Genomic DNA, 72,089 nt, shown 5'->3' on the forward strand with positions numbered 1-72,089 from the left:
TTTGAGCTGTCATGGCTCTGCTTAGGTTTTTTTGTAGAAAATGCACTCGGTTACCGGTCGAGTACATTTCTGAAGATTACACTAGTCCCACACGGCTGGCTTCCAGCTTCCTGGATCACAAATTCACCTCATTTGCATGGATTTCATCTGCAAATTGGATAATTTGCATACAGGCTGAGTCCGGTAGGACTAGTGTAGGAACGCTTGTGCACGCTCCTTGCCAGCTTATTCCTGATCGACAGCAGACATATTGCCAGCCGGAGCTCCTGCACCAGTCATGCACAATCGCAGGTCTTGCTGAGTCCAGGAAAATCTACCACTAATAGAATAAGTAAAGTTTCTTATGGAAAACTTATTTGAAGTTTTAATAAATTTACAATAATTGCAACACTCACATTTTAGCATACCCCCTGTTCTATGGTTACAATGTATGTCCCTCTCAATAAAATTTTTAAGATTAAACCCTTTTATAAATTATTTTGGGCACTTCTGGGACCTTATCTCTTATTTGGGCATCATCAATAAGTACAGCCCAGTTCTTACATAAAATATTCATTACATGTTTTGCATCAAGTGAAAAGGGTGAACTAAAAGTTAATGCAAAATTGCACCATTCCTATCAGCCAAGGTACTATTTTGTAATATTAAATTATTTGGCCTTTCTTCTTCTATTTCTGCAAGACTGCACAGTATAGATATAAACCAACCTGATTCACGCTTATGGGTGGAAGGCCTCAAATGTTAACTCATCAATTAATTCTATGTGGGTACCTAACAGCTAGAAACATTTCTTTAAGCAAAGCAAAGACACTCATCCAAAAAATCCCGCTCAAGGGTGGTCATCCGCTGCCTGCATGTTGTCTCTTTACAACGGGCCACTTTGGTAAAATGGGTGAGTGCTTTCAAAAAAACAATTTGAATATGTGGGTTTTCGATATATTTTAGCAGTATGACATATATTAACCCTGTCTTTAGTTAATAACACATCCAAAAATGCTATGGTATCACTATTAAATTCAAATGTGAATTTCAAAAAGGTGGTCATCTCTGATAGTTTCTGAATTAATTCAAAAGCATGAGTCTCATCACCATTAAATATCACAAATATATCATCTAAATAGCATGTATACCATATAATATGTTGTTTAAAATAGTCCTGGCAGAATAACATTTCATTTTCCCAATATGCCATGACACAATTAGCAAAGCTCTCACCACATAGCTATCCGTGATTTTTGAAGATAGATATCACTCCCAAATAAGATGTAGTTATTAGCCAAAATGATATCTAACAAATAATCAGATTTATCTCCCTCACCAAGCGCAACACCTGTTTTATGTAAGAATTTGCAGGTCCACATTATTCCTAAAGTTTGTGGGATCATTGGGTCAGAGCCGGACATCAATAGTTAGAAAATTATACTCACCATTGAAGTCCAGGCTATTAACGCTTTTAAGGAAATCCCAGGAATCATGACAAATTTGTGACTGACCCTTAAGATGTTTATTCAATTTGGCATCAACTACTTTGGCACACACCAGGAGGATTTACAAGAAGACTGGAAACAGTATGTTCAGCTGGAATTTCTCTACTTTTCTTTCCTTTTCTTTCCTTGGTAGAGTGTACAGTATAGGACAGGCAGTTTCAATCAGTCACAAGAGGGTTGGCAGGTTCTTCCGGCACCAGGAGGATTTACAAGAAGACTGGAAACAGTATAGTTCAGCTGGAATTTCTACTTTTCTTTCCTTTTCTTTCCTTGGTAGAGTGTACAGTATAGGACAGGCAGTTTCAATCAGTCACAAGAGGGTTGGCAGGTTCTTCCGGCACCAGGAGGATTTACAAGAAGACTGGAAACAGTATAGTTCAGCTGGAATTTCTACTTTTCTTTCCTTTTCTTTCCTTGGTAGAGGTACAGTATAGGACAGGCAGTTTCAATCAGTCACAAGAGGGTTGGCAGGTTCTTCCGACACCAGGAGGATTTACAAGAAGACTGGAAACAGTATAGTTCAGCTGGAATTTCTCTACTTTTCTTTCCTTTTCTTTCCTTGGTAGAGTGTACAGTATAAGACAGGCAGTTTCAATCAGGCACAAGAGGGTTGGCAGGTTCTTCCGACACCAGGAGGATTTACAAGAAGACTGGAAACAGTATAGTTCAGCTGGAATTTCTCTACTTTTCTTTCCTTGGTAGAGTGTACAGTATAGGACAGGCAGTTTCAGTCACAAGAGGGTTGGCAGGTTCTTCCGGCACCAGGAGGATTTACAAGAAGACTGGAAACAGTATAGTTCCGCTGTAACTTCTCTACTCTTCCTTCCTTTTCTTTCCTTGGTAGAGCGCACAGCACAGGACAGGCAGTTTCCAATCAGTCACAAGAGGGTTGGCAGGTTCTTCCGGCACCAGGGGGGTTTAAAAGAAGAATGGAAACAGTATAGTTCAGCTGAATTTCTCTACTTTTCTTTCCTTTTCTTTCCTTGGTAGAGTGTACAGTATAGGACAGGCAGTTTCAATCAGTCACAAGAGGGTTGGCAGGTTCTTCCGGCACCAGAAGGATTTACAAGAAGACTGGAAACAGTATAGTTCAGCTGGAATTTCTCTACTTTTTTTTCCTTTTCTTTCCTGGAATAATAATAAAATCTCCTTTGCTCAAGACCTCCCAATACAAATCAGACAAGCAAAACAACTAATATCTCCATACTGCAGGTTCCCCAAAGAGGCAAAAGAGACATTCCTGGCCGTTTTCAAGCAAATTCCACCTTCAGAAGTGAAATAAATCTACAAAAAATGATAAAGGACCCTTGGGTGAAAAAACTACCCTATTCACAAGCACTCTAGCTGGGATCCAACTCTGAAAGCTTCCCCTTGCTGTCTAGGCCCTTAAATCCATGATGTGAACTATGAGGAACACAGGAAAAGCTTAAAAGTTATTTGGGTGTCCATGACATAACATACATTGGCAGTACGAGTGAGACACAGGCCTTTGGCAGAGACCTGTAGGCCACTTGGTGGTGATGCAGGCCAGCTGTAGGAGGCCATTGCATTCTGTCAGTCCTACAGTCCCAGACTGCCATACAGCATATTCCCATGGGGTGACAGGGTAGGTGTAATAAGTGTTCATGCCAATATCTTTTATCAGTATTGATCAGGTGGTGTGGATGCTGGCAGGGTGCTACTTACAGCTAGGGACACACTCGCATTGGACAGATGCACTGCATGCTGCATTCTTTCGTTATTGCCATACACAGGTGGGGTTCATATTGTACCCATTCCCAACATCAAGGATATAACCAGAGAGGTACCTGTAGGTGGTGTTTGGGTCAGCTGGGTGCATGTGTGCTATGGACACTACTTGCATCTGACTCACAGATATGCATGGGGCATTCCAGTTATGCTGGCTTGTGCAGGGACATCAGCTGTTACCCAATACATCAGTCCTATCACCTTTGTGATCTGCAAGTGTTCGGCCAGATGACATCAGTATTCCCTATTATAAGCCCAGATAATGTGATGCATACCTGTATGTACAATTTCAAGGGTGTGTCAATTACACGGTTACACATTACATACTGTATGTCTGGGGTACTTTTCCCTGTGTACTGCTTGTATATCTAGCCCAACAGTCATGCCATGTCCATCTTTCAGATGTTGACACATATTACCACCAAACATTTACAATGGCTTACTGTTAGCATGTGTTATACTGGGGGGAATTGTCTTTGGCACTGCAGTTGTGAGGACTTGGCCCTGTCATCAGCAGTAGTGGGCAATGGCCACCAAGTCAAACCTCAATATGCATACATATTGACCACTCTCACACAATATGAAACCCACACCAACCTAACACACACATACCTGCATATTGTACAAATGCTACAATCTATCCTGCTACCTTGGCCAACTCTGGTCATCTGTGCTCCACTGGTATCATACCTACACAGACATGTTACTACATGTCTACATCGGATTGGGGGGCACACATGACTGTTACTACATTTCTACATAGGATTGGGGGGGCACACCTGACTGTTACGTGTGTACATCGGATGGGTGAGGGGGCACACCAGACCATTACTACATTTCTACATAGGATTGGGGGGGCACACCTGACTGTTATTACATGTCTACATAGGATTTGGGGGTGCACCTGACTGTTTCTACATTTCTACATAGGATTGAGGGGCACACCTGACTGTTTCTACATGTCTACACAGGATTGGAGGGTCACACCTGACTGTTTCTACATTTCTACATAGGATTGGGGGGGGCACACCTGATACATGTGCACATTTGCTATGACTGTACTGGTATTTCAGGTACTCCATTTCATTCTGTTTTCTAACCTATCATGCTGACTAGAGGCATATCAGTGTACTACAGGTCTTAGGTTTGATTGACCTACATATTAGTTTCTGACTTTCTACCCTTCAGAACTAACATCCCACTGCCTGATCTGATGCAGTCTGTCTGTCTGTGCAGGCCTGGTGGGGGGTGGGGGGTTACCCATGGGCATCATTCAGAGGCCTTAGCACAGCCTTTGTTTGTGTTTGTCTACACCTGTCCTGCTGGCTGAGACTGTTGCTGGGTATGTGAACCTCCCTGACTGGCATGTGTGTGTCATATGGACACACACACACAAACATGTGGCCCAACACATTTCCTGCTGTGGGTTTTGTCACCATGTGTAGTACTGGCTACTATGGTGACACCAGTATCTGTTACAGATCTCATGCTGCCACTATAGGTGTCTACTATCTGCTGGCATCCCATTCAGCCACCCAATTCCCTTGCATGCTCACATCCATACCATAGATACAGGTAACAACACATGCTACTCCATTCGGCAATTGGTAAGGAGAGGGACTTAATTTGTGGGTGTGCCAGTATTAAGGATGGTGCTGGAGGGCTGCCTATGTTGGATGCACATAGTACACTCCCTATACATGGTTGAGCACAGGTAGTGTCATGTTTGGCATCCCTTTTACTGTATGTGCAAGTCAGAGAGAGGTGTCATTCTCTGGGTCCCTCCTGTGTCAGTGTATGTCCTGTGCATTGCCTCTTTGCCAGGGCCAGGGCATACTAGGCACGCCACCTTCTGCCTACTGGGGCAGGCTCAGGTTGTTCCTCCCACAAGTCACTCTGTGCCTGTGCAGGCCTTGGCAATGGTGGGGGATTGTGTGGCCCTGCCCTGTGCTGTTCCTGCTGCAGCTGTTTCTGCAAGATCATATTGTGTAGCATGGCACATACGATGACAATTTGAGTGCATGTAGCTGGGGAGTACTGCAAGGCACCACCGGATGTGTCCAGGCACCAGAACTGTGACTTGATTATCCCAAACACACGGTCTATTACAACTCTGGTCTGTGCGTGTGCCTCATTATGGAGTTCTTGTTCGGGTGTGTGTGCATTTCTGATGGGTGTCATCAGCCATGGCTCCAGTGCATAACCAGCATCCCCCACTAGGTGACCATAAGGGATGTCCCCACTGGCAAATCTCTGGTACAGCTGCATCAAATGCCAGATGTGGGAATCGTGATAGCTTCCAGGGCGGCCAGCACACTCATTCATTATAATGTCCTGGGCATTGCAAACAACCTGGCAGTTAATGGCGGGGATGCCCTTGCAGTTGATGTAGACCCTACCCCACTCACTGGGTGGTGCTTTGATGCATATGTGCTTGCAGTCTATAGCACCCACTACTTCAGGGTATTCTGCTATTTGGTGGAAGAGATGCATATTGCTGACCAATGCCTCACTGGTGTTTGGGAAATATACGTGCTCACCGGCATGTGCTGACATGGCATCCAGGAACTGGTGGAGTATCCTGGATGCTGATGCCTGTTAAATCCCCATGATATCCCCAGTTGGTCTTTGGAAGGTACCTGTAGCTTGTATTCTTAGGTCTACACATACCTTGGTATCCACTGGAATGGGTTCCCCTCTGTTAGTTCTGTGTGGCAGGCGTGGCCGGCACAGCAAAACAATTTGCTGTAGGAGGTCCCTGTCTAACCTATAGTGCTCCACTATCTCCAGCTCATGTAGCCCCTGGTAGGTTACCCTGGGTTTGTACACTCTTCTCCGTCTCCTCACTATGGGTTGGTCAACAGCATTCTCATCCTCACCACCCTCAGCATCTTCCACAGGTTGTTGTATGATAGCTATTGCAGCCCCTATCATTTTGTTGGTTTTGTTTGTTAAAATCCCCCCTCTTGTATACACCGGTGTTGTAGAGTATGTGGAAAAACCAGAGGGAAAGGTCTTTGCATAGTTTATAGTAGTGTCCTGGGCTGGGCTGCTGCCTGTGCAATTGCCTGATTCTGATACATTTCACCTGCTAGCTGTGCTTGCTCTCCTTGATTACCTTCCTACTACTGTTTTCCCTTTCCATTGCCTTCCTGTTTAAGCCCAGGGGCACGCCATGCAAACAAAGTGCTCAAATGTGTACAGTGCTGCTATTTCCTGGTTTACTTTTTTTTTTTCTTTAAAACCTGGTGCGTGGCGTGCATACCCGTTTAGGCAATGTAAAGAGTGCTAGGCAGCCTCAGACACACTCCCTTGCTTACCTCTGTTAAGCTAAGGGCAACCCCAAGCCACAGGGCTCCAATCCACGTACAGTATGCCTGCTACACCCCCATGATGTCAGCTAACTTACATCAAGCTATTCCTGCTCTTACACTGTTGGGTGCTGACTAGCATGCAGGGGAGATCTGGGATTCAGTATCATTACCCTTATTTACATACGATTGCCTGCTGATGCATAGTTACAGGTCCTAAACTGAGCCTCCCCCCTTAGCAACCACTATTCACTGGTCATGTTGTCTTCTACTTGCCATTGAGTATAATGGCAAAATAGTGATTTTGTTTAGAATGCTTATTCTTTTTTATTTTTCGCCCGATCCTGTTTGCACACTGCTGCCCTACGCTTAAACAGCTGAGATTGGCGAAAAAAAAATAAAAGTTGATTTTTTTATTTTTGCAACAGTTTTCCATGCCAGTGGCCTTATATTTGGACATCGGCATGCTTTCTACATAATATCCACCCTTTATTTGGAGCTGTCATGGCTCCGTTTTGTAATTTGCAGAAATGCACTCGGTTACTGGCCGAGTACATTTCTGAAGATTACACTAGTCCTACACGGCTGGCTTCCAGCTTCCTGGATCACAAATTCACCTCATTTGCATGGATTTCATCTGCAAATGGGATAATTTGCATACAGGGGCTGAGTCCGTGCAGGACTAGTATAGGAGCGCTTGTGCACGTCCCTACAGCTTATTCCTGGATCGCACAGCAGACATATATGCCAGCCGGAGCTCCTGCACTAGTCATGCACACCGTGCAGGTCTTGCTGAGTCCAGGGGAAAATCTACCACTAATAGAATAAGTAAAGTTTCTTATGGAAAACTTATTTGAAGTTTTAATAAATTTACAATAATTGCAACACTCACATTTTAGCATACCCCCTGTTCTATGGTTACAATGTATGTCCCTCTCAATAAAATTTTTAAGATTAAACCCTCTTTTATAAATTATTTTGGGCACTTCTGGGACCTTATCTCTTATTTGGGCATCATCAATAAGTACAGCCCAGTTCTTACATAAAATATTCATTACATGTTTTGCATCAAGTGAAAAGGGTGTACTAAAAGTTAATGCAAAATTGCAATCATTCCTATCAGCCAAGGTACTATTTTGTAATATTAAATTATTTGGCCTTTCTTCTTCTATTTCTGCAAGACTGCACAGTATAGGTCTAAACCAACCTGATTCACGCTTATGGGTGACCTCAAATGTTAACTCATCAATTAATTTATGTGGGTACCCACGAGCTAGAAACATTTCTTTAAGCAAAAGACACTCATCCAAAAAATCCCGTTCAAGGGTGGTCATCCAGGCTGCCCGTACAAGTTGTCCTTTTACAACGGGCAACTTTTGGTAAAATGGGTGAGTGCTTTCAAAATGTAGGAAACAATTCGAATATGTGGGTTTTCGATATATTTTAGCAGTATGACATATATTAACCCTGTCTTTAGTTAATAACACATCCAAAAATGCTATGGTATCACTATTAAATTCAAATGTGAATTTCAAAAAGGTGGTCATCTCTGATAGTTTCTGAATGAATTCAAAAGCATGAGTCTCATCACCATTAAATATCACAAATATATCATCTAAATGGCATGTATACCATATAATATGTTGTTTAAAATAGTCCTGGCAGAATAACATTTCATTTTCCCAATATGCCATGACACAATTAGCAAAGCTCTCACCACATAGCTATCCGTGATTTTTGAAGATAGATATCACTCCCAAATAAGATGTAGTTATTAGCCAAAATGATATCTAACAAATAATCAGATTTATCTCCTCACCCGCAACACCTAGTTTATGTAAGAATTTGCAGGTCCACATTATTCCTAAAGTTTGTGGGATCACTGTATACAGGTCCCGGACATCAATAGTTAGAAAATTATACTCACCATTGAAGTCCAGGCCATTAACGTTTTTAAGGAAATCCCAGGAATCATGACAAATTTGTGACTGACCCTTAAGATGTTTATTCAATTTGGCATCAACTACTTTGGCACATCCATACGTAATACTATTTTGGCCATCAACAATAGGCCAAAGAGGTGGATTATTTAAGTTCTTATGTAACTTAGGAAGCCCAAATATAGTAGTTGTAACTGAAGAAGGTATAGTCAAGTAATTGTATGTATCTAAATCTACCATACGGTCAATAAATAGGTCATTTAATAATACCCTAATATGTTGGTAGGCTCCATGAAGTTGATTAACAGATGCTTTTTCATAATTTTCAGAGCTCAAAATACTTAACATTCTGTTAGAATAATCTTCCTCAGTCATTAACACCATACCACCAACTTTATCTGGTTTAAGGAGTCTAATATTACAATTTCTCAAAAAATCAAGGGCATTTAATTGATTCTCCAAAAAGGTATTCTTAAAAGCCCTGTTATTATAAGGTTGTCCTGCATAACATTTCTCAGGTCGAGTTCACACAGTTTCTCAAATAACAACAATTAATTATGAAGAGGTAGATTAAATATGCTAGAAATACGATGATTAGCATTAGGGTTAATGGTGTTACCTAATAATAAGTTTAAATTCAATTTACGAACAAACAACTTTAAATCCAACAAAGCGTTGGCTAGACTCATATGCTTAGGAAGCACAAATGACAGTCCCATAGATAAAATATCTATAACTTTATTAGGCACATCAAATTCAGTAAAATTATATATTTTAAAGTCACCTGTGTGGTTTAGAAGAATTCAAGGATAGAGTACCTCACTACCACGGTCAGCAGAGCTCAATATAAGCCCAGGAATCATCTCCTGCATCAGATGTTCTTCTTGTTGCGACGAGAAGTATTGGAGCAGCCCGGTCTCAGATTGTTCACATTTTGGCTGTTCTGAAAACCCGAAGTATAAGAATCCTGAGAATTAATTATTTGTTGGCTTAAAATCCGTTGACTGCATCTGGGTGAAAGATTGGTAGCAGATTCTGATGTGTTCAGTGCCTCAGTATCGTCCGCTAAGCCAGAAGGGGCAGATGTTTGGATTCCCTTTCATAGTTATTCAGCGAATCAAATTCAACAGATTGATGATTGACATTGGCACCTGCCAAGGGTGGAAGCAGGTAAGCTCTGCCATTGTTGTAATCCCTCTGGTCACGCTGAAGTTTTTTATTTTTAATAATCTTCAATTTGTCCACTGTCTGCTCAATACTAGTATAAATACGAATATAATTGTATTTATATCTAAGGAAATAAGTATCTTCTTTTATACTTCTTTCCAGGTCCATTAAATCATTTGTTAACACATCCGACTGCAGGGCATAGTGATTAATGAGCAATGTTAAAAACTCAAGTACCTCTGCCTTGGTCAGTGATCTGTTGAGCTCTATCAGGGATCTGTCTGCACAACAGCCAGATTACCAAGGACTTCAGGAGACACAGAATCTAGGCCTTGTTCTTTAATATATCCAGTGATCGCTATTTCCTCCTGTACAACCTCACTCTCCAACTTGGTGTCTGTTAATGGCTCTCCCTATCCCCAAGTGTCCCCTTTTGTGAAGGACAAAGGAAAATATTCTCTCAATACCTCTGTTTCACTCAGATTTCTATAAGCTTTCTATAATCTTCTTCCAATCTTTGCTCAACCTGAGCATGACTGGCCCTCCCTGTCTCTCAGATACCTACATACCGTAAAAAATAAAATAATTCAGACATTTACATAGTTTTTCTTCATTATTCTACTAATGCATTTTGGTTACAAAATCAGTTTGCTACAAGGGAAGGACTTTACATGCGTCACTACGAATAAATAAAAAGCAGTATGCATACCAATTTTGCAGCTTTGTGCACCAGTTGTATACTGACTGCATCAGCAGTACAGACAGGCACTGTATGAAGCAGAAGCAATACAAAACTATTAAGCCACCGCTACACATCACTTAAAAAAATAAACATTGATGGGAAAAGGGAAAAAAAATATTCTAATCATGTGCATTGTTCACTTAAAAAAAATCACCATGTGATTTCATTTCTTGATTTAGTACATCAATAATATGCAGCTGCTGTTGTCAGGTGCTGTCTGCTTCTTCTCGGTCAAACATGCGTGACCCATTTGGTCCTGCTGTACGCAGGAAGGGGGCCATAACCAAATGGAAAACCCAGACTTTTGATCACCTAACCTAACAAAAGTTGCTTAAAAAGCAAGATGCTAAATTTCAAAGAAAAGGAAAAATCTCGCATTCACTCGTGTACAGGATTGTGTATAATTTGACAGCAGACACAGACTGCATGAGTCATCTAGTTTACTATCCCTCCCTACTGGAAAACTGGATGATCCTAATATTCCTTTCTTCCAACTAGCATAGAACTCTCAAGTCTGTCTGGCACACAAATGAAAAGTGTGTGTGGGGGGGGTACAGCAAAGGGAAATTTTGGGGACCATAATTGTGATCTTAGGAAGAGCAGAACCAAAAAGTGATGATGTAGAGGTGTGTGTGTGTGTGTGTGTGTGTGTGTGTGTGTGTGTGTGTGTGTGTGTGTGTGTGTGTGTGTGTGTGTGTGTGTGTGTGTATATCTATATATAAATAAATCTATATCTCTATCAATATACAGTGGATATAAAAAGTTTACAGACCCCTGTTAAAATGCCAGGTTTTTGTGATATAAAAAAATGAGACCACAATAAATAATTTCAAAACTTTTCCCACCCTTAATGTCACCTATAACCTGTACAATTCAATTGAAAAACTAACAAATCTGTTAAGAGACAAAATATAAAAAAATAAAAAATAAAAAACGTACAATAAGCTGGTTGCATAAATGTGCACACCCTTAGGTTCATAGGTCTGTACTAGGCTAATGGCCCTGGAGCCTTTACAAGCCTAGCCCATAGAAGTGCCCTGGCATTGTGCCACCTGACATTAGTTCCCAGTGCCTCTATCAAATAGAGCCACTGGAGTGATCCTAGTGGTGAACTTTCTATTACCCATCCACTCATGAAGATTTCTCTTGAAGAGGGACAGCGAGTTGCTCTGCTTGACATGTATTTGAAGTCTATTCCATAGGATGAGCAGTCTCTGGTTGAGGAACCTGTCCCTCCAGCATGTTCTGTTGATTGTGGTAATGAGGTTGAGGTCTCTGGAGCATGTTGTGTGGAGGGATTGGCATTTCTTTAGATGTAGCATTTCTAACAGATCTGGGTCAGGCATGGCTTTGTAAGTCAAGCAGAGATTGCCTCTAAGTAGGTGATATGAGACAGAGAATAGCTGGAGTCATTTGAGTCTGTCCAGTAGGACATGTGTTTAATTCCTAGGATCCTCTTCATGAGGTACTTCTGTGGCCTCTCTAGCTGTTGCAGGTGTCTAGTGAGGTACATGCCAAATGGGGCATTATACTTGATGATTGGTCTAATTAAGGAAGAGTAGAGAGAAACAATAAACTCTTTCTTCCTGGATGAAAAACCCCTGGTAATGAGATGTACCACACAGAAGGACTTTCTGACCATAGTGGCAATGTGGTGGCCGAAGGAGAGGTTGCTGTCAACCTGTGTCCCCAGATCTCTTATAAAGCCTTCAGTGTTCAGTGAGCTCCCATTGGTGTGGTAGTTAGTGGGAACTGAGTTCTTATCAAAGGGGGTGACAACGCATTTTTTTTGGCATTAAGCTTAAGGCCATGGTTTCAACACCTTAAACTAATACTTTGTTGAAGCACCTTTTGATTTAATTACAGTATTCAGTCTTTTGGGTAGGAGTCTATCAGTATGGAACATCTTGGCTTGGCAATATTTGCCCACTCTTCCTTGCAAAAGCACTCCAAATCGATCAGATTGTGAGGGCATCTCTTGTTCCCAGCCCTCTTCAGGTCACCCCGCAGATTTTCTGTTGGATTTAGGTCTGGGCTCTGGCTGGGCCATTCCAAAATTTTAATTCGGGTGAAGCCATTCCTTTGTTGATTTGAATGTATACTTGGGGGCATTGTCATGTTGAAAGGTTTAATTCCTCTTCATCTTCAGCTTTCTAGCAGATGCCTGAAGGTTTTAGGCCAAAAGTGACTGGTATTTAGAACGGTTCATAATTTTCTCCACCTTGACTAAAGCCCCAGTTCCAGCTGAAGAAAAGCAACCAGAAAACATGATACCACCACCATCATGCTTCACCATGGGGATAGTGTTCTTTTGGTGATGTGGAGTGTTGTGGCCAAAAAGTTCAACCTTGGTCTCATCAGACCATAACACATTTTCCCACATGTTTTTGTGAGACTTGATGTATTGTTTTGCAAATTTTAGCTGGGCCTGGATGTTTTTCTCTGTAAGAAAAGGCTTCCATCTTGCAACCCTACACCATAGCCCAGACATATGGAAAATACGGGAGATGGTTGTCACATGTAGTACACAACCATTGCTTGCCAGAAATTCCTGAAGCTCCTTCAGTGTTGCTGTAGGTCTCTTGGCAGCCTCCCTGACCAGTTTTCGTCTTGTCTTTTCATCTGTTTTACAGGGATGTCCAGTTCTTTGCAACGTCACTGTTGTCCCATATTTTCTCCACTTTTTTGATGACTGCCTTCATTGTGTTCCGTGGTATAGCCAATGCTGTGGAAATTTGTTTGTACCCTTCTCCTGATTGATACCTTTCAGCAATGAGATCCCTTTGATGCTGTGTAAGTTCTCTGTGAAAAATGGCTTTTGCTGTAGCAGGTAACTGAGTCAATTTCTGGAAATCCTACTAGGACAGCTGAATTTTATTTGGAGTTAATCAGAGTCTCTTTAATTGATAGCAGATGTGTACCCAAGAAGACTGAATGCTGTAATAAAATCAAAAGGTGCTTCAACAAAGTATTAGTTTAAGAGTGTGCACACTTATGCAACCAGCTTATCGTACGTTTTTTATTTTTTTATATTTTTTTCCTCTAACAGATGTGTTTGTTTTTCAACTGAATTCTACATGTTATAGGTCACAATAAGGTGAGACAAGTTTTGAAATGATTTATTGTGGTCTCATTTTTTTATATCACAAAAACCTGACATTTTAACAGGGGTGTGTATGTGTGTGTGTGTGTGTGTATATCTCTATAATACACACACACACACACACACACATATAATATATATATATATATATATATATATATATATATATATACACACACACACACACACACACACACACACACACACACACACACACAATCTATGTATGTATTTAGGTATAAATAAAATTACACAAACGTTCCTCTGCACTGGTGTTGCTCCATGTTATTGTTCTGAACTTACTGAACAAATAAAGCAGAATTCCTACTGCACTTCATGAGACTGTTTGTACAGCATGTAAATTTGTTAGTTTTTTGTGATTTAACCTGTAGTTTTTCTCACCGGGCTTCCACTAAAAAGGGGTTTCATGCCCAGCTGGATTATGCTGGACAAAATATGGAACAAATGTTTACTCATATATAAATATAATGATCACAGGGAAAAACGGCACTTGTGAAAAACAAAGATGCTGACTGAGCATCCTAAAAAGTCAGGAAAAAGAACCATGCAGTGTATACAAATGTTTTTGATATTACACATACAGCAATATTTAACTTGGCAGTTTGTATGTGTTATCGAACCACTATTCCCCCATCCAGAGTACAGAAGTGAGAGTTAATGTACATGACTAGTAGGAATGTACGAGGACATCAGCACCACCTCACCTCCCTGGTTTTTGGGAGAATGGTCTGGGAGGGCTGATATCTACATTACAAACAGCTAAAGGGTCATGCTGCTAAATGCTATGAACTTAAACCAGAAACTGCACTCCCTGGAAGCACTTCTATCACTAGAAGATGTAGATGTTTGTGCAGTCACAGAAACCTGGTTTAAGGCCTCAGAGAGTACCCCAACCCTGCAAGGCTACAATGCCTTCCACACCTTTGGACCGCAAAATGAATATGTGAAAACCAAAGGAGATAATGTTTCAATCTATAATAGAGGTAAATTCACCTTACTTCTAGTTAGATAGGACAACTCCATGGAGTTACTCCAGGTCCAGGTTACGTTGGGTAAGATTCCCCCCCCCCCCCATTCAAGTTGTAGCCAGTTATAGATCCCCCCTACATGGGTCATAACACCCACAAAACCTACTTATCCAAACTGAAGTCAATCTAAATTTTACCGAACACACTAGTTATGGGGGATTTCAATTATCCCACCGTCAATTGAGAAACCTACGCTAGCCCAAGCTCGGTAGCACAAAAGTTCCATAACTTTGTGAATTCAAATGCCCTGGAGCAAATTGCCCATACCCCAACAAGAAGAACAAACATTTTAGATCTGGTCCTCACCAACATGTCAAACAGGTGCTCTGCTGCAACTGTCGGACCCTCATTAGTTAAAACTGACCACAAATCAGTCACCTTCAAACTGACATTAACACCAGAACTCACAAAGGGAAAATCAGACTAAAAAAACTTCACCAAGGCAAACTATACCCTCCTAGGTAAAGGTATAAATGCATTCCAAGCCTCACCTCCAGCTGAAAGTGGTAACTATACTGAAGCTAACAGAAAAGCCCTGCACAATCACTTGCATAAGTGTATAAACTCAGCTGCAACAGATAGAATCAAAGCCAAAGCCCCAAATAAATTAAACTGCCATGGTGGACTTCCAGCATCAACAAGCTCTACAATAAATGCAAAAAGTTGTTGCCCAAGAAAAAAAAAGTCAAGAACCCAGCAATGAAAAGCACCATCCTCAGCCTTAACAAGCAAATAAGAGAACTTGTCAAATCCTCCAAGAGCTCCTTTGAGAGAAACCTAAAAAGTACTGTCAAGGATAACCATAAGGCTTTTTACAGCTATATACGTAATCTAAAGGGCAGGACCCAACCATGTGCAGAACTGGTGGCCAACGGTATCACACACACACTGACCTCATAGGGATAGTGAACCTGTGGACAGGTTTGGCGAAAATTTCACTTCCTTAACCCCTCCTAACTTACAACAAACCCTCCCCCAAACGTCCCTCCCACCTTATATATGTGAAGAAGAGATCCTCAAAGCCATATCCAAGGCAAAGAACATGGTCTCTATGGGACCAGATGACATCCCAAGCTGTCTTCTAAGCAGGCTAAAACATGAACTAGCATCACCACTAAGTACGCTTTTCAATCTTAGCCTAACCACAGGCTTTGTCCTTGTGGAATGGAAAACAGCTACAGTTATTCCCCTCCACAAAGGTGGCCTGGCAACAGACTCAGGGAATTACAGACCTATAAGCCTGACCAGCCTCATCTGTAAGGCAATGGAATGCATCATTATGGACCTCATAAATAAAGACATAGGACCTCATAAATAAAGTCATAGGTGACCTTCAAACCCTGGATCCTACCCAATTCAGCTTCATGAAGGGCAGATCCTGCATGTTAAATCAGGTGGATTTCTTTGAAAGTGTGACCAAGGCCACTTATGAGGGCAAATCTATGCACACAGCATACCTCGACTTGGCAAAGGCTTTTGACACAATCCCACATTCAGGCATTACTGATAAACTTAGCAAACTGAATGTAAACCCCTTTGTTGTAAGATGGGTTATCAACTGGCTCACAATTCAGACACACACCATCAAAGTGAGTGATTCCATAAAAAACAGCAGACCTATAAAGAGCAGGATGCCACAGTGTTCAGTGCTGGTCCCCCTACTGTTTGGTATATACTGCTCAGAAGTTCAGGTCAAAACTAAAGGGTTGTGACTGACCAAGTTTGCATACGACTGCAAACTAGGTGCAATCATTGAATCCCCAAATTATGTCAGTATACTCCAGGATGGTCTCACACAGACCAACAATTGGTGTATTAGTCACGGTCTCAAACTGAATGCAAGAAATGCACCATCATTCCCTTTGGCACAAACAACATCCCTTCACACTATCAAATCAATAGCAATACCCTACGTACCCATGAAGTGGTAAGGGACCTGGAATAACAGGTTGGCTGCAGCCTTAACTTCGACCACCACATGTCTACCATTGTAAGGAAAGCTTTACACATAGCTCACTTGATTAGTAAAGGTACCACTTCAACAGCAAAAGAAGTTATAACCCCCCAATACTCTGCACGTATCATAACTGAGTATAACTCCCCATTCAGTATGTACCATACTAAGCAGCTACAGCAATTACGGAGACCTCAGAGGTTTCTAACAAAAAAGATCAAGGGCCTTCAGCATGTGCCTTACATGGACTGACTAAAATTCTTGTCACTATACTCCTTATCGTACAGACGTCTTAAGGGAGACTTATGTCTGGCCTTCAGAGCAACCCATGACCTTACTGCATATCTGTAAATCAAGTGGGTCTAGGGCCACCCTTTCTAGAGACTTTAATATGGTCTGTGACTTAAATAGGACGTGCTCAATCTCAATCTAATTTACTTGTTAAAGGGCAGAACAGTGATACGTTCTAAAGGGGCAATTTACAGCAAAGTGAGCTATATTATTTTAGCATTATTCCAGTTTTGTAGTTTAGTAAAAGGGGAGGCATACAGTAGGAAGATAGGAGGTAGGCTTTACCTATGTTTTCTCTAGGTCTGTCTGTTAGGGGGTTGTTCTATGCAAGAAGCAGAGCTTTTGATGTTTTATTTAAAGAAAAAAAACAATTTGTAAATGTAGGTCATATATCATGTTGTTATCAATGGTAATGACCAAGTTTGGTGTTGTGGACCTGTTTAGTGCAGTCAGGGTGTTATTTAAGGAAGTGATTTAGGAGAATGTTTTAGGGGTGAATAGTAGTTTTTTGGGGGGCGGATTTGGGGGTTGTTTTGTCAGGATTCAATGGACAAAGGATTATTTAATAATTTCTCAAAGTTTTTGTAGGTTGTAGGCTGTGAAGATGAGTGCAGAGTCATCTACATATTATTTAAGAGTGTCATGCTTTGAAGTAGTGTGTAGATAATTTAGAAGTATTGTTAAACAGTAGGGGTCCAAGTACAGAACCTTGTGCCACTTCTAGAGCAATGGGTAGTCATGATGAGTATTCTTGCTGCCATTTGACTGGGTGAAATCTGTTAGGTAGCTTTTAAAGCAGGAGACCCAAGGAGGAGGGTTTTAGTAATAGATTATAGAGCGAGAGTGTTGAATGCTTTCAACAAGTCTAGAAATAAGGAATATACTAGGTTTCTGGTATCATTTATGGTATCAGCAAAGTGAAGTAGGACAGCAGTAGTGCTATGCTTGGGGCAAAACCTATGTTGTGTTGAGGAAAGATGATTGCTTATGGTTAGGTACTACAATAATTGTGAATGGATACACTTTAATATTTTTGACAATGGCGACAGAATGGCAGCTGGTCTGATGTTGGAGCAGTCCTCCTTTGTGAAGAGAATATATATGTATGCCTTCTTCCAAAACAGGAGAGAAAAGATTCTAGAATGGACACATTTTTCAGTATAGATATTGGGTGTGATAGAACTTGAGCTGCATTTTTTAGAAATTCAGGAGGAAGGGTGTCTGCAGTAGTGCTTCTACTTTTAGAAGATATTTTCTTATGGTGGAAGTAGGGACAGGTTTGAATAAGACGTTGGCTTCCATGAGGGTTTTGTGAGTGGAGGCAGTTGACTTTGATAAGTGAAGTTACAGCTAGAAAGAAGCATTTGTTAAAGTTATTAGCGATTATTGATGAAGTGTCTTCTGGGGAGGGAGTGGGTTTTGAATGTGGCCTGGGTTCTGTAGATTTTAGGCTGATGACCAGAATTTAGTTTTATTTTGGTGTACCTTTTGTAAGTTAAAGTAGTGGAGCTTTTTGTAATGCCGTATGTGTTTGGTTGTATATTTTTTGTCTGTTATAGTGCAGAAGTTTTTCCTAGGATTTCTTTGCATGCCACCCTTTCCAGACTTTGCTTCGTAGCACCATTAGTCACCCATTGATATTAGATAGCCATGATACAGGATTAAAGTTTAACTGTTTTTCCAGATAGGAACATGTTCTTTCAGTATATAGGTAAAGTTTTTTAAATTTTATGGTGGTTTCATCTCATACCTCTCAACTGTCGAGATTTTTGCAGAATGTCCAGATATTTGCCTTATATTTTTCATTTCTTCGTCATAAAATTTTGGTTTTCTCACAAATCACTGGCAAATCATTGAGGGTGGAAGTCAGAAAATAATGACAGACCTTTGACTATCAGACTTCATACCCTTCAGAAAAATAATGCTAATGGAAAACCTGTTATTTTATCAACTTTCTAAGGTTCTAAGAGGAATATTTAAAAATTGTCCCTACTTTTGGGTCTTTGTCCCCCCATTATTTATGGTTTTGTCCAGATTTCTTGCTCTAAGAGGTTGAGAGGTATGTTTCATCTAGAGGAAGATATTAACATTCCAACTGTGTTATAAGATTATTTCCACACCCAAGTATGTATAATGTTTTACTGGCTTGCACTGAAAACCTGTTAGCAAAATTGGGTAGCTGGTTACTTAAGTGTGCCGTAGTTACAGATATTATCAGGCTAAGTTGAGATAATCCAGTCCAGTGTAGAAGCCTTAGAGGAGGGCTTGTTATATCTTGCTAGTATATTTAAAGCTGAAAGAAACCATACAGGTGAATATATGCAGGGGTATGCATATATCTAAACCAAGTAATGTGAGCTGCAAGATTAATGGTGCTGGGGGATTATGCTTATCCTGATGGCCATCTTGATAGTCATGAAGGAGATAGTGGTCAGCAGGCAGGGGATATGAAGAGGCTTAAATGTCCTTCAGTTTTATTAAACTGAATATATCCAATTGCTGTACAAAATCAATACAATGAAAGAAAATGATAGAGAGAAGAACAAAGGTGTAAATAGTAAGACAAAACAGATTAAAATATCCATATTTCCTTAGCAATAGAGTCAAAGATGGAGTTGAAATTTGTATGAATACTATTACTTTTTGTATGAAAACAGTCAGACATAGAGATGAGTAAACCAACCAAGTAAAAATATACAAGGTGATGTACCACATACAATCCATTGAATCCCTATGATCTAGCAAAACTCAAAACAGGTCACAATTTTTTCTGTAAAATTGTCTCGATGCACAGCATGGGTCAGATCAACTCAGGGGCAGAAAAGGAATGTGTATGTAAGTTAAATGTCAACTACAAGAAGATGGTTTGCAAAAAAAAAAAAAACAACCACACACCTCATTATCAGCACAAACATGATTTAACAGACACTGCAAGTATAAAAAAGAAGCAGTCAGCTCTCCATCAACTAAATTTTACAGCCTGTTGGAACATGAATAGAATGCACAAAAGAGAAACCTTGGGCTTCAGACAAAAATGTTGTCATGTTCCCAGGAAAGCTGCACTCTGTCCAAACATCTTGATGAAAAAAAGATTGGTTTCACCAAATAGGACTGGAGAAACACTGTCAAAAAGTAGTGGAAAGCTCCTGTCTAGCTCTAAGGTATTTGTGCAAAGCTCAGGCATCTAGCCAGGGTCCTCTCTGTTTTACCTGTATAATATGCTTCATAAGAGTCACAGAGAGCAATGTAAATAATACCAATGCACATAGAAAATGTCACAATTGAACAAAGTTTAGAGATTTTTGATGCCTATTGATGTCAATTTTACCACTCTCAAAAGTGGGCATTTACTGCAATGGCCACACATCATAGTCCTTTTTGGTTGTCTGCCTACTGTTCAACTTTTTGGGCTGGAAAGCATTCTTTACTTTTAAGAAGGGACCAAATATTAAAATAGGCCTTTCACTTAACACATCTAACAGTCTTTCAATGAATTTAAAAATACACCACGTCTTAGAAATAATTCCTTTTACTAAACTTGTAAATGGGTGGTATTTAAGGAAAAAAGCATCTTTTAAACCCATCACTATTTGGCTCTTTGACATTTGAGTTTTTCACCAGCCCTCATCAGGAATGATGTAAATTTGAGATTCCTATTTGCCTCTACCTCATGTCTTATTTACAAATTTTTCAGGATAACCCCTGCCGAGAAACATAACCTAAAGTTTTTTCACACTCTATATTAAATACATTGTCAACACCATCCTTGAAGTTCTTACAAACTGAGCCTTCTAAGGACTTGTTCTGAACCTATGTATAATGGCTGTCAAAGTGCAGGTAGGAAATTGAAAAAGTGAGCTATCTAAAATGTTGGATTCAAACTTCACATCTATTTTATAAACGGGTCTATATTATATATTCGAAGTTTCAAAACTTCGAACCTCATATGTTCAACAACATATGAGCGAAGTTTGAAACTTCGAAAATATAATAAAAAAAAAAAACTTACCTTAACCCTCTGAGAAGGGGGGCAAGCCCCTCTGCACCCCCCACACACCCCACACTTAAATATACCAACTCCGAGATCGGACTTCAGTGCAGAAAAGGAAATTTTCCCATTCTGCACTGTATGGAGACGTTGCTTTTAACCTTCAAACTTTTCATAGTTCGATCATATGGTGTCGACCACATGACATTCAAACTTTGAAAAGTTTGAATAATTAATAGGGACCCTTATAAACAGTAACATCCAAATTTACCTTGTCTGGTATAACTAAATGTGTAAATCTGGCTCAGGCCAGTTATCTTGTCACTACTGGTCAAATGAGGAGAGAGAAAAAAAACACATTAATATGGCCCACTATTGTAAAAAACATAAATGGTATTGCTTTGTCTGGTGATCCAAGGCCCATAAGCAGATTTCCATAGTATATACCACTTCTGTAAAAAGTGGTTATACCGTCCTTCAAAGCATTATCTTCTGAGTTTATTTAGATCATACTATACACATTTCAATGTAATTTAGAAAGACTCCTGCAAAGCTATGACAAGGAATAGGTGCAATTCCACCTCTGTACTGAAAAATACTTGATATGCTGAGTCAGTCCAGTAACAGAATAAAAATCCTGAATCTGGCACAGGCAAACAGAATTTGATTAGTATGCAGGTGCCTGTTGGAGATGGCAGGGATAATGGGTGTATCCATTCTTGGTGGGAAGTGGGAAAGTCAGATGGTTATGAACTGTAGCAGTCCTTGGTAGTAAGAAGGTAGACCAGCCAGATGTGTGTGTGTGTGTGTGTGTGTGTGTGTGTGTGTGTGTGTGTGTGTGTGTGTGTGTGTGTGTGTGTGTGTGTGTGTGTGTGTGTGTGTGTGTGTGTGTGTGTGTGTGTGTGTTGAACAAATTCAAAGTAGTGTACCCGTGTGCAGGGGAAGATGATGTGGTTGTTGCAGTTCTGTACATCACATATCCTAATGTCCAAGGGGTGGGATTAAGCTAAATTGCAAATGTCCTTATTACCAGATGCCAGTGTGAACATATGCAATTAGCAAGATTGCTACAATGACTCCACTACCCCCCAACATAGTCATAGTTGTCAACCATCTTTTCCCATTTTTATATAGGGTTAGGGTATCACTTCAGCATTAGTCAATGTAACTAAAGTTTAACTGAATGGGGGTATTCATTTTAATCACATCTTCAACAAGGAGAGTTTTTCCACTGGAGTTTGTTTAATGTCTTGGAGTAGCAAAAGCTTTCCAAACTCCAAAACTTAATGGGAAAAAAAATCAGTTATGCACCTGGACAAATACTATCACAAAAAAAAATACCATGGAAGACCTTTAGGCAATTGTAATTACTTTATTTGTGTACATTCTGAGGGAGCTAAGAAGGTAGGACTAACAAGAAGTGTGCTGGATTTATGGCATGAGAATGCTGACTTTATTATTTAATATGCAAGCAGTAGTCGATGCCACTGCACACAACGGCTGCAACAATATTTATGATTAACTTAGTAAACATACTGGCGTTCGTTCCAGTAATATGATGGATACACATTCCATATTTAAAACATTCAAAGACGAAATGGATGATAAAAGATAGCAATAAAGGCTGCTGGGGCTTTCCAATTTTTTACTTCATCACCAACAGCAACATTTTAATTATGCATTTCTTTATTTAATTAATTTATAAGATCAGTGGACTGATCCATAACAGACCCAATTTTTTTTTAAATGGCTGAGGTCCTAAGCAGCAAGATGCATAGACAGAAAAAGCAAAGATGTAACAGAAGGCTATAGATACAGTGATAGAGAGGATTGAAAAGAACTACTGAACTCATACAAAATTACAATATTCAGCAATGCAGAGGCACACCATCTAACCATAGTGTTTGCTAGCTGGGTTTGAGACTAAACATGGAAGTTTAAGGACAGAAGTTGGGGGGAGGGGTTCCCCCTATCCACAGTGAAGTGAAGACCCAGGTACAGGAGGAGATTGTGATTTATTTATAGGAACTCCAGCTAGAGGTAGTGCTGGTGGGCAGGACATATTAAATGGGGACCTGCCAAAATATACATATTGGTAGGACTGCAATGCATACCACCTTAAAAAGGAAATGGTCATATATATGCTCCCTGACACACACTTTTCAGGTGAAACACCACCAAACAAGCAAATAGTCCCTCTCAGCCCAGTAGTAAGATATGGAGTGGTTGAAATAGAGTGGGAGTGTATCACCAATTCATATAGATCAGAAGTGATAGGGAGCCACCATGTGATGAAATTAGGACATGAGGTCCATGAGCATGAAACACTTCACAATATTAAAAAAAAATGCTGCTACCTATATGCACATTTGTTCTAAAAGGCATGAAATAAGGCTTTAATAACAGTAGGTGTATCAATATACAGTATTGGTTTACAATAGTATTTAAACCAAAATAAATGAAATATTCAGAAAATCAAGTATAGCCTATGCAAAACAGTGCGTTTATATCACGTCATCAAAAGCCGAAAACACCGAACACCATTTAATCAAACCTAAATAATCTAAAGCACACAATATCGAACATTCAGAACAGGGAAACAATTTGCTATTCCGAAACACATCCACACAACACAGGCTCACCAAAAAAAAACAGCAATCCACACACTTACACTTAAAATCATACATCTAACCCTACACTAAACTATACAAACACTACTATCTATCCACTTACCTTAACCTAACCCTAACCCTAAGGTCTGCCACTATAGCACACTCACCTTACCCGCGCCCTAACCCTAACTCACTTAGCCCGCCCCTAACCCTAAACTCTGCCACTATCGCACTCTCACCTCACCAGCGCCCTAACCATAACTCACGTAACCCGCACCCTAAACCTAACATCTACACAATCACACAATTACCTGAACCCCCGTAACTTTCCACCACAGTGCTAAAAATAGTGAAGCCACAGAAACGGACAACTGAATTCTTTCCCTAGAAAAGAATTCGATGTTCTGCAGCTTCGCTATTTTTAGTGTTCGCTGTATAGGGTTCGACATAGTGGCATTTGACGTTATCGGCTTTCGATAATGTGATATGAACCCCAAAACATTTACTACCGAAAATATAGTGTGAACCTTTAGTACATTAGAATGTGATAGCAAATTAATCAAAAATGTTAGAATGACTAATACTGTGATCACTATTGCTACAGATACAGTTTTAGAAGTAACACACTTGGAACTAAGGGTGCATGAAAGTTTGAGTTATGGTCCATTCATTAGCTAGTTATGACAGTTCTTCAGTCATTTTGACAAGTACTTAGACCACTCAAGTCTCATCCCCTCAAGACGGTAAACAGGGTAAACCAAAAATATATCACCCTAACAACATAGGGTCACTGGGGACATTCCTATGTGTGCTGTTGAGATGAATATCACAAGACATCTTCATGAAGACCAAAATGAATGACAGGCTATACCCATGTTTGTGTCAGCAATTTCTCCCTTAAAGCTGTGACCTTGTCTAACTGGAGTGTATTCTTAACAGCCCTTTTGACAACAATCAAATAATTCAACATAAAACAGCAAAAGCTTTTTTTAGGGGGGGGCAAGGCCGCTTACACCATCTGCTACACACAAATATAATTATAATTATACACACACACCAACTATGAAATGAGGAAAGTGAAGATACCCTAAATCCTATAGTCTGACAATCTCATGTTTGATAAAATGTGAATCTCACTTAAATACTTACTTAATTTGCACTTGAACTAAACATTTGACAGATAGTACTGCATTTCTACACCTACCAAGCTGTAATCTATACATCAGAGTTTGTGTATATAGTTAAGTCTTGTTTTTCCACTAATGAATGCTTTTACTTGGTCAGTGTTACTGTGTTTTCCTTTTCTCACACTGTTGTCTATATATACATGAATGGTTCCCCTCTCAGAGCTAGTATAATCTCTTAAAAAAACATACCAGCCAATGTAGTTTTCATGAAGAGTGGGAACAGTTATGACAGCTAAGGAGGGAAGAAGGTGCAAGTTACGAGGGAGGGAAAAAAAAGGTCAGTTAAGCAGGAAACTGGTATCTAGACCTACATAGATTCATAGGTTCATACTAGGCTATCTGCCCTAGGGCATTTATAAGCCTAGCCAGAGTGTCTTTGGCTTTCGCCACCCATTTTAAATTAATTTTGCTATGCCCTTTTTCGAGGTTAGTATACTGTGCCTCTGTCTAACAGTGACACAGAAGTGATACCTGGGGTAAACCTACGATCTCCCATCCACTCATCAAGATTCCTCTTGAAGAGAGTCAATGAGGGACTCTGCCTAACCTGGACTGGGATTTTATTCCAGAGTGAAGGGAGCCTCTGGGTTATGAATCTGTCCCTCCAGCATGTCCTATTTATTTCAGTGCTGAGGTTCAAGTCTCTCGAGCGTGTAGCTCGATGGGATTTGGATTTTTTTGAGGTGCAGCATGTCCATTAATTCTGGGTTGGACATGGCTTTATACATCAGGCACAGATCGCCTCTGAGCAGGTGGTATGCCACTGAGTAGAGCTGGAGTTTCTTTAACCTGGCAGCATATGGCATCTGTTTGAGCCCTTTGATCCTCTTGGTGAGGTACTTTTGGGGTCTTTCCAGTTGCTGCAGGTGTCTGGTAAGGTACATCCCAAAAGGGGCATTGTACTCAATTATGGGCCTGATGAGGGATGAGTAAAGAGGCACGATGACCTCCCCTGATCTAGATGTGAATCTCTTCATGATTAGGTGGGCTATATAAAATGTTTTTCTAACCACTTTGGCCACGTGGTTGTCAAATGAGAGATTGCTATCAACTTGGGTCCCCAGGTCCCTAATTACTTCTTCTGTACTTAATGGATTACCACCTATGTGGTAATTTGTGGGCACTTTGTTTTTGCCAAAGGGGATGACTATACACTTTTTGGTGTTTAGCTTGAGGCCATGGCTCTGGCACCAGTTGTCTGTTTCTATGAGGCCCTTTTGGAGGATGCTTGTGTCAGCTGGAGAGTCGATTATGGCGCCCAGTTTGCAGTCATCTGCGAATTTGGTCAGCCACAGTCCTTCCATGTTGGCCTGTACCTCCAAGAAATATATACCGAACAAGAGAGGTCCCAGGACTGAGCCTTATGGGATGCCACTTGTAACTGGTTTGGAGTCTGACATAGCTCCAGCAATTCTAACCATGTGGGTTCTGTCCTTGAGCCAGTTTGCAACCCATCTAGTGACATAGGGGTTTATATTTAAGCTGGTGAGCTTATCTATAATGCCCGAGTGGGGTATTGTATCAAAGGCTTTTGTGAGGTCCAGGTAGGCTGTGTGGACTACCTTCCCCTCGTCAATGGCCTTGGTGACTGTTTCAAAGAAATCAACCAGGTTTAAGAGGCAGGATCTGCCCTTAACAAAGCCGAACTGGGTAGGATCCAGTGTCTGTAGGTCCCCAATATCTTTATTTATGAGGTCCATGATGATCCTTTCCATAGCTTTGCAGACCAAGCTAGTCAGGCTTATGGGGCAATAGTTTCCTGGATTCATTGAGGCACCACCTTTGTGGAGAGGGACCACTGTTGCTGTATGCCACTCTTTGAGTACATATCCTGTAGTAAGGCTGAGATTGAACAGTAGTTTTATGTTTGGGTTTAGCTCTTCTTGGAGTTCATGTAGGACGCATCCCGGGACACCGTCTGGTCCCATTGATGCTGTGTTTTTTGCTTTGGAGATGTCAGGGGAGCAGCACTCTACTGGGATAGATATTTGCCCTTTTGGTGGGGGGGGAGGAGTTTGCGCTGAACCTGTCAGCTAGGATGTTGGCAATGTCTGTGGGTTCGGTGTATTTTTTGTCATTTTGGACTAATTCTGAGCATATCTGGGAATTCCCACCCAGGTTCCTAACATAACTAAAGAAAGCCTTGTGATTATCCTTAGTATCCTGTGCAATTTTTCTCTCGAAGCTGGCCTTAGACGATTTTATGAGTGCCTGTAGTTTTTTGCTAATACTGATCAGAGATGCCTTCCCTTTTTGGGATTTTGCTCTATCATGTAGTAGCTTCCTCTTTCTATTGTATAGTTTGTTTATGGCTGGGGTCCACCAGACAGGACATGTATTTATTGTTCATTAAATCAGATGGGTGGACAGGTCAGATATGCTTTTCCTCTAATCCAGGCCACAAGGCAAAAGAAACATAACTGATGTCCACACAACCAAAAGTATATCGATATTTGCATTAATTATAGAAGGAAAAAATATAAATTTACTAAAATATTACACACACATTACTTCAGAAGTAATGAAAATTTAATTTGTATCAACTAAAGTGGACACTTGGAACTAAGGATGCATGAAAGTTTGAGTTATGGTCCATTCATTAGCTAGTTATGACAGTTCTTCAGTCATTTTGACAAGTACTTAGACCACTCAAGTCTCATCCCCTCAAGACAGTAAACAGGGTAAACCAAAAATATATCACCCTAACAACATAGAGTCACTGGGGACATTCCTATGTGTGCTGTTGAGATGAATATCACAAGACATTCTCATGAAGACCAAAATGAATGACAGGCTATACCCATGTCTGTGTCAGCAATTTCTCCCTTAAAGCTGTGACCTTGTCTAACTGGAGTGTATTTTTAACAGCCCTTTTGACAACAATCAAATAATTCAACATAAAACAGAAAAAGCTTTTTTGGGGGGGGGCAAGCCCGCTTACACCATCTGCTACACACAAATATATATATAATTATAATTATACACACACCCCAACTATGAAATGAGGAAAATGAAGATACCCTAAATCCTATAGTCTGATGATCTCATGTTTGATAAAATGTGAATCTCACTTAAATACATACTTAATTTGCACTTGAACTAAACATTTGACAGATAATACTTCATCTCTACACCTACCAAGCTGTAATCTATACATCAGAGTTTGTGTATATAGTTAAGTCTTGTTTTTCCACTAGTGAATGCTTTTACTTGGTCAATGTTACTGTGTTTTCTGCTTCTCACACTGTTGTCTATATACATGAATGGTTCCCCTCTCAGAGCTAGTATAATCTCTTAAAAAAACATACCAGCCAATGTAGTTTTCATGAAGAGTGGGAACAGTTATGACAGCTAAGGAGGGAAGAAGGTGCAAGTTGCAAGGGAGGAAAGAAAAAGTCAGTTAAGCAGGAATTTGGTATCTAGACCTACATGTCTAAACCCCGACTAACCCATACAATAATGAGACTGAGGTAGACAAAAAATGGTCATGCTCATATCTAAACCCTGACTAACCCAAAACACACCAAGAAACTATTAAACCAAACTTAGCTCACAAATGTGTTTACCCTCTTCTCCCACTATAACTTACTATTCTGCCCACACTAATTAAATTCCTTCCAACCTAAACTACCTTCTTTTATTCATCTTCCTTACTTTCTAACTGAAAATGCTTATCTTATAGACACACCTCTTTTAAAAGATTGTTTTCCCTGTATATATACTGCATCAGCAACAATGCTTTTACTAAACTTTCGTAAATAGATTTTATTGTTAAGTATTCATAACTGATGTCCACACAACCAAAAGTATAAAGATATTTGCATTAATTATAGAAGGAAAAAATATAAATTTACAAAAATATTACACACACATTACTTCAGAAGTAACGAAAATTTAATTTGTATCAACTAAAGTGGGCAAACTTCTTTTAAGAAGGGTGAATACAGAATCCAGTCATGTTATCCACCCTGCCTTTGAAGCATAGACCTGTACCTGTTATGGGGTTGTGACTAATTGCATTGCTTCATCCAATTACTAGCTCCATAAATATTTCTGCAGCTCATACCCCATGGTCCCATGCAACCAAATACGAGTGATTCCAACAGAATTCTTTGACCTTTAGAAGTATGGGATCACTTTCAGCTTCTGATGGATTTTTTTTGTCGTCTTACTGTGAGGCGACAACGCTACCACAGCACCACCACCGCGGATCTAAATTTAAGAGAGATATTGGCCTGTAATTTTCTGCTGCAACGGAGAGAGCTAGCAATGCCAAGGCCTATGCCAACAGACTGACAAGGCTGTGCTGACAGGCTGATGTTTGTCAGTTAGTCTGAAGAAGTCCGAATATTGTTTTAGGACGAAAAGCATATTTTAAATTTCAAATGCTTCATTTTATTTTAATAAAGCGAATTGGATAAGCGTTCAGCCTAAGCGGATTCACTTTGTTCAAGGATTTTTTTCAGTGTTGTGCAATAAAATTCACATATTCTTTGGCTACTTCTGACTCTTCTGTGTTGTACACAGTTATTATTTACAAGACACCAAAGAGTAAAATCTTGAGAAAAGTAAAACAATGGAGAGAGGCAGTAATCCCACTGAAATTTTTTATATCTATCCTGATTTTTTTTTCTAAAAATCACATTTGTGAAATACAGAAATCTTGACAAGCAACACTGTTCGGTCTCTGCAATAAACGTGATGGTGCAGCGGTAGTGTTGTTGCCTCACAGCAAGAGGTTCTCCCATTCGATTCTCAGCTGGAGTGCAGGGAGTGCCTTCTGTGTGGAGTCTGCATGTCTTCCCCGTGGTTGGGTGGGTGTTCAAAAGACATGTGCAAATGGGTGTGCCTTCGTTGAAGGTTGAACATCAAGCTGGCACCTCGGCGTTCATCAAAATCTACTGCCAATCATTAGCAGACCAGAGTTCCGCTGTGGCGACCCCTAACTGGGAAAAGCTGAAAGACAACAACAACAACATTTATATAGCAAAATCTATTCTGTACAAGACAATTAGAATTTACTTATTTACTGTATGTAGACAGGAATGTCTCATTGAGACAAGCCAATTTACAGGAGATGCCTGGGAAGAAGAGATCCAGAAACAAAAATAGAAACAATTCTTTTGAAAGTATAAAATACACACCCCCCAAGTATCAGGGATAAACCTATGTTTCACATAGATAGTGTATAATTGTATAGGTTCATGCTAACCATATGGCCATAAAGACCATTACAAATCTTAGCTACATCACCAATCCTCGGGAATGAGAAATAATACCCCCATCTTAGCCACATTACCAATCCTCAGAAATGAGGAATGTTACCCCCATTAAGTAGACTTTGCCACACATTCCTGGTGAAAATCTGCCATCACCCATCCAGACTGGTTTTAAATACTGCTGGGAAAGTACTCTAACTGATAGTTAAGAGCAACCTATTCCACAAACAAAAGATATGTTGGGTATGGTATCTGTCACACCATGGGGGGGGGGTGATGATGTTGTGGCATAGTTTAAGTCTCTAGCAAGGATATTTGCTTTATCACTAGTTATTTATTTATATATATATATATATATATATATATATATATATATATATATATATATATATATATATATATGGATTCACTTCATAACACTGAAAGCTCAAAACACTGAAACTCAAAACACTGAAATCAAAACAGTGAAACTTCAAATCTTGAAAACTCAAAACACAGAAAACACATATCATACATATACTGAGTTTAAACAACATAAATCATAGTACTTTCCACCAAATTTAAGCAGGGGGGCAAGCCCCCCCTGCAACCCCCATGTGGGGGGCTGTGGCCCCCACACCCCCTGCTACTTGTATATATCAACTCCAAGATTGCACTTCACTACACTAAGTGCAATCTTGAAGTTGATATATTTAAGTAGCAGGGGGTGCAGGGGGGCTTGGCCCCCTGCTTACACTTGGTGGAAAGTGCTATGATTTATGTTGTTTAAAGTCATATGTATGATATGTTTTTTCAGTGTTTTGAGTTTCAGTGTTTTGAGTTCTCAGTGTTTTGACGTTTCAGTGTTTTGGTTTTCTATATTATGAAGTTTTCTCATTTTCAGTGTTTTGAGTTTTCAGTGTTATGAAGTGAATCCATATATATATATATATATATATATATATATATATATATATATATATATATATATATATATATATATATATATATATATATATATATATATATATATATATATATATATATATATATATATATATATATATATATATATATATATATATATATATATATATATATATATATATATATATAAAATAAGTGAAGATGTTTGAAAGCTGGGTCATTCCCAAACAGAAAGCAAAGCAGACATCACTTCTTAGGAGTCTGTACACCACTGAGACGACAGGGCTTTTAATCTATCAGAATGTCCAAAAATACTGAGACCAGAGGTCTTTTTGGCAGGGAAACACTGAGATCTCCAAAACTGTTTAAGGTGCATGTGAAAAGATGCATTATATTCAAATATGGGACTTAAAGCATAAATAAAGTGGGACTATAAACTCTTTGGACCTTGAAGAGATACTACAAAGTATAATTTGTGCAAGGCAGAAGGATGTTCTAACCACCAAAGAGACATGGCCAAAGGAGAGTCCATTTTCTACATGCATACCCAAGTCCCTAACTACAGGGTCAAATTTAAGTGGAATGTTACCTATTTAGTAAGTAGTGGGTTTACCAAACCAAACTGCAATACATTTCTTGGGTGTTGGAGGTGACTCCATGATTAATACAGCAAGCTTCAGTATAGTTCAGCCTTTGCTGGGGAATTACACTATCAGAATGGAATTTGATAGTCATCCCCAGTTTGCAATCAGCAAATGTAGTTTGCCTTTTACACTTCTCAAAACAAGGCTTCCAAATCCCCTATCTCTTACACCTATCTGGCTCTGCATCTAACTAACTTCAGCACCTCCTCTGATAGGATTATTAGTGCTTACCTACACAATAAAATGAATCTTCTGCTACTTTGATAATGACTTTTACATGCCCAGAAATATATAAAGAGGTGGGTCCCAGGACAGACTCCTGTGGATACCACTGATTATTTTTTTTTGTCTAGAGCAGATACCCTCAACTTTAATGGTATGAGCCATTTCAGAGAACCAGTTACCTACCCAAACTATGTATGGGTGTATGAGCCATTTCAGAGAACCAGTTACCTACTCAAACTATGTATGAGTGTATGAGCCATTTCAGAGAACCAGTTACCTACCCAAACTATGTATGGGTGTATGAGCCATTTCAGAGAACCAGTTACCTACTCAAACTATGTATGAGTGTATGAGCCATTTCAGAGAACCAGTTACCTACCCAAACTATGTATGGGTGTATGAGCCATTTCAGAGAACCAGTTACCTACTCAAACTATGTATGAGTGTATGAGCCATTTCAGAGAACCAGGTACCTACCCAAACTATGTATGGGTGTATGAGCCATTTCAGAGAACCAGTTACCTACCCAAACTATGTATGGGTGTATGAGCCATTTCAGAGAACCAGTTACCTACCCAAACTATGTATGGGTGTATGAGCCATTTCAGAGAACCAGTTACCTACCCAAACTATGTATGGGTTGGTCTTGAAGAGTTTGGCAATAATACCAGCATGGAGGTAGAGTCATAAAGTTTACTGATGTCCAAATAAGCAGTGTCCGTGCCCATGGTAATGCTTTCAAAGAACTCATGCATTGGCTTTGTAAAACAAAACAAAACCAAAAAAAAAATAAAACACATGCATGACAAACTGTTAAGTATCCAGAGTATCCAGGTATACAAAATCTCCTAGATTACTCTTTTACTTCACCTATAGATAGATTTCTATATCCTTGCAAATAAAACTAATGAGAGTAAACAAACTTGTAATTACCAAGGTCAATAGAGGGACCATATTTATTAAAGAGTACAACAGTCACTCTCCAGTTTGGAGGCATAAACAGTGGAGATACACAGGTTAGAGAAGATTCAGCAAGTGGGGCTTTATTCCTCTCACCAGATATCCAGGGATATTTTCAGGACCTGTGAAAGACGTACCATTTCAGTTTTGGAAAGTGTTAAGTTGGCGTGATCCAAATCCCAGGAGTAGAGGTACAAGGGTGGAATGGAGGTGGATAGATGGGTTAACAGCATTATAAGTGAAGAGATAGACTGTAGTAGTAGCACAAAACTACAAACATTGAAAACATTTCAGGTATAGCATCAAGTTAACACTCTGCAAGACAGTAGTAAACATTGTGGTAACCATAATTATAACAGTATGTTGCCACCCAAGCTATAAAATGCTGTAAGAGTAGTGGGGGGTTTGAGGGTGCAGTCCTCTAATTTAGAAAATGAATGGGAACATTGAAACAGAATGGGTAAACAGGCAGGCTTGGAGTAGAAAGCCATGGATAGCTAGTGGTAGGCACTTGGATGAAGAATACTAGTTCTGTGAAGATGGTACAATATGGAGGATTGGCATGTGGGTGAAGCTGGGGAAGAGGTTAAAATGCAGTCACACTTCAAGTGACTACATATGGGCACAGTTTGTGGGAAACTCTACACTCCTTGAAGGCAAATTTGAAGTTAGGTCATGATCCATAGGCTTTGGTCTCTAACAGCAGTAAGTGTAAAACTTTGGGAGTTCTGGCAAAAAAAACAATGATTCCTCATTTATTTCAGGTCCTTGTGTATCAGATAAATGACAATTAAAAGTTTTATCATCCTACATGCTGGTACCATCAGACTGATACTACTGCCAAGCAGGTGGATGAAAGAAATTTCTTGTGGAGTACCATTAGGTGGTGAGTTTAACTTTTTTGTCATGCCAGCCATTAGACTTTAAAATACAAAAATGTTGAATGTTGAATGTGAAATGACAAACTACCCAACACTACTGTAAAAATTATTTACTAGTGACACTGGAAAATCCATGAGCAGAATAGAGCCATGCTTCAGTCTTGGGAAGTGGTGAGGACATTTAACCCAACCTATGATTCCTCCTAAAGAACTCTTTCAATCCGTGCTGTAATCCAAGTGGCATATTTAGTTCTACAGCTAGATTTGCAGTGACTTACAAAATACAAGCTTCTGTCAATTGCTTTTATGGCAATTAAATTTTCATTTGCTCTGAAAAAAGGGAGAAAATTAGTACATCTATTCTGATTTACGTACATTTAATATTTTACCACTCCTTTATCCCTTCCTCCCCAATCCTCTCTCTACTAAACCACACTCTCTTGGATGTCTCTATATTTCCTCTCTACCATCCATTCTGCTAACCTGTTTCATGGGTCTACTATCCTTTCTGTGAAGAAGTATTTTCCGAGAACTGAGAGTAAGGAGTTCCTACAGTAGTCCATCTGTGACTTCTCCATCTCTGTCCTTGTTCAGAGAAAGATGCAGAGCCGGATATAACACTAGACAACCTAGGCAGGTAGAAAATGGATGGTGAGTGCAGCCTTTCATTTAGGGTGGCATCTAAGCTCTGCAATCCCGTGTTTGTGTGTGTGTGTGTGTGTGTGTGTGTGTGTGTGTGTGTGTGTGTGTGTGTGTGTGTGTGTGTGTTTCTGTAGTTACGTGACTTTCCTCAGAGTAAAACCTGAACCTTAATTAGTGGCAGGTAAGTGCTTTATACCTCCACACCAGCTTCCAGGTCTTTTTTTTTTTGTAAATCGCTGAGGATCACAGTTGCCTAGTAACTATGAACCTGTGATGGTTTGTCAGCCATTACCTATTGCTTGTCACCAGCATGACTTTTTTTTAATGTAACAGGGGCAATTTATTCTTCAAGAGCAGTAAGCACTAAATTTGTAGATGAAGCTCTAAAATGCTAAGTTGTTTGCCAGCAGAAACCTCTTCATTAGTTACAGATCTCTTTAATGTGGAATTATTCAGATGACTTACTTCTGCAGATTGTGCTTATTGACTGATATTGGTGGATTGCAGTGACAGAGGTTTGAGATGCATTTTATGGCTGAAATGTTCTGAAATTGGTATTATTGTGTTCATACACTGTCACTGCTTACTGGAAAAATATTCAAAACTAAAAATTTGAAACACATTCTAACAGGTGGTGCTATATTAAACAAATGATATAATTTAATACAATCACGGTGGTGAATCAAATAACTCATATATTTATGCATAGCTAAAAACATGTGCAGGGGCCCCATGGTTTGAAAACAGTCCAAAGGTACACTTAATCTACCACTGCCCAGATACATTTTCTATGAATGCAGATTTCAATGAATACGCATTTCAAGGGCAGAGAAGTTTACTGTTGCTGATGCAAAGTGATTTTTATTGGGAAACTATTGCATTGCTTTGTTTAGCAAATGGATATCAGTGTGCTAAAATAAATTGAAATAAGAGTTTTAAATTAAACCCAAATATTTGTAATCATTGCAGAAGTATAGAAGAAAATAGTGTGTACACTGATAGGTTTGAAGTGTTTAAGGTAATGAGAGAGAGAGAGAGACAGAATGACAAGTAATGAGACAACTGTGTGGGAATGCTGGAGGTGGCGTGGACACAGGAGGGGGTACTGATCCATTACCCTGCTTAGGACACATACCTGTCAACCTCTTTTTGCAATAAATCTGGACAAAGACTAAAATGATGGGGACAAAGGCACAAAATTAGGGAAAGATTTAAAATATTGCTCTTATGAACTTAGGAAGTTACTAGAACAGGATTTGTGTTAGCATACATTTTCTGAAAGATATGAAGTCTGAAACTCAAATGTAGGTCATTATTTAGTGACTTCAACCCTCAGCGATTTGCCAGAAAACAGAAAATTGTGAGTGGAACAAACAAAAAGTAAGGCAAAAATCTGGACAGTTGAGAGGTATGCAAGATCCCCATTTAACCATGATCCAGCTCTGGAGAGATTACATTTCCTCTACATGTTTTTCCCCCAACAACACCATGCTTCATAAGTATACACTAGGCTAATGACCACAAGGGCCTTTTTAAACCTAGCCATGCATCTCAAATGTATCCCAACAAGTTTGCTGCCCTAGAGGTTATTTTAAGGGGTATGTGCAAGCTAGCTAATGCATGGTCAAACATTTACAGGTTGCCTCTATCCATTAGAGAGGTAGGTAAATTTCCATTTCCAACCACTGGTCCATGTTATGCTTGAATAGGTATAGGGACAATCTTCATTTCACATGGATGGCAAGCCTCTTCCAGAGAAGGGGCAAAGGGTATTCTCAGACACACACCTATCCCTCCTAAATGTCCTATTTATGTCACAAGCAAGATTTGACTCCAGGGATCAGGTAGCTCTGATGCCATTTGTTTTGCGGAGAATGCAAGAGACCCATAAGAATGGGATCCTGGGATACCTTGTATGCCAGGCGTAGATCATCCCTCAACAGTCTGTAGGAGACAATATAGAGACAGAGCTTTGAAGTGATCCATACAAGACATGTTTTTAAAACTGTATTCTTTTTGTGAGAAACCTCTATAGACAATCCAGCACTTGCATGTGTCTGGTCAGGTACATACTAACAAGGGTATTATACTTAATTTTGGGTCTGATAACCCATATGCTATACCCTTGCTTACAAGATGAGCAGCATAGAATGATTTCCTTAGTACCTTAGACACATGTTAGTCAAAAACCAGGGTACTGTCGACATACCTCCACAAATCCCCAACTACTATGTCTACTCTTAAGGGTGTCTTATCATTCAGGTAGTTTCCTGGAATAGCCAACTTACTAAAGGGTACTATTATGCATTTCTTATACGATGTTAAACAGCATCTATGGCACTAGTCATTAGTCTGTATTAGCCCTTCTTTGAGGATATTAGTGTCTTTTGTTGGGGAGAGTCAGTCTGACCCCCCCCCCCCCAGTTTGCAATCATCTGAAGGCTTTGACAGCCAGAGACCCTTGATGTTTGCCTTGACTTCTGGGAAGTGATGACAATGAAGATCCAGCACTGAGCCCTGAAGGACTCTGCTAATGACTGGCTTATTTCTGGAGGTGAACTACTCTATCCTAACTTCCTGAAACTAATCTGAGAGCTAACTGACAAAATGGTGTGCAACCCAGGGGTTTATGCCTAATTTCATGTTTGTTTACAATACCAGTGTGGGGCATTGTATCAAATGCCTTGGACAGGTCAAGGTAGGCAGCATGCACCATGTTGGCCTTGTCCATTGCCTTTGTGACCTTCTGAGACAACTACCAGACTGAGATGGCAAGATCTTCCCTTAACATAACCAAACTGGCTTGGATCCAGTCTGGAAGTCTCCAATGTCATCATCAAATCATTTCCATGATAATTCTTTCCATGGCTTTGTATATGAGACTAGTCAGATTAATGGGTCTGTAGTTTCCAAGGTACCTAGAAGGCCCACCCTCATGCAGAGGTGATGACTGCTGCAATTCTCCCTTCATGTGGCATGAAGCCTGAATGGAGGGTATGGTTAATAGTGACTCCAGCAGTCTTGATATGTTGTGTTTTATACTATTTAGGAGACAGGTGGTGCAGCAGTTAGCATTGTCACCTCACAGCAAGAGGTTCTCCCATTCGATTCTCAGCTGGAGTGCCTTCTGTGTGGAGTCTGCATGTCCTCCTCGCAGTCGAGTTACATTTGAAAGACATTCAGGTAGGTGCGCGCATGAATGGGTGTGCCTTCTTTGAAGGTTGGGTGTCGGGCTGGCAACTTGGCACCATAAAAACCCACTGCCAATCATTAGTGGACTGGAGTTCCGCTGTGGCAACCCCTAACCGGGAAAAGCTGAAAGACAAAGAAGAAGGAGACATCTTGAGATATTATTGGATCCACTGATGTGGTGTTCTTGGACTTGGAGATTGCATTTATGACCCATTCCCTAGTGATAGTTTTTGGGGGGATTATGTTGAATGATATTTCTCAAGGGGAGATGGGGGGTAAAACTGGAGCTGAATTTGTCAGCCTGTTGATTTGCTCTACCTTCTGGTTCTGTGTAGATGGCTCCATTCACAATTAGCTCTGCACGTTACTGTATACAGCCTTTGAGGTTACAGATATTTCTAAAGAAAGCCTTGTTGCTTTCCTTGGCATGGGAGGCTACTTTTACCTAAAAACTAGATTTACTAGACTTGATTCTCCCTCACTGTTATTTAGATGGGGAGAGTATTTATCCTGCTGGGCATTGTATTTCCTGATTTTTGCTATGACTTTTTCCCATATGTTGTATAGTCTATTAATGTTTGGATTCAACCAGCATGATTTTTTGTGTTTGTGTAGTTTATTCTGAGTCTATTTCTGGTAGACATAGCAGTATCTATGTATTTAGTAACATGATTGTATAGAGTATCTGAACAATTCTGCAAAAGCAACTATGTTCTCAGGGTTTGGGGGACTTGAAATTTTGTTAGGTTGCCAATCAATAGGAATTTTGCCTTGGTTTCTAAATACTACAGGGTTAAGTTGTGGTCATGGGTTTTATTTTTATAATTAAAAAGGTAGCAGCTCTATGGTCCAAACTTATCACAGAAAACATTACACTTAGTGGGATGCAGCTTTCTCCCATCTTAGTGAGGACCAGGTCCGTTATGTTTGCTTCCCTAATAGGCATGTGAACTATCTGGTCCAGAGTATATTTACAAAATCCAGTAATCTCTGGGACTACAGTTTTGAGGTCATATACAATTCCCAGTTTAAAGTAGGGTAGCTGAAGTCACCCATGAATATGGCATTATGTAGAATGGTGAGAATCTCCAGTAAGTCTGAGTTATGGTTTTCCCGAGTCATAGAGGGGAAACTATAGCAAGTATGGATATGGTATGGGACTTTGCCTATGGTAATGTGGACATGGAAAAGCTCTAGTTAGTCATTATGTTTGACAGCCTTGAGGTGACCTTGTTATTGATGTAGATTGCGACACCTCCACCTATAGACATTGCCTATGCAGTGGCTGGCCTAAGTGTGTGGAAGGCTTTGTAGCCTTGCACTGCTGGGGTCTCTCTGCAGCTTTAAACCACATATCAGTCACTGCACAGATATCTGCATTCTCCATGGTGAGAAGGGCTTGGAAGGCCTGGTATTCCTTGATTAGATTTCTGCCACTGGACAGTAACCCCTTTAGATTCCTTGGATTGGTTTTGCTTCATCAGAAGGTTTATCAGTTTGGCATTGCCTTAAAAAAGGCACTATGGAGGGGGAACAATGTTTCAGCCAATATTCTAAAGTGCAGAGGAGACAGTTGTGAACCATCCTTGGTAAAGCAATGTGGTCTGCTGACCACATCCTCCCATGATGACAAATACTGCATCTCCATGCAATGGCACCAGAAGCTAAGTCAATCATTAGTCAGTCATTTTCTGTTCATGTTGCAGCATCATCCTCTGTGAAAGTAGAATGCCACTCTATGCTAGGATCCTACCAGACTGGGACAAGGTATGGGATCTACATAATGTCTCTTCATATAATAGAGGAAGGTGCGTCTCATGTCATTTCCACCATTGACCATTAGCGAGTCATACTGGTATCTATGGTCCAGCGAGCCAAGTGCATGAGTAATCTGGTGGATTCTGGCGCCCTGATGGACAACTGACCATAACCTTCTCCTTATTCAGCCTGGTGAATGGGATATCAATGTCTCACAATGGAGTCTCCTAGGACTATAATATTAGGTTTGTGTGGTGACTTGTCCTACAGTATTTTAAGTTGAGGCTCCATTTGGGGCGAGTTTATGCTTTATAATGTTGACTGGGGGAGTGTTTTTGGGACTGCTGAGAATATCTGTTGTAGGTCAAGCATCTGGAGATCTTTTTACTGTGTGTATGCATTTCCAACAACCTGATTGGCTGTATGTGAGCTTTTCCTACAATGACATTGTGATAAATACAGTTCTCACATATCTTATTGTGATCGAGAATAAGCTGGTTGCCAGTAAACATAAGGCAATTGCTTCATTGTCTCAAGACACATATCCACAAGCTGACTGTAGAGGTAACAAGAAAGTTCATGTCCAGGATTTCTGGCCTTATTTAGGTGGTCAGTAAATGGTTGCAGGAGTAATGAATAATGACAGGAGTATTTGCTCCTCATTGCATGGAGCAGTGCTTCTCCCCACCCAAACTAAATGTCTCTTCTTGCTGGGCCAAAAGTGTTGGAATGCAACAATTAAGTACCAGCAGTTAAGACAAAGTAGCAAATTATACAGGAGCACTGCCTGTAAGGCTTCTCAAAAGTACAGATCTCAGCAATCAGTACAGTATTAAGAACCTTTAAAATGGTTTAAAGTGCAATGTCAATGAATAAAGCAGTAGAATTCTAATGCCTTACTTAAATTGAACAATAAAATCCCTTATCTGCCAAGGATGGAAGCAGGATTAATTTAGGACCCAAATTTTGCTGAGGATACCAAGCAGATGGGAGCTCTGGGAAAATAAGCAGGAGACAATTTACATTAAGGGTGGTTTACTCAAGAGCAATATAGATTTGCTGGACGGGCACCCATTTTTTTTCTTCTATGGAAAACAATGGGTAAGAAAAGTACTTAATAGCTTACACAGCTGTCAATAGCAATGACAGATTGGAAAAGGGGACTTCGGAAGTCAGATTACCATTAACAGACAGAAACCAGAGGCACAGGCCTTTAAAACCACAACAGGGGGAGGTTTGAAGGAAATATTCAAGCTACAAGAAGCAGACTAGCTAGCAAGCAATTCAATTAAAGTTAATATTGGAGGTCAACACAAACCAAAAAGAATCACTGTTCCAATGTTCACCAAAACACCAAAAATACAGAACAGATGGAAGAGGCGCAAATCCGTAATGCACACAAATTCCTTTATTAAAATGACTCTTCAGTCCAATAAAATGCAGAAACAATAAGTTTGACTATACAGTCCACTAACACAATTACACCAGCACTGCGTTTTCGTTTAAACCACTTCATCAGATGGAGACAAATGCATACCTACACAAAAAGCACTCCTTATATAGTCATCAAAATAATTAAACAATTAGTTAATTAAAGGGAACAAGATACTTAAACATTTAAAGGGGTAAGACTTATAATGCATACAACACATACATTAAAATATATTATAATGGATTCCCCCCACACTGACCTGATACATTAATGGATTAATAAATTAATATTATTATCAAAATTTAATAAAAACTTTATAATAACTTAATCTAATAAAACAAACTAAATTCTTTAATACAACCAGCAAAAGCATTACAGCTTGTGGTATCCTATACTACCAACACTTTATAATGTAAACTGATTTTAATACACATTTAATATAAGATAAATATAGAAAAAAATAATAAAAAAACATAAAATGAAAACACTTAAAGCTTAGCTGATCTCAGCTTGAGTACAGGTGCTAAAGAGATGGCATCATTTAGACCTGGAGGTTTATTTGCCTCCAAGGAAAGCTGCCACAACAGCTCTTTATACTCAATCAAAGTTTCCCATAGCCCACCTCTTACATCCTTTTCCACTACTTCCAACACAAAGAAGCTAAATTTAGCTTCCTAGCAAATTAATTTATGTTGGTATAAAGCATTATTAGTACATTTTGTTTTTATCTCATAGTAATGCTCATAAATTCTATTTTTTAACTTTCTTTCCGATTTCCCTATATAAAATGCATCACAATGATCACACAAACCTAAATAAACTATCCCAGAGGTGTGACAGTTCGCAAAATATTTGCTCTGGATCAGTCTCTCCCTGCTCTCTACAAAAATTGTTTGCTTAGTACAAATAAAAGGGCATTGGGAACACCTTCCACATTTAAAGGTTCCTAGTTTCCCTTCCTTAACTTTTTTCATACCATATTTACCCTCCAGAATAGTCTTTAAGCTTTTGCCCCTTCTATATGTACATTTCAAAGGTTCTTCAAAGATACATTTCAAATCCGAAATCTGACCAAACCTACACCATTATTCCTCCAAAATCTTCCTAATCCTAGGTGCACTACCATTATAATCAACTACAAAATTGCCTGTACCCTCACTGTTAAGCTTTGTAGATTTCATCTCATTCAAGACAAAATTTGAACCCAAAATGGGTTTAAATTTGTCATATCTACCTTCCCTAACTTCTCTTTGTATAGGCTCAATAAGATCTTTAGGGTAGCCTCGATCCATAAACATATTGTGCAAAATCTTACATTCATCCTCAAAATCACTCTCCCTTGATGTCATATGGCTACCCCTCACATATTGTCCCTTAACAATACCTTTTTTCTGATGGTAAGGGTGAGCACTATTAAAAGCCAAATAAGAATTCGAAAATGTTGGCTTTCTAAAAATCTTAGAACAAAAACAACTCTCACTTTTGCCTATAGTAATATCCAAATAATTAAAAAATTCTTTATCCTTATTATAAGTACATTTTAAAAAATCAGTGGACTCTGAGATATACTTAAAAAATTCTAAAAATGCATCCATCGTGCCCACCCATAAAATGCACATATCATCCAAGAAACGCTTGTAAAATTTCCAATTATGGGCATATTTTTAATTAATAATACATTTTTCTTCCCAAGCTGTTAAAATAATATTAACATATGTGGGGGCACATCTTGCACCCATCCCTACTCCCTGAATCTGCTTAAAAAATTCTCCCTCATAATGAATAAAGTTGTTGTTTAAAACTAATTCCATAAAAACTAGGATCAAATAAAATTCATTATTATTAAATTTACCATAATTTATCAGGGCTTCTTCAAACCACATCATCCCCTCATTATGGGGTATAGATGAAAAAAGGTCCACTATATCAATAGTTATAAAAGTAATATTGTCATCATACAAATCCTGAGTTATACTACGCAAAAGGTCCCAAGAGTCTTTAACAGTCCCCTGGCCTCCCATAGATAAAGACTTTAGCTTTACATCCAACCATCTCGCCAATGGTGCAGTAACTGAGCCCTCCGAAGCAACAATAGGTCTCAAAGGGGGGTCTTCCAAGTCTTTATGTACTTTTGGTATCCCAAAAATAGAGGGGACCTTAGGTTTCTCAACGTGAAGGTATTTAAAAGTTTCAACATCAATAGAGCGTTCCATAAGCAAGTCATTTAAAACCATATATATTTTTTTATTACCTATATTAATCTCATTTAAAGAGGCTCTGACATATTTGTCTAAATCATCTAAAATTTCCATCATCTTAGCTTCATATAAAATATTATCCATAATAACAGAACCTCCACCTTTATCTGGTTTCATAACTCTCACTGTAGTCTCCTCCCTAAATTCCTTTAATAACCCATATTCTTCCTTAGTAAGGTTATAAGTAATATTGTTCCTTGGGAGCTCAGCTCTAAGTCTACTCTCCATTAAGGCCTCAAAATTTCTTAATTGTGGGTGTAAAGGTGGGTTAAACAAACTTTTCCTTTTCAAAACCTCACATTTCTCCCCAGTACTAGCATGTCCCTGAAAAAACAGTTCTAAATTTTTCTTTCTTAAAAATAACTTGAGGTCAATCAACACCTTACTAATATCTGCCTTCGTGTTAGGAACAAATTTAAGACCTTTTGATAGTAACGAAAAATGTGCTTTATTTAATTCATATTTACTATATTTGTAAATAGTATAACCCTGATATTTATTGATGCAGCCTTGGGAAAAAATAAAATCTGTGTTGATACAATTGCTAAACATATGTTCTTCTATCAATTCCACTGCTGAAATCTCTTGTTGCTGCTGTTGTAGTTGTTGTTCTGCATGCCCCTTGCCCCTATATACCCCCATACTGGTAGTTTTTTTGCTGGTAATTTCTTATTCTCACTGACCTCCTTAAAGGGGGGTATTCATCCAAATTATTCAGATCACATACTTCATCTTCTCCATTTGATACAAAGTGCTCATTCCCTCTCCTATCCGTACCAAAATCATTATGGTTTCTGTACGAAAAATATCTTGGTTTGGGATAACACACTTTGTCCTTATATTCTTTAATGTCTCTATCTAACTTCCTACTTTTCCTAATATATGCTTTATTAATATTATTATCAATCTTCTGCAACATATCGTAATACTGTCTCTGCCCTTCCTCTACTGAAAAGAACAAATCTTCTGTAATTTTCTGGTTAATACCTTCAATTTTACTAGATAGAATTTTCATTTCCCTTTCATTTTCTCTAATAATGGCTTTTAATATTTCAAACCCACAATTATCAAAAATTTCTAACAATTCCTGGTGAAAAATACTTCCTTCCTTCACTTTATTAGGATATTTCACTACCCTCAAGCCTTTAGGCACAATTTTTAAACGTAAACATTCCCTCAGGTATGCATTCTCCATATCATAATTTTTGTATTGAAAAAAAACATCATCTAACAATTTTATATTATAGTCAAACTTCATTTCATAATCTCCCTCATGCTGTGAGGGTAATTTAAAGTCCTTAAAACAATATTGCTTTTAAAAAAAACTTTTAAAATCAATTTTGCGACTCTCACCAGTCTCTTTGTGTCCATTACTATTATTTGTCCTTTCGTTGTTAGAGCCAGCACCCACAGCATTTTCTGACCTAAAAAAACGTTGGTACATCTGAACTGATATCACCATTAGTGACGCTTGCATGAGATTTCTGTGTTCTGTTACGCCCGTTAGCGAAAGAGACTCCTTTCGCGCCATTCTCGTGCTTTGACCTAGTGAGCATTTCCTGGTTCCCTGGAACACCAGGAGATGATGTCAGAAAGGGCTGGCTTGCAGGAGTCAGCAGCTCAATAAGCTGCAATAACTGGTTCGAAAGCATGTCAAACTTGTCAGATTCCACGCCCCTCCGCTGAGGAGCTTGCCTAGAATTTGTAGCCTCTTCAGATTCCATATAGACAACAACACAAACCAAAAAGAATCACTGTTCCAATGTTCACCAAAACACCAAAAATACAGAACAGATGGAAGAGGCGCAAATCCGTAATCCACACGAATTCCTTTATTAAAACGACTCTTCAGTCCAATAAAATGCAGAAACAATAAGTTTGACTATACAGTCCACTAACGCAATTACACCAGCACTGCGTTTTCGTTTAAACCACTTCATCAGATGGAGACAAATGCATACCTACACAAAAAACACTCCTTATATATTCATCAAAATAATTAAACAATTAGTTAAAGGGAACAAGATACTTAAACATTTAAAGGGGTAAGACTTATAATGCATACAACACATACATTAAAATATATTATAATGGATTCCTCCCACACTGACCTGATACATTAATGGATTCATAAATTAATATTATTTAATTATTTAATTAACTAATTGTTTAATTATTTTGATGAATATATAAGGAGTGGTTTTTGTGTAGGTATGCATTTGTCTCCATCTGATGAAGTGGTTTAAACGAAAACGCAGTGCTGGTGTAATTGCTTTAGTGGACGGTATAGCCAAACTTATTGTTTCTGCATTTTGTTGGACTGAAGAGTCGTTTTAATAAAGGAATTCGTGTGAATTACGGATTTGCGCCTCTTCCATCTGTTCTGTATTTTTAATATTGGAGGTCTCCAAATTCAAAACCTGTAGAAAGTCAGTTCTTAACTCTTTGACTCTGAGCTACAGGTATAGCTCTTAACTGTCCAGATTTTTGCAGAATGTCCAGATTTTTGCCTTATATTTTTCATCTCTTCCTCAGAAAATTTGTGGTTTTCTGGCAAATCATTGAGAACTGAAGTCATTAAATAATGACAGACATTTGAGTTTCAGAATTCATATCCTTCAGAAAATCCACAATAATACAAAATTTGTTATTCTATCAACTTTTTAAGTTTAGAAGAGCAATATTTAAAAATTGTCCCTATTTTGGGGCCTTTGTCCCCACATTATTTTTGGCTTTGTCCAGATTTCTTGCACAGAGAGGTTGAGAATTGTGGCTACAAGTCAATGACACCAGGTAGATTAGAATTTTACAAAATTTAGCTTTTACAATTGTGAGCGGGGAAGAATGGCAATTTATCAGTAAGAGACAGTATTTCATGTATCACTGGGGGCTAGGCAGACACAAAGAACAGGTGGTAAAAAAACAGCAACATAGAATACAACTTCAAGCAAGTAAATAAGTGGAAGATAGAGCACAAATCCTTCAGCAGAATTTACAATACTGCCACTACTGCAATTTAAGGCACCAGGCTATGGAGAAATTTATCAGTAACACTGTTTATGGAACACTGCAGTAATAAATGACTAAATGAGTCTCAAATCTGGCAGTAGTTCACAATTCTGCCACAACTGTGAATCAAACTGAAAGACTGAAGCTCCATATTGGAGTTTAAAATACAACAGCAATCTTTTACTAGTAATTCAACTTTTGGAGATAGAAGTGCAATATAATGTATAAACAATGCTAAGATCTTTCAGTAATTCACAATTTACTTACAACAGTAAATGAAACTACATTACCACGGTCTTAGAACACACTAAAAAAACTGCATACATAACTCTTTTGGCTAAAGCATAGAAAAAAAGTGTAAAATACAAACACACATTATCATCACGCAGGTCAATCTAAGTGCAACTGAAAATATTTAAGCAAAACTGAAATAACTTTTTAAACTCCCTTCTTGATCAAAAGATTGTTTCTCGAAGTTCAGGGCTTTCCATGCCTTTCCTGGTCCCAATTAAGGCAAGCTCCAGTGCTTTACATTTCTAGTCATATCTATTCTGCCGCCCAGTAAACGTGCATATGGTGCTTCCTTGGATTCCTTCCAAAAGCACATAGTCCCTTCCCCTTGCATAACCTCAACAATGGTAAAGAGTACTCAAAATGTGATGTGATCACTGCTCCCTGGACTGGAAACACATTCCTTTTGGTGGACATCTAATTATTCTGATTGTTGCTTCCACTGCTCTCTCACTTTGTTCCTTGCAGTTTAGTCCAAATGTGCTTGAGGTTCCCAGATCCTCGCAGAATGAAATAAGCGTGTTTGTATAGGGCAAAGCTCCTGCACCCCTGCCCCTTAAATATAACTCCATGGTTGCACAAAAGTAGGGAAAAAGTAAACATTGCAAATCAGCAAAGTCATCATAAACAAACAGTGAAGCTACAATGCCTACGTATCAAGCATATCACCCAAGGAGAAAAGTAAATTGGTCATGCTGTACTCATACAGTTAGAACCCATTTAATTGGCCTTGATTCACATATAGGGAAGCCATTGCTTGTCAAGAGGATTGTTGTAGCCCAGCTGTAATACTCTGCATTTGTTTCCACTAAAACTCAGCTGTCACCAATTTGCCCATTTGGTCAGCAACTCAGTATCACAAGGATTGTAAGATGTCTTGTAAATTACACCTTTAGACATTTTTTGTGCAATTAATAATGCTCATCTTCCAATTTCTTGTTGATTTAGAACCTTAGTACTGGGGTTTGTAGAGTCACTAGTTCTGTACAGAAAGAGAAAGCTAGCCATTTCCCTAGTCTTGGTCCTACCCAAAACTATCTAATCTCCCTGCCAGTTCCTTGTGTGAGACCAAGTCAAATGCCTTGGTGACATCCAATTACATTATGTTTACTGGTTACACCCCATCAAGTTTGGGTATTCAGGCCTACTGGATTTGAGTAACAGCTCCCACCAGGCATAAACATATATTGGTTATTATCAGCGACACTTTTGTCCTCTAAGACACAGTCTCTCATGACCTTCACCATGGCTTTCTGGGCCACTGCTTCTAAGCTAACAGGCCAGTGTTTCCCAGGACTCTTTCCCTGCTCCCCTTCTTGTAATGATATCAACACTTACTGTTCACCACTCCTCAAGTGATCTGTTGGAGAGCTCCATTGGCAATCTGCCAGAACAGCAGCCAGATTACTGAGGATTCTGGGAGATAGCTCATCTAATCCTTGTTCATTATCCCCATGACAGCCATTTTATCCTTTGCCTCCTCCCAGTTTAGTCTGTTGTCTGTTCACTGCTCTCTCCACTCTGAGTGACCTCCCCCTTAGCACAGTATCCTTTCCCATTGTGTTATTTTGTATAGAGTGAAGCAGAATGTTCATTCAATACCTCTGTTTTTCTAAGTTTTCTGTAATTTCACTCCACTCTTTGCTCAGCCTTAAAAGGTCTGTCCTTCCCTACCTCTTTCTGATACCTATATAGCTTAAAATAAAAATATAAAATTATATCATTATTCATACTATCGGTACTAATATATATAATATATTAAGTATGTTAATCAGTATTAATACTTCAATATTATTACTACATTATATTACTCTGTATTAATACTCATTAATACTAATCCATCCATCCTTAAATACCCTTTTTCTCTCATTATTGTAATGCATTTTAGTTACTAAGCCCATTTCTTAAAAGCAGTGTGAATGTGCATCATTATGATTAACAGTATGCGGATCACTTGTGCAACTTTGATCACCGTTCTACACCAAATACATGTGTAGCAGCAAAAGAGGCAGACAAGGAAGGAAACAAAAACAATGTGCATCAAGGTGCCATTCTCAAAATAAGTAACTCCTATGCATCACAAATTTTTACTCATCTTATCACATTTTTAGTTCTTTATTATAACAGTGTTTATTTTCCACTTAAATCATATCACCTTTCAATTGCATTTATTACTCCAGAAAATCACCAATATTACACAGCTGCTGATGTCAAGAGCTGCCTGTCTATTTCATCTCAGTCAAACAGTGACCCAGTTGGTCCTACTCTATATGCAGGCTGATGGACAAATGGACACACTGGGCTTCCAAGCACCTAGCCTAATGACAGTTGCTTAAACAGAAGGGGCAAGATCATAAGAAATGTGAAACTATTTTTTTTTTAAATTACACATACACCACCCCAAGTTAAAGGTTGCTGAATCATAGCATATCCCCCTGTTCAGCTTAGGGCAGTCAAAGTTAATGTATATAAATAGCAGGTGTGCTTAGGGACACAAACTTCCCACAACAGGGCCTGGTCAAATCTCTATGGAAATGACACCTTAACTGTATAAACTACTACTACACATACAGGGACTAAAGGTGGAGGTGTCTCAATTTACATAAAAAATAGATATACTTCAAGGCTGGGCAAACAGAATGATGCACTTGAGCTTCTCCATGTTCAAATCACCATAGGCAAAATTCCATACCAATTCCATGCAAGCTATAGGCCCCCCTCGCTGACCCAGGAGACTAAAAACATAGGTTTAAGCTTTCTGGAAACGTTCACAGTCCAACTCAATACCATATTCATGGTTGACTAATCCCCACTATTAGCTGGGAATCATATAAGACACCAAACATGCAGGCACAGAGATTCCTGGATTTTGAAAATACAAACTCTCTGGACCAGATTGTCAATATACAGACTTTGGGTGCAGACATACTGGTTCTGTCCCTCAATAATATGGGAGAATGCAACACACTTCCTAGTGTAATGTCCTCTCTGGTACAGTCAGACCAGAAAATGGTCTCCTTTGAAGGAAAAATAAAACCTAGAACCCCAGCTAACCCTGTAATGCTCAAGAATTAGTCTAAGGTTGACTTCCTACTATTAAGTGATAACCTGGCAAAATTTCAAGCCCTCATAAACTTTGAGAACACTGCTGCCCGTATAGAACTGTTCACAGAAACCTTAATCTTATACAAGTGTGTTAATAGTTACATAGAAGCAGCTGTACCAGGAATAAGTAAAGAACCAACTCAAAAAAGAAGCCACTTTGATAGAATCACATCAATGGGTTCTATAACACAAGGATGAAAAGCACTGCAAAAATTTGGTGTTGCAACCAGCAGGATAAAAGCACTCAAAACTAAACTCAGAGGAGAAATATAATCTACTTAAGCCACAGCTGAGGCACATTTGGCCTCCCAGGTCAAAGATATCCAATCTCAATGGCAATACACAATTGTGTGCAGAACTCATTGTTGATGGAGCCACTTACCCTGGGCCAGAAGATAGAGATGAATTTGTCGGTAGGTTTGCTATAACTTTCTCTCTCTCTCTCTCTTCCCTTGAATCCTCTATGAAAAACAAAATCCTCTCTTAGAAAATAGCATCAAGTACAACTTCCCCTGCAATCAGTAGGAACAGTTTCTCTATGGCCTCTCTAAGGCCAAGAGCACTGCATCAATGGTCTCAGAAAAAAATCCAAGGATGTCTTCTAAATAGCATGAAGCATGACCCATCAGGGCCTCTGTAATTGCTATTTACCTGTAGCCTCCAAACTGGTTTCATGCCTAACCAATAGAGAACAGCAACAGTCATTCCCCTACACAAAGGTGGGCCAGCTACTGACTCTGGAAACTGCAGACCCACAAGTCTCACTAGTCTTGTAAGAAAAGCCATGGAAATCATTATGGACATAATCAATAAATGACTTAAGAAACCTACAGACACTGGACCCAACCCAGTCTGGTTTAGTCAAGGGTAGGTCATGCTTACTGTACCTGGTGGAGTTCTTTGAGAAAATCACCAAAGCAATGGAGGAGGGCAAAGTTATTCACAATACCTACCTTGATCAGGCCAAGTCATTTGACAAAATATTCTTCACAGGCATCCTTGACAAACTCGAAGTTGGGTATAAACCCTTATGTCAACCGGTGGATAGCCAGCTGGCTCACAGATAGGACCCATGCAGTTAGAATTGGAGGAGTCCACTTCTACAAAAAGGCCAGTCAGAAGCAGAGACCCTCAGGGATCAGTCCTGGAACTACTCCTTTTTGGCATTTATTATCTGAAGTGAAGGCCAATATCAAGGACCTCTGGCTGACCAAATTTCCAGACAATTACAAATTAGGAGCAATCATAGAATCCCCCATTGACACTAACATTCTCCAGGAAGAAAGACAAATAACTTTTGTCAGAGCCATGGACTAAAACTAAATGCACAATAGTATCCTTTGGGAAGTCATCCACCCCTAGTAGCTATCATGTTGACAACACAACTCTAAGAGTCAACCCAGTAATCAGGAACGTGAAGCCTCAGACAGGCACAGGTGCATGTAAATGGCTCCTCTCCCAAGCCCATGCTTACAGTTATCAAGGTACCAGAATTTCTCATATTGTGGATGCACAACTATACTTAAAAAGGCCCTAGTAGTTGTCAGCCTAGAAACACACCTACGAACCCATAAACAAGTTTCTGTATTCATGATTTGGGTGAAAGTCACTGTTTATTTTTGAAGTTTTAGGACTTAGAACCAGATATTGTACTTCTGACAGGAATCCAAGTATGTGACACCATTTTGCAATAACAGAAAGCAAGCAAACAATATTGGTGTCCACATATACTTAGAGTGCAGAAAAAACTGAACAAAGTCAAAGAACAAATTAAGATAAATAACAATTTGAATTTCTGTGTTAAATTTTTGTTAAATGACTGCCAAAAAGTAAAAACAGGCTATGCAATTTATGACTTCCTTGTTCTGCAGAAATTCAATGCAAGTACACACACTATTACATATATATATATATATATATATATATATATATATATATATATATAAATATATATATATATATATATATATATATATTATACACACACACACACACACACACACACATATATATACAGGGAATAGTTAATTCAGTTACGTCGATATACTCAATGTTGAATTGCATGAATGGCAAAAAAAAAACTTTTCTGCGTGAGCAGAGGATTCTCCCCAGAACATACATTTTTTTGCTGGGAAAGAGGTAATCCCCACTTCTAATTATTAACTCAGATTGCACATTCACCATGGAAAGGCTATATTGTCCTGTGCTAGGGACTGTCGATATCACACATTTGTATGTTGCAACAATAATGAGGTTGATTTACAGCACAAACATATGACAGATACTAATATATGGTCATTTTAAACAATCTGTTTTATCACAAGATAAACATCCATCCACCCACCCAGTTTTTGCACATGGGGTTCTGGGTGTCACTTCAACAGAAACAATCTAGAGCCAATATTCACACTACTGGGTGGCTAACCTGCCACAGTTCTTCTGTACCCTCCACCACACACACACACACACACACACACACACACACACACACACACACACACACACACACACACACACACACACACACCTGTGGCCAGTATATAGTGTCCAGTCTACCTGCTGCACTTCTTTGCAATGTGGAAGAAAGTTAGAACATCCAGACAAAATATACTGTATCAAATGCTTTCAAAATTGCATGCTGTTTTAAGAAAGTGAGATTAAAGGTAATGAGTGGCAAAGGCTGCTCCATAAAGCTTTGCCAGGCCTGTCTATAAAAAGGGGTGGAGGGATATGCAACAGAAAGGACTGTTTTTTTTATTATTATTATTAAATTTGCTGTTCTTGGAAAATTGTGACAAATCTTCCTTGCAAAGTGAACCTACAGAAAGCAAAAATGAGCTTAAAAAGTTGAACAGTGAAAATAATGCTATATTATTAGAACACTTACAATAAGGCTCCATTTATTATAAATGAAAGGCTTACAGCAGCAGTACTGCTCTAAGCAAAGCAAATAACTACAACTCTATATTGAAAACCAGCCAGAAAGTTCTGTTTAATTTTTGGATCCTATTAAAAGCCAAAGGCCCAAAATTCTACACACCGCAACATCCTAAAAAGCAGAAATGTAATAATGGGTTCCTCTAACACAGCCCAGATAGGTCCATATACCATCCAAATTATGCACTTAGTGAAATATTTTTAAAATTAATGTTTAATTATAATATTTTCTGAAAATCAATGTTCCAACAACACACATTTCCAATTTCACCCATGCACTTGTAGTGCTTCAATTGTGCTAAAGTAGCAGTTATAATTAATTTCTGTTACACAGGAATGAGATTTTCTCACAATATCCCCAAATATATTGTTTTAGCCCACAGGAAATGAAAGGTTCTTAGAAAATATTTTTTTAGGATAGTAACAAAGATTTACAAATTTTCATGAAATATATTAAACTTCTTCACTGTGGTTAGGAAGGACACGTTGTACACAGGGATAGGGACACAAAGGGTACCACACTAAGAAAACTCAGCTGTGAATACTAAAAGGTGATGTTAAATCCAGAATGACAAAGTTTACCTTAGTCATTGTCTGAACAAGTAATTATAATGTGGTATAAACATATTTGTGAACTGGAAATGGGAGATTATAGCAAACAAAATAGTTACTGCAAACAGTGGCAAATCAGTAAAAAAAAAAAAAAGTTTTTACTCTGTTAACCCAGCAGTAAAAATAAATGAAACAGGAGAGTACACCAAAATTAGCTTACCAGGGCTTTCACTACAAATAATTATACAAAATTTCTGTTATGCAATAACTCGGTTCAATAAAACAAAGTATAACTAACATATAATTAGAATATCATTACATAATTTCTATCTGAAAAGTAAAGTAAAACAAATAAACCTCAACTTTTTACATTTCTATGGATAAGCAATAACAGTTCCATATGTTTTCACATATCATTCATTTTAGGAGTCAACAATGGTAGAAGCAATATGTCTGCCGTGCGATCCAGGAATAACCTGTAGGGGTGTGCATGAGTACTCCTGCACTAGTCCTGCACGGACTCAGCCCCTGTATGCAAATTATCCCATTTGCATGAGAAATCCATGCAAATGAGGTGAATTTGCGATCTAGGAAGCTGGAAACTAGCCTTGCAGGACTAGTGTAATCTGCAGAAATGTAGTCTGCCAGTAACGGAGTACATTTCTGCAAATTACAAAACCAAGCCATGACAGCTCCAAATAAAGGGTGGATGAACCTATGAACCTATATCATGCAGAAAGCATGCCAATGGCCAAGTATAAGGCCATTGGCATGGAAAACATTTGGAAAAAAAATAAATTTATTTTTTTTAGCCGATTTCAGCTGTTTAAGCGTAGGGCAGCGGCATGCAAACAGGATCAGGGGGGAAATAAGAAAATAAACCTACAATAAGCATTCTAACTAAAATCACTATTCTGCCATTATACCCAATGGCAGGCAGAAGACAACATGGCCAGTGAATAGTGGTTGCTAAGTGGGGGAGGCTCAATGTGGGACATGTAACTATGCATTAGAAGGCAATTCTATGCAAATGAGGGGAATGATAGTGAATCCCAGACTTCCCCTGCATACTAGGCAGTTCCAACAGTGTAAGAGCAGGAATAGCTTGGTGCAAGCAAGCCTAGGAGTTAGCTAACATCATGGGGGGGTCAGGCATACTGTAAGCAGATTGGAGCCCTGTGGCTCGGGTTTGCTCCTAGCTTAGCACAGCTAAGCAAGGGGGTGTGTCTGAGGTTGCCTAGCACTCACATTACATTGCCTAAGTGGGTGCGCGCGCCATGCACTGGGTTTTAAAGTGAAAAAAAAACGTAAACCAGGAAATAGCAGCTCTATGCACATTTGAACACTGTGTTTGCGCGGCATGCCCCCAGGCTTAAACAGGAAGGCAATGGGAAGGGAAAACAGCAATAGGAAGGTAATCAAGGAGAACTAGCATAGCTGGCAGATGAAACATATCAGAATTAGCCAATTACACAGGCAGCAGACCAGCCCAGCCCAGAACACTACTATAAACCATGCAAACACTTTTCCCTCTGATTTTTCCCATACCCTACATCACCAGTGTATACAAGCGGGGAAGTTTTAACAAACAAAACAACAAAATGATAGGGGTTGCAACAGCTATCATACACCAACATGTGGAAGAGGCTGAGGGTGGTGAGGATGTGAATGCTGTCGACCAACCCACAGTGAGGAGATGGAAAAGAGTGTACAGACCCAGGGTAACCTACCAGGGGCTACATGAGCTGGAGATAGTGGAGCGCTATAGGGTGGACAGGGACTTCTTACAGAAAATTGTTGAGCTGTGCAGGCCATGAACCAACAGGGGGGAACCCAACCCAGTGAATACCAAGGTATGCGTAGGCCTAAGAATACTAGCTACTGGTACCTTCCAAAGGCCAACTGGGGATATGATGGAGATCTCACAGGCATCAGCATTCAGGGTACTCCACCAGTTCCTGGATGCCATGTCAGCACATGCCGGTGAGCACGTATATTTCTCCAACACCTGTGAGGCGTTGGTCAGCAATATCCAACTGTTCCACTAAATAGCAGAATACCCTGAGGTAGTGGGTGCTATTGACTGCACGCACATATGCATCAAAGCACCACCAGTTGAGCGGAGTAGAGTCTACACCAACCGGAAGTGCTTCCCGTCCATCAACTGCCAGGTCATGTGTGATGCCCAGGGCATAATAATGAATGTGTGTGCTGGCTGCCCTGAAAGCTATTATGATTCCCACATCTGGCATCTGACGCAGCTGTACCAGAGATTTGCCAATAGGGACATCCCTTACGGTCACTTAGTGGGGGATGCTGGTTACATACTGGAGCCGTGGCTGATGACACCCATCAGAAATGCACACACACCAGAACAAGAACTCCATAATGAGGCACACGCACAGACCAGAATTATAACAGAACATGTGTTTGGAATGCTCAAGTCATGGTATGGTGTCTGGACACATCCAGTGGAGCCATGCAGTACTCACCAGCTACATGTACCCAAATTGTTATCATATGTGCCATGCTATACAATATGATCCTGTGGAAACAGCTGCAGCAGGAACAGCACGGGGAAGGGCCACACAGCCCCCCACCATTGCCAAGGCCTGCATAGGCACAGAGTGACTCAGAGGAAGAACAACCTGAGCTTGCCCCAGTATGCAGATGGAGACATGCCCAGTATGCCCTGGCCTTGGCAAAGAGGCACCGCATACCACACACATTGACACAGTAGGGACCTAGGGAATGACACCTCTCTCTGACTCGCACATACAGTAAAAGGGATGCCAAACACAACACTACCTGTGCTCAATCATGTATAGGGAGTGTACTATGTGCATCCGACAAAGGCAGCCCTCCAGCACCATCCTCAATAATGGCACACCCACAAGGTAAGATAATCAACCTACCAATTGCTGAATGGAGTAGAATGTGTTGTTACCTGTATCTATGGTATGGATGTGAGCATGCAAGGGAATTGGGTGGCTGAATGGTATGCCAGCAGATAGTAGGCACCCATAATGGCACCATGAGATCTGTATCTGATACTGGCGTCACCACAGTAGCCAGTACTGCACAGGGCAACAAAACCCACTGCAGGAAATGTGCTGGGTGACATCTGTGTCCATATGACTCACACATGCCAGTCTGGGAGGTTCACATACCCAACAATAGTCTCAGCCAGCAGGACAGGTGTAGACAAACATAAACAGAGGTTGTGCTATGGCCTCTGAATGATGCCTATGGGTAAACTCCCCCCCAGGCCTACACAGACAGACTACAGCAGGTCAGGCAGTGGCATGTTAGTTCTGAAGAGTAGGAAATCAGACACTAATATGTAGGTCAACCAAAGCTAAGACCTGTAGTACACTGATATGCCTCTAGTCAGCATGATAGGTTAGAATACAGAATGAAATAGTGTACCTGACATACCAGTACAGTCATAGCAAATGTGTACAAGTGCCAGGCTTGCTTCCCCCATCCTATGTAGAAATGTAGAAACAGTCAGGTGTGTCCCCCCAATCCTGTGTAGAAATGTAGAAACAGTCAGGTGTGTCCTGCCCCATAATCCTATGTAGAAATGTAGTAACAGTCAGGTGTGCCCCCCACTCCTATGTAGACATGTAGAAACAGTTAGGTGTGTCCCTTCCCCCAATCCAGTGTACAAATGTAGTAACAGCCAGGTGTGCCCCCCAATCCTGTATAGAAATGTAGAAAAAGTCAGGTGTGTGTCCCCACAATCCTATGTAGAAATGTAGTAGCAGTCAGGTCTGCCCCCCACTCCTATGTAGACATGTAGAAACAGTCAGGTGTGCCCCTTCCCCCAATCCAGCATACAAATGAAGTAACACTTCATGTGTGCCCTCTCACAACCACTGTGTAAAAATGTAGAAAGAGACAGGTGTGCTCCCTCCCCCCATCTTGCGTAGACATGTAGTAACAGTCAGGTGTGCTCCCCCATCCCAACCTAGACATGTAGTAACAATCAGGTGTGCCACCCCAAACCTATTTAGAAATGTAGTAACATGTATGTGTAGGTATAATACCAGTGAAGCACAGATTCCCAGAGGTGGCCAAGGTAGCAGGATAGGTTGTAGCATTTGCACAATATGCAGGTTTGTGTGTGTTAGGGTTGGTGTGTGTTTCATATTGTGTGAGAGCAGTCAGTATGTATACATGTTGAGGTAAGACCTGGTGGCCATTGCCCACTACTGCTGATGACAGGGACAAGCCCTCACAACTGCAGTGCCAAAGACAATTCCCACCAGTATAACACATGCTAGCAGTAAGCCATTGTAAATGTATGGTAGTAATGTGTGTTATCATCTGAAAGACTGAAATGGCATGGCTGTTGGGCTAGATATACAAGCATTACACAGGGGAAAGTACCCCAGACATACAGTATATATTATGTCACTGTGAAGTGAAGACACCCTTGGAATTGTACATACAGGTATGCATCACATTAACTGGTCCTGTGGTAGGGGATACCAGTGATGTCTGCCTGAACACTTGCAGATCACAAAGGAGGTAGGACTGATGTATTGGGAAACAGCTGATGTATCTGCACATGCCATTATAACTGGAATACCCCATGCATATCTGTGTGTCAGATGCAAGTAGTGTCCCTAGCACACATGCACCCAGCTCACGCAAACACCACCCTCAGGTACTTCTCTGGTCATATCCCTGCTGTGGGGAATGGATACAATATGCCCCACTTATATATGGTAATAGCAGAAGAATGCAGCATACAGTGCAGGTGTCCCATGCAGATGTGTCCCTAGCTGTAGGTAGCACCCTGCAAGCATCCACACCACCTGATCATGAAAGATAGAAGGTATTGGCATGAACATCTATTGCACCTACCCTGTCATTCCAGGGGAATATACTGTATGGTGGTCTGAGACTGTAGGACTGACAGAATGCAACGGCCTGCCACATCTGGCCCGTAGCAACAACTAATGTCCCACAGGCCCCTGCCAAAGGCCTGTGTCTCACACGTGCTGCCAATGCATGTTATGTCATGGACACCCAAATAACAACATAATACACTCCACATAAGCCATATGCAAGGCCATGTGGACAAACCACAGTAACATGTCCACCATGTCCCACTGCATGAACTGTAGACCAAAACTAACACACACCTGTGATGGGTGATACCCTTAGGGAAAGTATCAGAGAATGCATGCATAACGTATGGAAGAGGTTAGAATAACAGAGGAAGGGGGTGGGTGTGGGAGCATGGGCAGCATGGAATGTGCAGGGTCTGCACACTATCCCTGGTTGCAAATACATAAACGGGTGGCTAAACACCTACCCATACACCACAATAGGGGTAATGTCCTAACCCATGGCCCCTGCCTCTGGGTAACCTGTGCGAATCTGTACAGCTGTGAGGCATTGCCAGAGCAAGATAAGACCACACTGTCATGTCGATGGATGTACAAGTATGGGATCCTCTCCCAGCACTGTACCAAGGTGCTGAACCAGATACATAGATCCAGCAGCAAGTGTCTGCAGCTCCCCCTCCAGAATGGCATAACTTACCATGAATATGTAGTTGTCTGCCCACAATGCCGGACACAGCTGCAGTCACTCTTGTCTCCCAAGACATCACTGTGAGCAAGAATGTCCACCTGACAGTACATGAGGACAGAAAACAGCACTGTGTATAACAGTACACATGTCTGAATATCCCTGCTAACAGCAGTACCATGCAGGTGAAGCAGCACAGACACAATCACCTACAGTACACACTATCCCCTGCACAGTTTGTCCCTATATTGCCAAATGATCGACTGACACCCTGCAGAAACAGTTTGGTACCTGTAAGTGTACAACACAAAGGTCTGCACTGGAGTACAAACTACCTGGAATTGATCCACACATTCAATACAGAAGAGAATACTGGGCATGCTCACACACATAGAGAAGTGAAGACAATGTCAGACAACAGCATACTGAAAGGTCATACTGGGCATGCTCACACACTTAAACAAATGAAGCCCATGTCAGCAAACAACAGTGGACCATACAAATCTGTCATTTGCAGATGTTAGTGCATACACTCATCTTGAATCAAGAAAAAAATACACACTATTGGATCAAAATCCAAACAAAATCTCCACAAAAAACAAACGAAAGAAGCAGCAAAGACTGGATACGAAAATTTTCTTTACTGAATTCAGGTTCTGGTACCTCGGCCTTCGCCTTCAAATGGAACAATGTTACAAAATGCAAACCAGTTAAAATACACCTTGCACAACCAATTAAGCAATGAATCAATCAAAGTAAACACTTCCTAATTAAAGAAATATACATACAATAATATATATAATTCAATATCTAATAAATACTAAATAATAAATAATTGCATTCCACAGAATAAATATTATTTCATATATTATATTTCTAAATTCATACCATTGGGAAATAATGTTCCATAGTTTACAATAAACCGTGATTCCATATTCAATAATTTGTTCTGAAAATTGAAATTATTTTCACTCATTCCCCATGGTTTGGCCAAAATACTGAATTTAAAACCAGAGTGGTCTCCCTCATGAAACTGACAGAAATGGCAAGCAACTGGACTATCCAATCTATTGTTCCTAATATCCCCAAGATGTTCCAATATTCTTAATTTAACCTTACGTTTTGTTTGCCCTATGTACCATTTTGGTTCTAAACAACTGCAACCAATAATATATATTACCCCTGAAGAGTTGCAATCAAAATGATCTAATGCATGGTAAATAACCCCATTAATACTCTGACCATCTAAGTTGATAATTTTATCACAAATTTTACATTTCTTGCAAGCAAAAGAGCCTGCATTGAATGCTCTCTCCTTCTTACCCTTGTTTCTTAATAATTCTTTCAGATTTTTACATCTTGTATGAGAGAAAACAATGTTATGTGGAACAATGTTCCCTAAAAATTCATCACTAATTATAATGGGCCACAAATTCAAAACTATCCTCTTCAGAACTGAAGAAAAAGGGGAGAACTTATTTACAAAAAATATTTTGTCCATCTCCTCAAAATCTTTCCCCTTGAACAAAAATGAATTATCCACAAAATTCCTCCTGTACTTAACTGTATTACCATGTTCATTCAAATTTAATATTTTTTCTACTTTAGTTCTATTAGAATAAACAATATTTCCAGTATACCCTCTACTCATTAACTTTTTACAAATAATGTCGAACTCCCTATGTATATTTATATTTTCAGACGTATTAGAAGCAATACGTCTGAATTCACCAAAAGGCAAAGACTTGATTAAAGAATAGCTGTGCATGCTGCTTGCATGCAAAAAGTTATTAACAGCTGTCTTTTTATGAAATGGTTTATGTTCAATAATGCCCTTAGTGCTAACGTAAAAATGTACATCCAAAAAATCCATATTTTCTACATTGATCTGATATGTAAAATCTAGCCCACATGGGTTTGATTTTAGACCCATGATGAATTTATCAAAATCTCCTGGGTCACCCCTGCACAAGAACAACAAATCATCTATGAACCTCTTGTAAATCAAAACATTATTTCGAAAAAACCTTGTAGTATAAATGAATACATTTTCAAAATAACCCATGAAAAGAATGGCATAAGATGGCGCAAAACTTGCACCCATTGCCGTCCCCTCCTTTTGTAAGTAATATTTTTTATTGAATTCAAATACATTATGAGTGAGACAAAATTCCACCAATGAAATAATAAAGTGGGTTTTTGGTCCTTCCCCCATAAAGGAATAAATGGCCTCTAAGCCCCATTTCAAAGAAATAGATGTGTATAGTGAAACCACATCCACACTGGCCCAATAATAACTATCATGCCATGTTTTTCCTCTAAAGTTATCACATACTTCCTTAGTATTTTTTACATGGGAGGGAATTCTCACTAAGTATTCTTTAAGTATAGAATCCAAAAATATGCCTACATTTTGTAAAAAGGCCCCTTTTCCTGAGACTATGGGGCGACCGGGTGGATTGATCAAATTTTTGTGTATTTTTGGCAAAATGAAAAATCTGGCATCATTAGGATTTTTAACATAAAGCTTTTTAACATCACTTGATGAAAAGAAACCAAGTCTTTCACCTTTCTCTAATAATTCCAAAAGTTTACCATTAAACTCAACAATAGGATTCATAGATAAAGGCATATAGACCTCATTGTTTGAAAGTAACTCCAAAGCTATGGAATTATATTTATTCCTGTTAAAGACAACCCAATTGCCACCTTTATCTGATTCCAAAAATACATATTTGTCACTTATTGCTCTAAGTTTACACAAAGCTTGCCAATCTTCCATGTTTAAATTGTAACATTTTCTTTCTTTTTTAAACAGAAAATATTCATCCTTAACTTGTTTAAACAATATGGGCACTAAATTTATCCCCACATATATTCCTACACTAGCTGAGGTTCTTTTAGAGGTTAGGGCCTTCTGTAGAAAACTGTATTTGAAAGTTCATTTTCACAGACGGGCGTTGGAAAACGAGCATAGCACTAATGATGATAGTATTTCTGATGTTTCTAATGATTCGCTTTTTGAAAGTTCTTTAATGAATATCTCTATTCATGAAAATGATTTGTTTGATATCTATGATGATGTTGAATGTAATGAACGGAATGTTGACATTACTAATGCGGGTTTTGAATATAATACAGGATATGGTAAACTTACTATACCTAAGGTTCCATATGTCAGTAATTTCAACCCTGTTAAAAATAATCCCTGCATTAGTTTTTTTGAGAAGGCTTTGTTTATGCCTTTATCTATGAATCCTATTGTTGAGTTTAATGGTAAACTTTTGGAATTATTAGAGAAAGGTGAAAGACTTGGTTTCTTTTCATCAAGTGATGTTAAAAAGCTTTATGTTAAAAATCCTAATGATGCCAGATTTTTCATTTTGCCAAAAATACACAAAAATTTGATCAATCCACCCGGTCGCCCCATAGTCTCAGGAAAAGGGGCCTTTTTACAAAATGTAGGCATATTTTTGGATTCTATACTTAAAGAATACTTAGTGAGAATTCCCTCCCATGTAAAAAATACTAAGGAAGTATGTGATAACTTTAGAGGAAAAACATGGCATGATAGTTATTATTGGGCCAGTGTGGATGTGGTTTCACTATACACATCTATTTCTTTGAAATGGGGCTTAGAGGCCATTTATTCCTTTATGGGGGAAGGACCAAAAACCCACTTTATTATTTCATTGGTGGAATTTTGTCTCACTCATAATGTATTTGAATTCAATAAAAAATATTACTTACAAAAGGAGGGGACGGCAATGGGTGCAAGTTTGCCATCTTATGCCATTCTTTTCATGGGTTATTTTGAAAATGTATTCATTTATACTACAAGGTTTTTGAAATAATGTTTTGATTTACAAGAGGTTCATAGATGATTTGTTGTTCTTGTGCAGGGGTGACCCAGGAGATTTTGATAAATTCATCATGGGTCTAAAATCAAACCCATGTGGGCTAGATTTTACATATCAGATCAATGTAGAAAATATGGATTTTTTGGATGTACATTTTTACGTTAGCACTAAGGGCATTATTGAACATAAACCATTTCATAAAAGACAGCTGGTAATAACTTTTTGCATGCAAGCAGCATGCACAGCTATTCTTTAATCAAGTCTTTGCCTTTTGGTGAATTCAGACGTATTGCTTCTAATACGTCTGAAAATATAAATGTATGGTAGTAATGTGTGTTATCATCTGAAAGACTGAAATGGCATGGCTGTTGGGCTAGATATACAAGCATTACACAGGGGAAAGTACCCCAGACATACAGTATATATTATGTCACTGTGAAGTGGAGACACCCTTGGAATTGTACATACAGGTATGCATCACATTAACTGGTCCTGTGGTAGGGGATACCAGTGATGTCTGCCTGAACACTTGCAGATCACAAAGGAGGTAGGACTGATGTATTGGGAAACAGCTGATGTATCTGCACATGCCATCATAACTGGAATACCCCATGCATATCTGTGTGTCAGATGCAAGTAGTGTCCCTAGCACACATGCACCCAGCTCACGCAAACACCACCCTCAGGTACTTCTCTGGTCATATCCCTGCTGTGGGGAATGGATACAATATGCCCCACTTATATATGGTAATAGCAGAAGAATGCAGCATACAGTGCAGGTGTCCCATGCAGATGTGTCCCTAGCTGTAGGTAGCACCCTGCAAGCATCCACACCACCTGATCATGACTGATAGAAGGTATTGGCATGAACATCTATTACACCTACCCTGTCATTCCAGGGGAATATACTGTATGGTGGTCTGAGACTGTAGGACTGACAGAATGCAATGGCCTGCCACATCTGGCCCATAGCAACAACTAATGTCCCACAGGCCCCTGCCAAAGGCCTGTGTCTCACATGTACTGCCAATGCATGTTATGTCATGGACACCCAAATAACAACATAATACACTCCACATAAGCCATATGCAAGGCCATGTGGACAAACCACAGTAAAATGTCCACCATGTCCCACTGCATGAACTGTAGACCAAAACTAACACACACCTGTGATGGGTGATACTTTTAGGGAAAGTATCAGAGAATGCATGCATAACGTATGGAAGAGGTTAGAATAACAGAGGAAGGGGGTGGGTGTGGGAGCATGGGCAGCATGGAATGTGCAGGGTCCGCACACTATCCCTGGTTGCAAATACATAAACGGGTGGCTAAACACCTACCCATACACCACAATAGGGGTAATGTCCTAACCCATGGCCCCTGCCTCTGGGTAACCTGTGCGAATCTGTACAGCTGTGAGGCATTGCCAGAGCAAGATAAGACCACACTGTCATGTCGATGGATGTACAAGTATGGGATCCTCTCCCAGCACTGTACCAAGGTGCTGAACCAGATACACAGATCCAGCAGCAAGTGTCTGCAGCTTCCCCACCAGAATGGCATAACTTACCATGAATATGTAGTTGTCTGCCCACAATGCCGGACACAGCTGCAGTCACTCTTGTCTCCCAAGACATCACTGTGAGCAAGAATGTCCACCTGACAGTACATGAGGACAGAAAACAGCACTGTGTATAACAGTACACATGTCTGAATATCCCTGCTAACAGCAGTACCATGCAGGTGAAGCAGCACAGACACAATCAACTACAGTACACACTATCCCCTGCACAGTTTGTCTCTATATTGCCAAATGAGCGACTGACACCCTGCAGAAACAGTTTGCTACCTGTAAGTGTACAACACAAAGGTCTGCACTGGAGTACAAAGTACCTGGAATTGATCCACACATTCAATACGGAAGAGAATACTGGGCATGCTCACACACATAGAGAAGTGAAGACAATGTCAGACAACAGCATACTGAAAGGTCATACTGGGCATGCTCACACACTTAAACAAATGAAGCCCATGTCAGCAAACAACAGTGGACCATACAAATCTGTCATTTGCAGATGTTAGTGCATACACTCCTCAGTATGCACCAGTCATGCCTTGCACACACAATGGATAGGAATACAGACACATATCCAAGGACAACACACTATAATAAGCCAAAAGTAGACATACATAGATATGTGGAAGAGAGTGACTGTGACAAGGAGCCATCCATTATGAGGCCTATCCCACCCAGCACACATCCAAATGGCTACAACCACATAAGGTGTAAATGTCACTCACTGTAGACATTAGCCACCAGTATCTGTCAGCATTACAGACTATGCGGTGCAAGTGCTAGCTGTGCAACATGACTGTACAAGGACGTAGTTATCTAGCAGCTGTATACACGTACCTGAGGAATATAACCCTGTGTGTGCCCTCATGTGGTGTATCAACCTCTAGATGAATGGATTATGGCCCATGCACACACACTGCCCTCCCCATAGTCCTGCTATGACAAGCCTGCTGAGGTCATCCACTTTGAAATACACTTTTGGGAAAAGTGTAGCCCAGTAATCTATGTGGGGTGTCCTATAAATGTGTACTGCTGTAGTGTGATAAACTAGTTAGGTAGGAGTTTGAATCCTGGACATGGCAGCTGCATGTGTGTCTCTATCTGTGTAGCGAGCAATGCTTTTTAGGCTAGTCACACACAATACAATTCAAATACCCTACTTTGGCAAGGCTGCTGATGTCATTCACTGTGAAATACACCTTTGGGAAAGGTGTAACCCAGTAATCGCTGTGGCACATCCCATAACTGCATATTGCTGTAGTGTGATAAACTAGTTAGGTAGGAGTTCTAATCCCAGACATTGTAACTGTATGTATGTATCTCTGTGTCGAGAGCAATGCTTTTTAGGCTAGTCACACTCACTACAATTCAAATGCCCTATTTTGGCAGGACTGCTGATGTCATTCACTGTGAAATACACCTTTCAGAAAACTGTAGCACAGCAATCTCTGTGGTGCATCCTATAACTGCATACTGCTGTAGTTTGATAAACTAGTTAGGTAAGAGTTCTAATCCCAGACATGGCAACTGTGTGTGTCTCTGTTTGTCTAGAGAGCTATGCTTTTTAGGCTAGTCACACTTACTAAAATTCAAATGCCCTACTTTGGCAAGGCTGCTGATGTCATTCACTGTGAAATACACCTTTCAGAAAGCTGTAGTACAGTAATCTCTGTGGAGTGTCCTATAACTGCATACTGTTGTATAATGATAAACTAGTTCAGTAGGAGTTCTAATCCCAGACATGGCAACTGTGTGTGTCTCTGTCTGTGTAGAGAGCAATGTTTTTAGGCTAGTCACACTCACTACAATTCAAATACCCTACTTTGGCAAGGCTGCTGATGTCATTCTCTGTGAAATACACCTTTTGGAAAACTGTAGCCAAGTAATCTCCATGGTGCATCCTATAACAGTGTAATGCTTTAGTGTGATATAGAATTCTGGTAGGGGCTCTATTCCCACACATGGCAGTTGTGGATGTTTGTGTGTGTGTTTCTATGCCTGTGTAGGGAGCAATGCATTTAGGCTAGTCACACTCACTACAATTCATATGCCCTACATTGGCAATCCTGCTGATGTCATTCACTGTGAAATATACCTTTGGGGAAAGAGTACTCCAGTAATCCCTGTGGTGTGTCCTATAACAGCTTAATGCTGTAGTGTGATATAGAACGATCATAGTGGTTCTATTCCCACATATGGCAGTTGTGGATGTTTTTGTGTGGGTTTCTATGCCTAGGTAGGGAACAATGCATTCTGGGCTATTCACACTCACTGCAATTCAAATGCCCTACTTTGGCAATCCTGCTGATGTCATTCACTGTGAAATACACCTTGGGGTAAGGAGTACTCCAGTAATCTCTATGGCATGTCCTATAACTGTGTAGTGCTATAGTGTAATAAACTAGTTAGGTAGGAGTTCTAATCCCAGATATGACAGGTGTGTGTCTGCGTTTGTCGTTCATATCCTGTGTGGAGGTGGTTGAGAGTGTGTAACAACTGGATGGAATGTGGAGCAGGTTTTGAAAATTCTTTATATGGTGGCCCTACTATATATCACAATGTCCGCTGTACAGGGATAACAGATGTGAAATAGCTGAGAGGCTGGGGTACAAATCCATACCCCTACATGTGACATCAAGGCCAGGTGAACAAAGTTAGCAACCCTTGTATTACCCAGAGAGCACTCTCAACCCATGTCTCATACACACACACACTTGCCTATGCAACAGCCACTATGTTGGTAGTACCCTGCATATTGCCCACTGATAGTAACCATGGCTTTATTGCAGTGAGCTACAGAGGGCATGGCACCCTGTCCATCAGTCCAATAGGCATGCACATGCTGACAGTGCACCTTCCCTGTGTTCCCCACTGGACACCTGCAACACCTGTGGTGCCATCAAATTTGACCCACAAAGTACATACCATGCCTGAAAAACATGCCCTGTATGGACAGATGCCACCAACACCAGGAAATACTGGTATCATGCTATCAATGTAGGTGCACCTGTTGTCCATTAACAGTTCCCGTCACATGAAGCCAGGACTGGCACATCTGATAATAACTATCTGTGTACAGAACATGGGCCAGACACCCCAGGTACAGTTCCACATGACATTGTACATGCATGTGGGAGGTGTGCACATCTCAGACACTGTCCATGTCATGGACTAAGAAACACATACATGGCAAGCAATGCACAGCATTGGCCACACAATAATTACCCAGGTGACTGGATGGTGAATACAATACCCACCTGTGTGGGCAAATCCAGACACTACACCCCTAAGCCACACTGCAGACCATTGTCATGTGGCCTGCTGCCAAGGTATACCAATCACCTAGCCTTGTATAGCCATCTGGCACAGTCGACCACTACACACCTGTGAAGCAATGCACCCATACATGTCAGTACTGGCACCCTGTGTCTGTGCATGTTGTATGATGCCTATGACCACATTCACACTCACTACAACCCCCATTGGCATACTGAAGCATGCTGTCTGATGTCAAGACACCTCCACATAACCTTTGCCCATATAACCTCCGTATGACACCTGTGGTGCATGTGATACCTGCACAGTACTGTGTTGTGGCAATCTCACTAGTGATGAGTTGTATTCCTGGCCCTACCAAGTGTGTCAATGTGTGTGCATCCCTGTGAGTGTGGCTGTGTTGATGCTGACACCTGTTCATGCAGACAGGCATGTGTACTACACCTACCATATAGCTACCATATCACTGTTGCAGATGTCACTCACCATCACATATACGTTTGGAGGGCTCCTCAACATGTAACCTATTTGGTGCATCCAACAACTGCATAGACATGTGATAGCACTACATAGTCGTCAGGGGTTTGATACCATGTACTGGTAGGGGTGTGACACAAACATGCTTAAGATTTAATCTCCCACCACTCCCTGATTTATTTTTGCCTCTGTCTGCCTCCTCACTCTCTCTTTGGTGGATGTGGAGACTTACACCTGCTTTGCTTAGGCAGCAGCATGTATATTTTAAGTGATGCTCATGATCAGCTGATGGCCTCTGCATGAATTGCAGCCATCCTCTAGCTGATTGCATGTGGAACAGCTGTGGTAACATTCACATAGCCAATTGCATGGAAACACACTTCAGTATCTAGGAACATCATGTTGGTGTTGGGCCTTTTTCATTCACTGTGAGCAGGAACTCAATCTACTGTTTGGCAAACAGCATCACAGATGGATTGGGGATTTACCTCTAACAACATACACTGTGGAAACAGGCCAACACACAGGACGGGGAAGTGCCGGACCTGACTACAGACTGTAAGTGCTGCTATACTGCATTTGGAGTAATGTTGGTTTAACAGGGTGTGTGTGGATATGGCTGTCCTACATGTTTTAATACCTGTCATGTCAGTGTTATGTTTATGAGGAAACACCCATCTGTAGGGTCATCTGTAGACTGAGCAGTGTGTGATGCCTTTTGTTTCATGTGTTACCCACAGAGTACCTGTCTGTGAATTGCAGAAGGTAGTGTGAGGATTGCAGTCTGTAGATGGTGACAGCTGTGAGAGTTACTGACTTCATATGCCTCATAAGACATATGTTGCAACAAACCCTGTTACAACAGTAAATGTATGAGGTTATCACAGCAACATGTCAATACTTGCCATGTGTTTGTGCCTCCAGCCACAACTCTGTCAATCTCTGTACATATGTCATGCAGCAAGAGGTGCATATGTGCTGTACACCATATTTAGTGACATCATATCTGATAACAAGCCAGTGAGATATCAGAATGCTACACATGTTATGTATAGTAGGAGTTATATGTGATGACATAACCTGCACATTCTGTGGTTGTGTGAACAGTACTGAGGTCTGTGTACTTATGGTGATTGTCGACAGTGTGTGTATTGTTAATATGTACCTTGGCCTGTGTACAGACTGCGGTAGATATCCTTGTTCTTGGTCCTTTTCTATCTGATGTTACATGCTGCGCCACTGTATGTTACCCTATCGGCTTACATGTTTGTAGAGCCAAACACACACATGTCCCATACCACAGACAGACATTGGACCACACTGTGTAGTGGCCCAGTATATGTAGGGTTAGTGTGTGAGTGGCACATATGAGGATGGTGTTGAACAGATAGTACATATACTGTAATGTTATGCTACCTTACCATATGTGACTGTGGCTGTGTTCACATTGGTTGTGGTTATGCACTTTCACACAGGTGTCTGTTACTCTGTGCTGTAACATGCCTGTAGAGCCTGCTATATATGCAGGTATAATGTGTATTCCCCAAAAGGAAATGTAGGCCAATGTTGAGCCAGTCTGCCTGCAGCCTGTACAGTGCTTTGTTACATGCCTAGCAGCTTAGTGTACTTACCCAGTGAGATGTAATGTCCAGATACTTGCTAGATGTACTGCTGCTGGGCCACCATAACAGTCATGTATGTTAGACAAAGCAGTGGGATGCTGTACAGATGTATGTCAATAACTAGTGGGTAGTATGCGGCAATGGCACCTCTGTACCAGCAGTTATTATGTGTCAGGACAGACAGGGGTGTGTAAATGCATAACCTATGGGGGAAAATGTATACCAGTAGTTATGAGTTATACCCATCTACATGGCTGTTAACATCCACATTGTCAGGCTTGATCCACATGTCTTGCACTAAGGGGTTCTGTGTATACCTCTGGACTGTCCAGAGTGTGTCAGACTGTCCACATATGTTAGCCATATCTCTGCTGTAGTCCACAGGAGCATTACTGTGCTAGCAGTGGTACTGTACTATGATGTCCTTAGGATGTCTGTCAGTAGCCAGTGGAGCACATGTTAAAAGCAGATGTGACCTCCCACACACACAATCCCTAATACAGTAGCAATAGTCTGCAAATATACCTGTAATACATACCTGACATCCCCTTGCACTACAAAGTTGGGACTATAGGGGCTGAGGTAGGGCTCCCACTCCTTGTTCAGAACATATGGTGAACATATATGTGTTTGACTGTGTGTGGGGGGAATACATATTCGTACAAGACATATGTTGTTTGGAGCCTCTCAACCCGATTAACGGTGCATGTGGACATATATGTTTTTGTTATGTTCCCATTTTTATCTACAGATGTATGCCCGTATATACCTATACAGATATATATATATATATATATATATATATATATATATATATATCTGCTTACATATATATAAATTGCTGTGTGTATATATATATATATATATATATATATATAGATATATATATATATATATATATATATATATATATATATAGACTTATATAGATATGTTACATCTATTTAGATATTAATATATATACACACACATACATCTACATGTTGAAATGCATTCCCTGTACTGTTGAATCCCTGGGCTGGATGATATGTTTGTGAAAACATGAGGGCTATGTATATCTGACATGGTTTAGTGGTAAATCACTTTTGCTATGGTGCCTTGCAAAGGCTGGTTATTTTGTTGCTGGGCAGAACAAGGGCCACTGGATACAGAGTGATTAAGGCACTTTTGAGCAGTTGTAAGTGGGTTTGCGTGGGTTTGTGCGAAGATAAGCACTGCTAATTTCCGGTTACAGTTTCTTATACTCAGTTAGCTTTTCAATTGCTTAACCTGTGTAGGCATTGCTTACCCCCATGCAAACAGGCTTAAACCCGCTTACTGCTACTTAAAAGTGCTTATTCCCACTTACCCCATGCTAATTTCTTTAAAAGAAATGAACTGGTTGATAGGAACGTGGTGAAAAAGGGGCACAAAGAGGGAAAGACAGTAGGGAAAATAGCTAGGGATGTGCAGGAAGGGTGTAGGGAAGGTCCGTAGCTGCCCATTTCTTCTACATTAACAGCTGTGCATATGCACTGACTTTAGAGGTAAATTTGGATACTCAAAGGGGTGAGGACAACAATAATATGTTGTGATGCCAATTAGACCAGATTACATGTGTCCAGTGGACATGTGTGCGAAATGGACAGATATGTATGGGGCAAGATTTGTTTTTAGGAACAGATTGCCCTTTATTTTTTCAGATGAGAGTGGGATGTTGGGAAGGGATAGTAGGTATAGTTGGGGAGGTAGGTTGGGTAGGTTAACATTCAAGACAAAGAAGACGCATACAGGGATGGTTTATGACACATGTGGGAGGTAGACACCTTGATGGGGAGGGGTGTTGGGACATTGGAAGCCCATGATCTCCCTAGTGGAAACGGTGGGACTGAGATCCCCACCCATAGGCAGTCACCACTGCACCTTCACAGCCCTGAAGTTGCAGAGCCAGGCCGACCCTCTAGTTGTGACACATGGCCCTCAAGCTGGAGTAGCAGATCTCCGATCTCCCTGTGGAGCTTGCTACGCATCATGACCTGGACCTGGTGATGGGTGACAGGTTCCTGTCTATACCCACTCACAGGGGGGGATGAGCCCCATCCCCTGAGGTGGTTCCACCCGAAGGAGGTGCAGGACAAACAGACAAGGAGGTCCCAGGTTGAGCCCCAGATGTGCTGGTGCCCGGTGCCATGGCCAGCTGAGGTGGGATAAGTGTGTCCGCTGGGACCGGCCTTCCCAAACGTGCTATAGTGTTTACATTTTATCATCATATGTGGTTAGTAACAGTCAACACATTCCAGGGTTAGGTATAACGGCATGCATAGATATTCCCATTAACCAAGACACCAGATATGGAACAGTTACATAGCAAACAGAACACATGCATATATGGGACCACAGTGGTAATAACAACAGCATGCACGTACATTGATGGCACCATGCCACCAATGTTGGAATATTTCAATATAGCACATGCATGGAAACAGATTTAAATAATTATCAACCAATAGGACACAATCAGAACAGTGAAGTCATTACATACCAGTTGAGGTGGGTAGGAGATATGGTGGGGGGGAGAAAGATGTCAATTAACAACTAGTATATTCCCGTCGTCCACATTACTTTCCTAGTCAGTGCTGTTATCTACACCTTACAAGTATTACTACAGTACCCTATAGCCTTAGTTTGGACAGTGATATGGCTGTCATCATCGCTATACATGAACTGGTTTTACCTGCAGTATACACCTCTTACTTGGTATACCTGTGGAGATAATGTTTGTTAACACTATCTGTTTCTACACATACTCCCAGATTCCAGGTTGATGTTGTGCACATAGATGCCCATCTCTTTCTGCACAGACACTGGCCATGTCTTGACCACATGGTGACTTACCACTATACAGGCTTTCCTACACAGTTATATTATGGAGCACAGTGTGGGTGACAGTGATCAGTGATACCTTATTATTCATAAATTACAGCACTCATAGCAGAGTAAACAGTACCAGTACAGTGTATCAAGCTTTTCTTATCGGCACAGTGTTATCCGACATACCTGTGGAGCAATGTTTGTTAGCACTACCTGAATGTTGCCACACAAAGTACCAGATTACACATTAGTATTATTACTCTCATAGCAGTTTTGGGAGTTGCTAGAGT

This window comes from Protopterus annectens, chromosome 8.part0 (assembly GCF_019279795.1).
Source record: "Protopterus annectens isolate FY-2018-M chromosome 8.part0, PAN1.0, whole genome shotgun sequence".
NCBI classification, from domain to species: Eukaryota; Metazoa; Chordata; order Ceratodontiformes; family Protopteridae; genus Protopterus; species Protopterus annectens.